Consider the following 72,089-nt stretch of genomic DNA (forward strand, 5'->3'; position numbering starts at 1 on the left):
TGTCTATCTCTCATTCTCTCTCTCCCTGTCTATCTCTTATTCTCCCTCTCCCTGTCTATCTCTCAATCTCTCTCGCCCTCTCTATTTCTTATTCTATCTCTCCCTGTCAATCTCTTATTCTCTCTCTCCCTCTCTATTTCTTATTCTCTCTCTCCCTGTCTATCTCTCCCTGTCTATCTCTCATTCTCTCTCTCCCTGTCTATTTCTTATTCTCCCTCTCCCTGTCTATCTCTCCCTGTCTATCCCTTATTCTCTCTCCCTGTCTATCTCTTATTCTCTCTCTCCCTCTCTATTTCTTATTCTCTTTCTCCCTGTCTATCTCTCCCTGTCTATCTCTCCCTGTCAATCTCTTATTCTCTCTCTCCCTCTCTATTTCTTATTCTCTCTCTCCCTGTCTATCTCTCATTCTCTCTCTCCCTGTCTATTTCTTATTCTCCCTCTCCCTGTCTATCTCTCCCTGTCTATCCCTTATTCTCTCTCCCTGTCTATCTCTTATTCTCTCTCTCCCTCTCTATTTCTTATTCTCTTTCTCCCTGTCTATCTCTCCCTGTCTATCTCTCCCTGTCAATCTCTTATTCTCTCTCTCCCTCTCTATTTCTTATTCTCTTTCTCCCTGTCAATCTCTTATTCTCTCTCTCCCTCTCTATTTCTTATTCTCTCTCTCCCTGTCTATCTCTCCCTGTCTATCTCTTATTCTCTCTCACCCTCTATTTCTTACTCTCTCTCTCTCTCCCTGTCCTTCTCTCCCTGTCTTCAGTTTCTGCTGATTCCTCAGGGTCTATTGTACTTCACTTCAAGGTACACTGTGTCATAAATAATTCAGGCCAAATCTCTCACAGAATCAGATCATATTCGCTCTTTTATATCCTGCTGTTCCAACCTAATACTGATACTGGAAACTGAATCGTTGCCATATGGATCTCGAGTGTATGAAGACGGGGATATTCCAGAGTGAAGTTCCAAAAGATAGAGGCCAAGACAGTACGGAGGTGTGAGAGACTCCCGCTGGCTGAACGCCCAGTGCCATAAACTATGTGCATAAATGAGCTGAGATGATGAGACCATACATATGAAGTACCATCACTGCAGTTCCAGATACAGTAGATGACCATCAAGCTAATTGTTGTGCTAACAGTCCTCACCCCTGCTCTCTGTAGCTTGCTTTTATTAGCAGCCAAAAGCTAATCAAAGTGACGGAGTGGCTGTTCTCTTACTGACATAAAGACAGAGGGGTGTGAAATCTGGTTCTCCGTAAAAGGACCTGGCAGAGGGCCAACACAGTTTCACAGATTGGTGGAAAGAAACCAAGGCCAAGAAGCTCTGGAGGTGGAAAAGGTTCAAAGAGAATATGTTCTTCACCTCAGAGAGAAAGAGTTTTAAACTGTTAACTGTTCAAACTGTCTGAAGAGACTGACGATTTTAGATAAAGGCTGTAGAGTGGGTGTAATTGAGGATGTAATTGACCATATTTGAACAAATCCCATTGAAATCATCCTTTTCATGATAGTTCTGAATAAAAGTAGAACATGTTTGAAATACTCATGTGTATACAGGCCTCCCACTTAAAAAAAATGTCAGCATTTGTTGGACTTAATATTTACTTGTGTTTAATATATAACTTCACTGTGGCTAGCATCAGATTATTTGCATAAAAGTGACAGAGCCCTTTAATGAGACTAACCAACAGTCATCCAAACAATCCAACAGACTAACCAACGGTCAAACAAACAAACCAACTGATTAAACAACAGTCAACCACACAACCCAACACACTAACCAACAGTCATCCAAACAATCAAACAACTCAACAGACTAACCAACAGTCAACCCAACAACCCAACTGATTAAACACCAGTCAACCAAACAACCCAACAGACTAACCTACAGTCAATCAACCTATCAAACAACCAAGACTAAACAGTCAACCAAACAACTCAACAGACTAAACAGTCAACCAAACAACTAAACAGACAAACCAACAGTCAACCAAACAAACCAACAGACTAAACAACAGTCAACCAACCAACCAACCAACCAACCAACCAACCAACCAACCAACCAACCAACCAACCAACCAACCAACCAAACAACTAAACAGTCAACCAAACAACTCAACAGGCTAACCAACAGTCAACCAAACAACTTAACAGACTTAACAGTCAACCAAACATCTCAACAGACTAACCAGCAATCACCAAACCATCAAATAGCCATCCAAGCAAATCAACAACCAAACTAACAGAATAGTCAACACAAACCAAAACTATTATCAATCAACCTACTAACCTAAAAACTAAACAACAATTATAACATAATTTATCCAACCAATCAACCAAAGAAAAACTAGCCAAAAAATAAACCATCAATTAACCAACCAACCTAAAAAGCTAACCAACTACCAAAGCATCACTAACCAACCAACAAAACCAATAACTATAATCATCAACCAACCAACTATCCTAAAGACTAACCAACAACTACACCACCATTTATCCAACCAACCAAAAAAAATAACAACTAAACCATCAACTAACCAACAAACCTAAAAACTAACCAACTACCAAACCCTAACTTATCAACTTAGTTAAGACATAGTAAAGTTCTTTAGTGACTCACTAAACTCCAGCGTGAATTCAACATTCAGGTCTGAAAGCCAAAACTTACCAATCAAACCATCAGACCAACCAACCAAACCTAGAAACCAATAGTTTACAGTCATCTCCAAATTAAAACAATCATCTCAAAACTGATATGTTACAAAAATGTCAGAAATCAGATCATTTATCTCCATATCTCAGTCAGATTCTGGTATACCACTCCCAGAACCCCAGCGCAGGAAAGGGGTAGCCGTCCTTCATCTATGACAGTGAAAGCTCTGCTTCTTGCGTTTTCTTGAGAACTTTATTGAAAACAGACCTGATGCAGCTCTGGGTTGCCAGCAAACTGCTCTCGGGGGGAGTACAATTTACAGCCCAACTGCTGAACCAATTAGTGAGCCAGTGATAGCAAATCAAGTTGTTATCAAATTTACTAGACTTTAATGCTTACAAGGAAGCAATCTAATCATACTTTGTGATGACGTCAGAGAGTGTCGTGCACAGATGATTCCTGAAGCCTCTACTGCAGTACTGGTTTCCCCAAACACAGCTGAATAAGAACCCAGCTGTGAGATGAATCAGTTGTGTAAAAGCAGAGGTTTTCAAACTTTTGGGATATGCGCCCCCTTCAGTGTTCATGCTCCATCCCAGTGATACAGGGATACCCCCTCAACCAGAACCCTGCCCTCCAACACAGTGACCATCAACCAACAATCACTATGAAAAACATGCTTGAGTGTGGTTGTGGTTGGTTGGATAGTCTGTGGTTTGGTTGGTTGGTTAGATGATGATTGGATCAATGATCATTTGTTTGTTTTGGTTGAATCAGTTGGATACTTAAAGTGATTGTTGGTTAGCCTGTGGTTTGGTCTGTTGGTTTGGTTGTTGTTGATTGGATAAATTATAATTTGATTGTTTTGCTTAAATAGTCAGTTGGTTAGTTAAGCATATGGTTATTGGTTAGTCTCTTGTATTGGTTGTTTGGTTGTTGGTTAGTCTCTTGGATTGGTTGGTTGTGTAGTTAATGGTGTGGTTGTTGGTAAGTCTCTTGCATTGGTTGGTTGGTTGTTGGTTAGTATCTTGGATTGGTTGGTTGGTTGTTGGTTAGTCTTTTTTATTGGTTGGGTGGTTGTTGGTAAGTCTCTTGTATTGGTTGGTTGTTGGTTAGTCTCTTGTATTGGTTGGTTGGTTGTTGGTTAGTCTCTTGGATTGGTTGGTTGAGTAGTTAATGGTGTGGTTGTTGGTAAGTCTCTTGTATTGGTTGGTTGGTTGTTGGTTAGTCTCTTGTATTGGTTTGTTGGTTGTTGGTTAGTCTCTTGTATTGGTTGGGTGGTTGTTGGTAAGTCTCTTGTATTGGTTGGTTGGTTGTTGGTTAGTCTCTTGTATTGGTTGGTTGGTTGTTGGTTAGTCTCTTGGATTGGTTGGTTGAGTAGTTAATGGTGTGGTTGTTGGTAAGTCTCTTGTATTGGTTGGTTGGTTGTTGGTTAGTCTCTTGTATTGGTTGGTTGGTTGTTGGTTAGTCTCTTGTATTGGTTGGGTGGTTGTTGGTAAGTCTCTTGTATTGGTTGGTTGGTTGTTGGTTAGTCTCTTGTATTGGTTGGTTGGTTGTTGGTTAGTCTCTTGGATTGGTTGGTTGGTTGTTGGTTAGTCTCTTGTATTGGTTGGTTGGTTGTTGCTTAGTCTCTTGTATTGGTTGGTTGGTTGTTGCTTAGTCTCTTGTATTGTTTGGTTGGTTGTTGCTTAGTCTCTTGGATTGGTTGGTTGGGTAGTTAATGGTGTGGTTGTTGGTTAGCCTGTTGGTTGCTTGGTTAGTTGATGGTCAGTGTTGGGCACGTTACTTTGAAAAAGTAATTAGTTGTAGTTACTCGTTACTTCTCCAAAAAAGTAACTGAGTTACTAACGGAGTTACTCCACTATAAAAGTAATTAGTTACCAGTAAAAGTAACTATCACGTTACTTTTTATTATTCGCCCGTCAAAAAAAGGAAATCAATTATGCATTTACTATTATTATTAGAAAAATAACAAAAAATAACAAACGAAAATAAACCCAAAATGTTCACAAAAATATAATCTAACGAATTTCAAAAAAATAAAACGAAATTCTCCACACAACCAAAGAAAATTACTAAAACTTGTAATACTGAAAAAAGCGGAAAAACGCGTCTGGGGATGAAATTTAACAAACCAAGCCACACTCAAAAGAAATATGTATATATAAAACAAAATAATGGACAAAAACAACAATTTAATGCCCGTTAAAATGGTATTAATATAACAGCTTCACCAAAAGAGAATAGAGCTTAGATCGGCCCAAAAAATCCGACCCGACCCAGCCGGAGCCCGTGCACGTTCTGCCCAAGCCCGAACCATAAACTGTCATTATGAGCCCGACCCGATCCGCCCCATAAACTGTCTGTTTTCGGGCTGATTGAATGAGCGAAATATAATCAGAATTATGTTAATTAACACTGTAACATAGAAGCATAGAACTATTATTTAATTTAAATGATTTTTAAGAACAGCTACACACAATGCTGCAAGTCAAACGCGGAGGCGTTCACGTGCGCCCAGAGCTACGTGATTACATTTTTCATTTTTATTATAGTTTAATTTTATTTTGTTTTTATTTTTTCTGTTCATTTTAGGGTGGGCTTGCTAGCGCGAGCGCTTTACACAAGAACTAACGGACCACGAGTGCCGCGCGCTCGGCACAACAACTCCGCTGTACAACAGCGCTTATAAATAAATTAAACACAAAAATGAGGGTATTCTATCAGTAATTTCAGTTCGTTTTAGTTAGTTTTATAAACACAAAATACAGTTCGAGATAGTTATGTTTTTCCTTTTAATTACCGTTTTTATTAGATTCAGTTAACACAAATGTTTTTCACTTTCAATTTTCGCTATTTCGTTCGCTTTAGTGAACAATAATAATTGGTTACTTAGCAACATTGTGAATATCACACCACAGCTTTATATAAAATAAAAATAGGAGCCTGATTTCGGGTCGGTCCTCAGGTCAGGTGGGATTCGGGCAGAGAATCTAAGCTCTAAAATAGAAAGCAGCAGCACCACAAAAACCGGAGCAGCTAAAAAGAGCTTAACGTCCTTAATTCGGAACTTGGGTTGTCCACGGCAATCACTGAATTGATTAGAGCACGCAAATCGTCACAATTGTGCCTCACTTCACCACGCCAAACCACAGGCACAGCGGCCAGAAGCTCAAGTTCACCGGACAGAGGAGGGGTTAACCAGGGCAAAGCGAAATAAAAAAAAAAAGTTCATAGAGACTAAAGTAACGTGCAGTAACGGGGTGTCGGAAATGGTAACGGCGTTATAGTTACAGTCATAGTAATTAGTTAGATTACTCGTTACTGAAAAAAAGTAACGGCGTTAGTAACGCCGTTAGTTTTAACGCCGTTACTCCCAACACTGTTGATGGTTTGGTAAATGTAGGCTGGCATTTTGCTTCGGTTGGTTGGTTGATAATGATAGTTATTGTGTGGGTTGGTTGGTTTGTCTGTTGGTTGGTTGGGTTGTTGAGGGGTTTGGTGGTTCTTGGTTTAGTCTGTTAGCCTGATTGACTGGCTAGTTTGGGGGATGTCGGAAAGTCTATTGGCTTGATTAGACATTAACTTCAATAAAAGTAAGGACAAGTGCCTTTTCATTCTTCTGATTTTGGGGAAAATAATAAATAGACAGGTGCCTATGTTTTAGTATCTACAGAGGGAACAAAAGGAGGTTGATAAACAATGGATAAAAGAACGTCTTGTAAAGAACTGTAATGTAACTTGAAAAGCAGTAACTCTCTCTTACATTTTCTGTTACATTTTAGCTAATATGCTGTATTTTAAAGCATGACTCCTTAAACTCCTTTTTTTCTGCAGGAAAATCAACAAATTGTGCAAGACTCCGGCCTCCAAGAACTGGAGTTCTCCACCGTGAGTAAACGGATATTACGGTGAGCATGTTCCAGTAAATGTGCTCCTAATGCTAAGATGAACGTTTCAAGCTCGGCTTGATCCACCTTCGCCTGTTCTCCCCTGTGTTTCTTCTGTTCTGCTTGGGAATTATCATGTCCTATCTGGGCGGTACGTGCCTGGAGTCAAGCGAGAGGGTTAACACGCTCTCTCCTGCAGGCTGGCATGCTGGAGGTTGATGGGCTCTGCTGCCTGCCAGCCCGGTCGGCAGTTTGGCTGGCGGCTGGCCGTGGCTTCTACTGTAGCAGCAGGCAGGGCTGGGAGCTTGAACCCGGGCCAGCGGGTCTGCCTTTAATCAGAGAGCAGGATCCAGAAGAGGGAAGAGAAGCTGGAGAAACTGCTACGTCTGTTCAGGCTTTACAAGATCTGATTCGGTTCTGCTAAGGTGAAATACTGAGTCTATGATATGCTTATGCTAGGCCTTGTAATGACTATTACAGCGCTATGGAATGTAAATCTGCGAGTGCTTTCTAATTAGGTATAAGTTCATCGTCTGGGAGTAAATGTGCATGTACTTAAAAGCAGAGGTGGAAAGTAACGAATTACATTTACTCACGTTACTGTAATTAAGTAGATTTTATGAGTAATTTGTAGTTTTTAAGTAGTTTTTAAAATAAGTAATTTTACTTTTACTCAAGTACATTTTGACACAAGTAATTTACTTCGCTACATTAGAAAACTCCCCGTTACTGAGTAAAAATAAAATAAAAAAATAATGACCTGTAAAACTATAAAAATACAATTTATTGTCACCTATATGACCATATCTTTTTAACAGTAAAGAAAAAAAATGCATCATAGAAACCTATGCCACTTGTTCTTGAAAATGTTTTATGCGCGGGTCTGAACAAATACTGCCTGAAAGGTGAAACTGATTATGTGAAATAATAGTTTTAATTAAAAAAACGATTTCATTTATGATTTGTTGTACTTTTTTACATCAAATAATTAAAAGTAACTATGTAACTTTTACCCAAAGTACATTTTAAATTGAGTACTTTTTTACTTTTACTCGAGGAGATTTTTAGATGGGTACTTTTACTTTTACTCAAGTAGATTTTTAGATGGGTACTTTAACTTTTACTTTTACTCGAGTAAAATTTTAGCAAAGTAAAGGTACTTTTACTTAATTACAATTTTTTAGTACTTTTTCCACCTCTGCTAAAAAAGTACCTTTAGAATAGCTTACATTGCTGGAGCATGCTAATTTCCCTGTGGAGTCCTCAAATTGAGTCTTAATATTGATGTTAAAGTGTGTGCGCACACAAATAATTTAACTTAACCTAACCCTTAAGCTTGTGGTGAGAACGTGATCTGATCTCGATCCGACCCAGCTATCAGATATACTTCTGATTAATTAAGTTAAACTACTGATACTGCACAGTTTAATCTGGTATATTAGCCAGATAACATACTGCTATGAACCAACGGCATCAACAAATGCTGCTCCATGCTGTTTACACTCTAAAAGTGCGGTATGTGCTGCCTTCACTGCTCACATCTGTGCTGCACATCGTATTAAATAAACACTGTGTTTAAAAAGTGCAGCAGCAATTTTTTTAAATTGCTCCCATGCCAGACAGTCCTGACCAATCAGAGGAGATGATGTGCTCGCGTGGTTTATTGGTGGGCATTTTGGTGCGTTTAGGTTTATGCTTGTGTGAAACCAAACCAAACCAAACAGAAGGAGAAACGCTCCAAATGAACAAACTCATCAACTGATCCAGATCATAGAAACCAATCACAACTACAGGTGTGAAAAAACAGGAAAATACTTTATGAATCATTTAGGTGCTCTTATCTGGGGAGCTGTTAACTTGCGGTTTCTGAGGCTGGTAACTCTGATGAACTCATCCTGTGCAACAGAAGGAACTCCTGACTCTTGTTTTTTTTTTCTTTCCCGGGGCGGTCCTGATGAGAGCCCGTTTCATCATAACATTTTTGATGGTGGTTACGACTGTACTTGAGGATACTTTCAAAGTTGACTGACCTTTACTTCTTAAAATATGTTTTTTCTATACTTAGTTGAGTAGTTCTTGCTTCTCATAATTTGGATTAGATTAAATTACTCAAATAAGGCTATTCACTTGGCTATTCGTCAAGATGTGCAAAGCTGTCATCTAAGTGCTTACTTTGAAGAATCTAAAATTAAGCAATAATACACAAGAGGGAGTGTTATAACATGTAATATCCATAGATCAGCACAGAGTTAAAATAGTTCCATCGCTGCTCTGTTTGTAGCTGCGCTGTTTGGTTTGTAAGTGCTGCATCATTGCTAGGTTACCTGTATGTGGCGGAGTAATACATGGAGAGCTTCGGTTACGGTAAATTACCAGCTGATAATGGCACTCAAAGAATGCCTCTCAGCCAATCACATTGCAGGGTCGGAACTAACTGTGATATAAATATGAAACATATTCTGGTTTGTTTGACACTTTTTTTTTGTTTACTAAATAATTCCATATGTTTTTCTTTTTAGAGTTTGGATAACTTTAGTATTAACGTCCAAAGGGATTTGGTTTAAAAGGAACTGAAACTACCATGTAGCCATGATTCCTCTTGGCTTCAGATTCGTGCTCATTCTGTTGTTTATTTTTCCTGCTATGGAAGACGGAGGACGTTGCTGTCTCTGGGACAGCAGTGATGTAATAAAGTGCAATATAAACTCTTGGTGCGGAGAGAGATACGTAGATTAGGTAAGAGGTGCTTGTGTAAGGACTTGAGACCTCTGTTCTAGAACAGTAGGGGGTTAGTCTGTACCAATCAAAACAGCCCTGAAAAGAAGTGAAGCGTGAAGGCTTGTTTTCTGCAACGGGGAGAGAAACGCACTCGACAGAAACATTCAACAGCTTCGATTTTTAAGGGGAACAAAGATTTAAGATGCACATCTCATCTTTCAGGGCAACATTTTGCAGCAGTATGTCTTAAATTCACAGTATCAACTCAAGCGAGATCTCAAGCATTTCTGGTTTACAAGAAGGAAATTGGTTTAAAATAGAAGGTCATTATTTATTATGCTTGATCATGAACTAAAGTGAGCATTCTTACTATACAGGTACAGCTCTGGAAAAAAAATAAGAGACCACTTCAGTTTTTAAATCAGTTTATCTGATTTTGCTATTTATAGGTATATTTTTGAGTAAAATGAACATTGCTGTTTTTTAAAATAAACTACAGACAACATTTCTCCCAAATTCCAGATAAAAATATTCTCATTTAGAGCATTTATTTGCAGAAAATGAGAAATGGCTGAAATAACAAAAAAAGATGCAGAGCTTTCAGACCTCAAATAATGCAAAGAAAACAAGTTCATATTCATAAAGTTTTAAGAGTTCAGAAATCAATATTTGGTGGAATAAACCTGGTTTTTAATCACAGTTTTTTTATGCATCTTGGCATGTTCTCCTCCACCAGTCTTACACACTGCTTTTGGATAACTTCCATAACTACCACTCCTGGTGCAAAACTTAAAGCAGTTCAGTTTGGTTTGATGGCTTGTGATCATCCATCTTCCTCTTTATTATATTCCAGAGGTTTTCAATTTGGTAAAATCAAAGAAACTCATAATTTTTAAGCGGTCTCTTATTTTTCAGAGCTGTAGTTCTCATACTCTCCGAACCATCACTCCTTAAATCTTGAATCTGATTGGTGGAAACTTCACACTAGACCTCAAGCAGTTTGGACTGTGTGTCTCTCCACTCTTCCTCCAGACTCTGCTCCCTTGATTTACAAATGAAATGTAAAATTTACTGATGATCAGTGATGGTTTGGAGAGAGATGTCATCTGCTGGTGTTGATCCACTGTGTTTTATTATCAAGACTAAAGTCAGTGCAGTTTTGTTTTCTCACAAAATCTTACAGCACTTCATGCTTCCCTCTGCTACTGACAACTTTTATGGAGATGCACATTTCATTTTTCAGCAGGACTTGGCACACTGCCAACACTGCATACCAAAAGTATCTATATAATATCTATATAATATGTATGAGTTTCACATTTTGAACTGAATTACTGAAATAAAGTAACTTTTCAATGATATTGTAATTTAGTGAGATGTGAGGTACTGTTGACTTGTGTGGAGGATCTAGGTCCTTCCCTGATCTCCCTCACAGCCTGTGGTTCCAGCTTTCAGACCTGGATGCCACTGCTGGCCTGACGAGTCTGAGGTCTTCATCACTTCTTTCCTGCTGGAGTCTTTCCAAAGTCCAGTACCGGAATGCAGGTGGGCCGGCTGAGGCCGACTCACAGTGAACCCTGCGGTGGAGGTGGAGTGAAGAGCTCAGGTAGAGGGTTCATCTTAGTGTTTTAACATTTTTATTTAAAAGTGTTCACCACAAACAGAATAAAGAATATAAAATAACATTACTGTTCCCTTAGATGAGCTGCTGGTTTATCTTAACAGCATGAACGCTCAGGTCAGTATCCTTTGCTGAGATTCACAAAAGAGCCGCACTGTTAAGATACAAATGTGCCAAAGTCAGAGCTCACCTGCCTCTTAAAGGGAATGACACACTGATTGGTTTATTTCACATTACGCCCAAAACACACTCTTGATTATTAATTAAGAGAATTAGTACAAATGCCTTTTGCCAAGGCGTATTTTTAGCACTCTCATGTGCAGTGCGATATATATGCAATATATATATATATATATTTTTTTTTTTCCCCAAATTGAAAACCTCTGGAATATAATCAAGAGGAAGATGGATGATCACAAGCCATCAAACCACCAAACTGAACTGCTTGAATTTTTGCACCAGGAGTAAAGCAGCATAAAGTTATCCAAAAGTCCAAAAGCAGTGTGTAAGACTGGTGGAGGAGAACATGATGCCAAGATGCATGAAAACTGTGATTAAAAACCAGGGTTATTCCACCAAATATTGATTTCTGAACTCTTAAAACTGAATATGAATATGAACTTTGACTATGAATTTCTTTGCATTATTTGAGGTCTGAAAGCTCTGCATCTTTTTCGTTATTTCAGCCATTTCTCATTTTCTGCAAATGAATGCTCTAAATGACAATATTTTTATTTAGAATATTAATGTTATATTAATGTAATACCTAAACATATATTTTAAAACAAATTACCATATAGGAAATTTATTTACTTTTTAAAAAGTTCCATGATACATTGTACTTTAAGTAAACTACTATAACAGTTGTTTTTAACACACTTTGCTAAAGATGTACAGAAGTATATTTGAAAATAAGTATTTTAGAAGGATATTGAATTACATTAAACTAAAAGTGTACTTCATAGTAGTCTTTTTATACACAATACAGCATATTGTACTTTTTAAAAAGTATGATCAAATTTTACTTTCAAACATTTGATGAATGCATAATATTAATGTTAACTTTTAATATATTTTAAGCAGGGATATCAATCTGTTATTATATTTACAGCATACTTAGACAGTTCTCAATTTATTTTAAGTACAATTAAGTATATCATCGCTATCCAATAAAAAAACAAGTATCTCCAAAACAGCAACTTTACAGGAGAGAGAAAAAAACTTCTAAACCTACAATGGAAGTCAATGTAAAAAGAGTTTATTTCAGGTCATTTTAAAATGGTCTATTTCTATTGGTCCGTTCATCAAGAAATTTTAACACAGTGTAAGGGACTGTTTGTCTATTTAAATTACGTAGTAAATTAAAAATCAACAAAAATGGAGATACTTGTTTTTCATTGGACAGTGATGATATATTTTTTCACATGGGCAACCAAGGGGATAATTTGGCATTTAGCAAATTCTAACCTAACCTAACCTCTAATCGTTCCTGTAGCTGTACAGACCCGAGCTCCTCCTCTAGCTGATTAAACTGGTCCTCATGTGGAGCTTGTGGATATTATCAGATTAGGGCTGGAACTAAACTCTGCCAGGTAGCTCTGCAGGAGTGGGCTGGAGCCCCCAGGGGAAAGCGTGCTGTCTGTAGAGGCACGTACTGACGGATGAAGTGCTCTAACAGGGGCGGCACATCCTCCTTAAGAGGACGGATCCTGATGTTATCTAGAGCCTAAAACCACTCGGCCAACGAGGAGATATCATTTTCAAAAGCATGTGTCCTCTCAGACTTACACGCATTATCCCAACATGCTTAGCCTGGCTTAGCTTCGGCGATGAGTGCTGTGTACGGAGAGGATCAATGAGATCAGAGGATGGAGATTTACAAGACATTCCAGAGAATTACTGAATATTTGGCAACCGAAAATGATCTGCCGAAAATGGCAAAAAACCACATGTGGTTATCAATTAAAAAATGAATGAAGAATGAACCAGTAATTTATGTCGTCAAATTGCAGAGAAACCTTTTATAGGGCACCAGAAGATAGGAGTCGACAAACGGCAGGTTTAAGTTCATTTTTACTGTGTAAAATTTCTCCTATCTCTTCACAATCTAACTGTAAACTATAAACTGTACAGGGCTGGAATAGTAGCATTAGCTGAGCAAACTTAGCAGCCTTAGCATCTGTTTATTTACCAAAATCTGGCTGCAGTTCTCTTTTTTTAATTTTTTCTTACATGTGATTTGAGGACCACTACTAAAGCACAACCATAAATACATTTGCATTGCTTAAGTACTTTTATGATTATAATACTACTACTAAATTGTTAAAACTGAGGTAGATAGCTAGTTTGCTAAATGTGTGAGTAGAAAAGCATGGCTAAAATGAGAAATGTGTCACACCTGGTGTCAAACGCACCTCACTCTGACATCACACACACGATTACCTGACACTGCACATGGCACTTCCAGGAAGCAAATCACCAGAATATTGATTTCACCTGTGACCTCCTGTGTACATATTAAAACCTTCAGCACACACACACACACGCGTATTGCTGAGTATTGCTTGGTTTATCCTGCTTTACAATGCATTTTTTTCTTTGACCTTGTTTGTCTTGTTGTTACGCCTTTTTTTCTATTTTTCCGACTCTGATTTTCACCAGCCTGCATCTTTTTATGGTATGTTTTCTCCCTATAACTCCTGTTTTCCAGTATTGACCCTGCATATTCTAACTACTCTTTATATTACACCTTTTTATAACAAAGTCTGATTTTTGCATCTGGACGTGGCAGAGTACTGCCTGATTATGACACTGTGATGCTAAATCAAGGGTATTAAAGAAGTCATCCTGCTTTTGTTGGAGTAAATGTCACTGCTGTCCAGGGAATGCCAACTACTGGATTTTGGTGGATCTGATTGTATTTAATGACAAGAGCATTGGTGAGATCAGGTTGTTAAAGGAGAACTGTGTAAAATTGCCTTTTGTTGTAGTAAAACATGATACAAAGTATTTACCTTTGATAAATAGCACACCTCTCCCACAGCGTTCTGAGATCCAGAAATGTTAACATTGTGTCCAAATACCCTTCAGACTGGGTGAGACGGGGCATAATTTGCCCTGATAAATCTATTTTTCTACGGTTATCCAGCTCAAAGTAGCTCCACACCTCCTTGCTAAAATACCAGGCATTAATAACTTAAAAAGTGCACAAAAATCTTATTAAAAAACACTATTTACATGCTATAACGGTAGCTTCAGCTCCGAGCACAGCCAATATTGAACTGAAAGAAACATATACATACATATATATATATATATACATAGACTCCGCATAGCCTTGGTAAAGTTTGGTGGAGGGGGGATTATGATGTGGGGTTGGTGTACAGGAATTGGGCACAAGCCCTTAGTAAAAGCCCCAGTGAAAGGAACTCTTAATTCTTCAGCATACCAAAAGACTTTGGACTATTTCATTCTCCCAACTTTGCGGGGTGACCTTTAACCTGATAGCAAAAGTAACTGGACATTACTACACACTACTAGTTTCTGCCATTGTGTACTACAGGCAAACATATGCTCAAAAATAAGCTTCAACTGGAGTCAAAACCTGGCTCAACGCTGTGTTAACACTTCTTTAAATATATTTTTGTTATTAATCAATATGTCTAGAGCTAAAAATCAATAATATACAGATAATCCATCAATCTATCACCTCCTCAGCTCTGCAGCCGCCCGCGAGGAAAACGACAGAGAAATGCATGAAAGAAATGAAAGCAGACGTCCCGTCGCTCTCGTCTCTCGCGGGCTAATCCGTCCTCTGATCTGTGGAATCTGCCGCTGATAGACACGTTGCTTTGGCAACGTCGAGAATAAGGCGGACCAGCCATGATGTCATAGCTTGGAAAGCTGAGCTGGCGTTCCCACTGGGAGAGGGAGAAGATGAGAAGTGTGAGATTGGGGCTGGTTAGTGGTCCAGTGTGGTAATGTAAGAACTGCTACTGTGTCTTCTGGTCCCTGTGAGCGAGCTGGACGCCGGCGCTCTGAAAGGTTACAGTTAACATGATAAAAGGATGTTCTGTAGAATGGGTTCCTCAGAGCTCTTCAGAGATCTCTCCGCTCAGCAACATGATCCGAGTCTGATCTGCTTGGTGAAGTGTTTATCTGGTCCGTGTGCCGAAGATGAGATCTGGATCAGGATAACAATCCGACAGTATCTGAACGCTCATGGTTTCATCACACACTCATCTGAGGGTTTTACCAACGTAACATGTCCATACAGCTCAATTCTAGACCATGTATCACATTCAATGATGGTCCAGAAGCTGCCAGATATGGCTCGGGATAACAGGGTTTGATAAGCTAAGACCTGACATCAACAGACACTATTATATTGATCTATAACACACCGGTCAATTGCAGATTGCACAGTTGGAATTAGGGCGTGTCGGTGTGTCTTTGGTATCGTAAGGGTGCAAAATAATCGCCCTCTGCAGCTCCAAACGCTTCCCTTAAATAATCATGGGTGTGTTTTGGGCGTAACGTGAAATAAACCATTCAATGTTCCAGTTGTCATTACCTTTAAGAGGCAGGTGAGCTCTGACTTTGGCGTGTTTGTATCTTAACAGCACAGTGCTTTGTGTGTCTCAACAGAGGATACTGACCTAAGAGAACAGCAATGTTATTTTATTCTTTATTCTGTTTATTGTTGAGTTATAAGTTGGGTTTGTGCTCTGCAGAGCATCTGTATGTGTTTAACCTATAGTAATAGACTCTGACAATTGACTGTTGTGTAGGTTCATTTCAGTCAGTGGAGCTCCTCTGTTTCCCGCCACCAAAATAGAAACATGCCAGAAATTTGGATTTACGATAGTGCTTTAACCCTGTATCCTAGGTGATACAACTGATTACAAAAGTTGCCAGCAGAGAGTATAGGTGTGAATGGTATTCAAATCATACAAACAACATTCAGAGGTTTCCAGAGATGCATACAAGGCTAGCGCTAACCATTTTTGTGGCATAAGCACAAAAATAATTTATTATGTCAAATCCAGTTTTATGCAAAACTGCCATAGACATTTTCCTAGTTTCTAGTTTGACCTCCCATTACTTCAAAAATACTACAGTAATATCACTTAAAGCATATACCTTCAATACATAATGAGATATTTATGATTTTAGTGGTGTGACTTAATAATCTTTTCATTTTCACTTTTTATAGGACTCCAAACTCTTGTCTATATACAACCAAATATGCAATTTTCCCACAATGTATTTCCCATCGCATGAATACTGGATTGAAATTAATCTTGTGACATTCTAGAAACTACAGGGGTTGGACAATGAAACTGAAACACCTGGTTTTAGACCACAATAATTTATTGTGGTGACGGACAGTTCTGGTGGAAACAGGAGAGTTGAGGTGCACATTGAATTCTGACGTGATTTGATCAGCCGTGGTTTTATGTTTTTTGAATACAATCCGGGTTAGCACCCGAACATCCCTTTCAGACAGCTTCCTCTTACAGCGTCCACAGTTAATCCTGTTGGATGTGGTTTGTCCTTCTTGGTGATATGCACATTACCCTGGATACCGTGGCTCTTGATACATCACAAAGACTTGCTGTCTTGGTCACAGATGCGCCAGCAAGACGTGCACCAACAATTTGTCCTCTTTTAAACTCTGGTATGTCACCCATAATGTTGTGTGTTGCAATATTCTGAGCAAAACTGTGCTCTTACCCTGGTAATTGAACCTTCACACTCTGCTCTTACTGGTGCAATGTGCAATTAATGAAGATTGGCCACCAGGCTGCTCCAATTTAGCCATAAAACCTCCCACACTAAAATGACCGGTGTTTCAGTTTCATTGTCCAAACCCTGTATGTCTAAAGATAAAGGGAGCCCAACCGAATATTAGAGTGTGTGACCTTTTTTTTTGTCCAGGCAGTACAGTACTGTAATTTTACAATCATTTATTGTCAACTAATACTGTAAAACGTACAGTGTACCTGCCTTCTGGATGGCCAGAATATTCCCACCATCCACCGCCACTCATCCCTGGACTTACTGGAAGGATACGCACACACATAGACATGTGCACACACACACACACACACACACACACACACACACACACTGCCTACAGCTCGTTTGCATTGGTTGCAGAGACAGGCTTGTCTGGAGAGTGTATTTCCTGTCCTCGGCTTTCAAGCTATTGTCAAACACACTGTGCTTGACAGCGGCGGTTTGGAAGGGCTGCTGGAGTCGCTGCTGCTCTCCCAGCTGTTTGCAATAGTGACACTGTAAAACCAGAGACTCTCTCTATTACCTCTCTGCCGTTCTAACAACCCCTCCACCCCCCCCCCCCCACACACACACTCCTCCCTCCCCCTGCTACACCTTCCCTCCATCTGGTTTGTGTTTGTTTGCCTTCATCTGGGCAGTAACTTCTTCTCAAGCATGGGGCTGCTGGCTTCACTGGGGTCCAGATGGCTACACAGGCACAGAAGCACTGAATACACACTTATGTGTACACACACACACACACACACACACATAAATACATATACACAATGCTTGAAACAGTCCACATGTGTCATCTGTGGTCAGGACCTACACTGCTTTATGGATATTTAATAGCACTGACATCGAACTCAGCTCATGCAACTTCCAATGTACACTACCTGGATCATTCCTCTTCACAAAACTGTTTCAGTTCAGCTATAATATTCTTGGGATATCTGGTGTGAATCGCTCCTTTGAGGTAATGATGCCACAGCATCTCAATTGGGTTGAGGAGGTCAGGACTCTCCAGAAGGCGTATTTATTTTCTTCTGTTGAAGACGTTCGGTTGTTGATTTACTTCTATATTTTGGGTCGTTGTCCTGTTGCATCATCCATCCTCTGTTGAGCTTCAGTTGGTGAACAGATGGTCTTAAGTTTTCCTGTAAAATGTCTTGGTAAACTTGGGAATTCATTTTTCTGTTGATCATGGCAATCCGTCCAGGCCCTGAGACAAAGCAAAGCAGCCCCAAACCATGATGCCGCCTCCACCATGTTTCACAGTTGGGATGAAGGCTTGATGATGGTGTGCTGTGCCTTTTTTTCTTCACACATAGCATTGTGTGTTCCTTCCAAACAACTCAATTTTGGTTGAAACTTTAAACATGCAGCAATGTTTTTTTTGACAGTAGTGGCTTTCTCCCATGAACTCCATTCTTGTTTAATGTTTTCCTTATTGTAGATTTGTCAACAAAAATGTAAGCGTGTGCCAGAGATTTCTGTAAGTCTTCAGCTGACACTCTAGGATTCTTCCTCACCTCATTGATCATTCTGCGCTGTGCTCTTGCAGTCATCTTTACAGGACGACCACGCCTAGGGAAAGCAGCGACAGTGCTGAACTTTCTCTATTTGTAGACCGTCGTCTGTCTTACCATAGACACATGAACATCAAGATGAACATCTTTTAGAGATACTTTTGTAACCCTTTCCAGCTTCATGCAAGTCAAATAGGTCTTCTGAGAGCTCTTTTGTGCGAGGCATGATTCACATCAAGCAATGCTTCTTAAGAACAGCAAACTCAAAACTGGTGTGTGTTTTATATAGGGCAGGGCAGCTTTAAACAACACATCTAATCTCATCACATTGATTGGACTCCAGGTTGGCTGACTCCTGGCTCCAATTAGCTCTTAGGAAAGCCATTAGCCTGGTGGTTCAAATACTTCCCCCGCTTACTTTGGATGTTGTGTTCAATCAAACCATGCAAACATATAGTTTTTTGTGTGGTATTTTGTTTAAGCAGACCACATTTATTGACCAATTTATGCAGAAATCCAAGTAATCCCAAAGGTTTTACATACTTTTTCTTGCAACTGTATGTATGATGTGCATTGATTCATACAGTATATCTCTTATTTGGCATAGTATCCTTAGGATTTGGATGATTAATGTTGTGCATATGTCTATTTTAGTACAAATGTGTATGTTTTTTTTTTTTTTTTTTTTTTTAACAGATTGCCTGCTATTCCCCTGTGTTTAATGTCTGCAGACATAGCAACCCAGTCCTGCTGTAGGGTTGTGTCTGGTTGTGTTATAGTGCAGCAGGCGTGAAGAATGCTGTGGAATTCATCAGCGAGTGCGTCTCCATTTCTTTAGGCTGACAGCTGAGTCACCTACGGCCCACCCAGAAGCTCTCAACCTTTTCTCCCACAATCTGGCAACCTGAGAGATGCCCTACTGTAAAATGCATATCTGCTGGTTGCAACATCCGCTTTTTATGGATCAGTGTGTGTGTGTCGGTGTGTGTGTGTGTGCGTGGGGGGGAGTGTTCTTATGTCAGAGCAGCTCGGTTTTGAGTTTCGCAGTTGAAAGCTGAGTCTCAGTAGGGGGTGATGAGTTGTGTGTGTGTGTGTCGGAGGGGAAACTGTAAAATGCAGTCGGAGTTTTTTAGCTTTTCCACTTTCTCACTTTTTTCTTGTTTTTGTTCTTCTCATACATGAACCACCACAATTAAACAGAAACTCCACCCACCACCCACTTTTCTGCATAATTAATCAGCAGACATGGGAAGAAGCAGGGCAGAAGCAGAGGACATTCAGAGGTGGACTTGTTTGTGTGCTTTGGATCATTTTCCTGCTGCAGAAACCAGTTGAGACCTGCAGTTCTTTAAACGTAGTACTGGGTTCATTTGTGACCTCTTGGATGAGTTGTTCATGCCCTTTTGGGATTATTTCAGTAGGCCGGTCACTCTTGGGAAGGTTCACCAGTGTTCCATCTTCTCTCCATTAGTGAATAATAGCTCTCACTGTGGTTCTCTAGATTCCCAAAGCTTTAGAAATGACTTTATAATATTTTCCAGACTGATAGACTTAGTTTTCTTATCTCTTTTTGATTTGCCCCAGATTGGAGCATAATGTTTTGCTTTTTGAGATCTTTTATATGCTTCATGTTGTCAGTCAAGATATTTCTTGATTCTACAGGTCTGGCAGTAATCAGCTCTGGTTGTGGTTAGTAGTGAAAATTAACTTAGCTTTCCAAAAAAGGTGTGATTAATCACAGTTAATTTATGAGGGCGGAAAACACAAGGCTATATTGGTTTCGACAGTTTTTGTCCCTTAATAAAGGAAATAATAATATTTTAAAAAGTGTTTTTTTTTTATGTTGACTCAGTTTATATTTGTCTGATATGACAAAAAAGGGGCAAATACTTTTTCATGTCACTATACTTTTTTTATAAAACATTCATACATTTTATACTAAACTTTCATAACCTCTTTTAACTCAATCCTATTTCTCCCATCATATATGTGACTATATTTGTTTTGTAATCATGGCTCCTGTATCAAGCTGTGGAGCATCTCTGGAAGGATAGAGCTCCATCCATTACTTTGGGATAAGTAGGGAAGTAGTTAAGGATGAAGTGAGATAAAGTGACGATCATCTACCATCCTGACCTCACTAACGCTTTGGTTGCTGCATGCAATCAAATCCTCACAGCAATCCTCCAAAATGTAATGTATTTTTTTTAGACAGGACAGAATGAAGACAGTTGATCCTTCAATTTTTTAATACCACTGATTTCAGTAGAAAAAGTAAATGAGCAGGTGTCCCAATACTTTTGTTCATACAGTGCGTATATATGTAGTTGCTGTGATTAGCATTAGCATTAGCATGTCTCCTGCGGTGCTGGTTTCTGCAATTTCTCACCCCCCCGTCAACCAACCACCCACCCCAAAGACCCTAATTCAGACCGGTTCTATACAAATGAATGGAGACGGCAAACAAAGGGTGACATCATTTCATGGATCTGATTGCTGCATCTCCCCTGCGTACACACACACACACACACACACACTAAGGCCCCCACAACAATGACATCATAGCTACCCCCTGGTTCCCACTCTTTCTGAGCTGTTGGGTTGCCGGTGACAACTTTGGAAACTTTGATTTAGCTGTAATAATATGCTGAAATGGACTCTGTTGATTGACTGTTGTCTAGGTTAATTTTAGTCAATGGCGCTCCTGTGTTTTCCCCTGCCAAGATAGCAACACAACAGAAATCTACCTGAACACACCTCACTTCCAGAACATCACATCCATCAGCATAGATGTATTCCTATTTTAATGGCGTGGGTGCAAAGCATGAAAAGAGACTGTTGATGGGGTGTAAGATAGCAAAGAGCATTGCAACGCTCTGTACAGGGTGTACAATAGGTCCCTATGTATTTATTGAGCATTATTTACCCTTTTTGACTTTTTGGTTTAACCCTTAGAACCCTACGAACATGCTGTTTGTCCAAAATAATTACTCAGGAATCCCTTCACACATAAACATAATCCATATATGGTTAGAAAGGGCGGAGCTTACTCTTTCTAAAAATAGTGATCACATCCCAGTGCGGTAAAGCTAAATCTACAAGAAACCCATTGAGAAAAAAACACCTAAAAAAGTGAAAAAAATCTTCTTCCCCAACCAATATTATTTACCTTTAGTGCTTCAAACATATTTATATGATGTTTTAAACCAAATAATATCAGTAAATATCAAACTCAAAAGTGTCCACAGAAAAAGTGTGAAACTACCTGCTTTACTCAAACTAAAGCTAGGTATGGTGTGCGCACTACTTTATATAGTTTTATAGTTTTATTTTACCTGCACATCTTTACTAAGTATTATTTTGCACTAAACTTTTTTATTTATTTAGACTAAAAAGTTTACATTTTTGTATATATTTTTCTTTGTGTCCTGATTAAAATACTGAAAGGCATAGTCTGCTCTGAGTGTCAGGTGGTTTTTAATAAATTAATCTACATGTATCCTAGAGGTGTGATTAATAATTATCAAGAAAAATAAATCCGCCTGATGCTTTTTCTCCATGTATTTTGTCAAAGTAATAATTAATAAACCATGTAATGAACTATATATCATCAATATTCTTACGCTTTTAACTCATAAACACTCTAGTCTGAGCATTTATGAAAATATATCTTAGGTGTGATTATATTTAAAGTCTATACATTCAAAAATAAGTAAAAACATTTTAAATGATTATATTTTTGAGCAGCCGTATCTCTTCTGGAGTAAAAGAGATCAGGGCATGTGACTGTCTGATATAATTACTGTGTTATAAGACCTGTAAGAGGAACTGAAAACAAAAACAGCCTAGGGTTCAAAGGGTTAATATTCAGAGATTCAGAGAATAAATAGCTGGAGTTCCCCTTTACTGTAATCAGTCTAGTTGGGCCCAACATGACTGTCAGTCTGGTTTCACTCTAATTAGATCAGATTAGATTTTATAATCAAATTTATGCCACCGCCACCCTCTCCCCTCATTTGCATACCCCCTCACCCTCAATTGTTCTCTAATGCCGTGCTCTCCTCCCATGCTGCATTGTGGCGAAGTGATGTCACAGCGGCTCTCAGAGGCTCATCAAAGAGACGAGAGGAGCTGACGGAATGAGACGAGACGTGTGAAAGAACAGAAGAAGAGAAAACAAAAGCAGACCAGGCTGCAGATCTCTCAGTCTAACGCTTACGCATTTATCTCCACTAAACCAGCGTGTTTATTACTCTCTCTCTCTTTCTTTTCTCTTTCATGTGAAAGAATAAGCTTTGATTGACCTTCCTCCCTCATGCTGTGTTTCCGTAAATCCGTCAGTAATTAAACTTCTGCCAAAGTAACGGGCGAGCAAGAGAAAGAGAAATAGAGGGGGAAAGTGGCAAGCAGTAGCTTACACCCACTGGCCACTTTATTAGAAACACCACCCGCCGTATTTCTCTATTCGCTTGCCACATATGAAGTTCTAATGTCTGAAAGTGAGGGAGCGCTGTGGGTTTGAGTGGGTTTGAGTGGTATTGGTGGGTGTTAGTGGGCTGGGTTTGGGGATGGGCTTATGTTAGGTGAATTTGTGTGGGTTTGAGTGGGATGATTTTGTGTGGGTTTGAGTGGGATGATTTTGAATGGTTTTGGCATTTGGAGGGATTGGGTGGATTTTATGGGGTTTGAGTGGGTATTAGTTGCTATTTGGTTGGTTTGTGATTGGGTTGTGTTGGGTGATATTCAGTGGGTTTGAGTGGGATGGTTTTGGGCGGTTTTGGCATTTGGAGGGATTGGGTGGATTTGAATGGGTTTGGGTGCGTATTAGGTGCTATTTGGTGGGTTTGTGATTGGGTTGTATTAAGTGATAATCAGTGGGTTTTAGTGGGATGGTTTTGGGCGTTTTTGGCATTTGGAGGGATTGGGATCGGGTTGTATTAGTTGGGTTTGGGATGTATTGAGTGGGTTTGGGTTGTATTGGGTGGGTTTGTGTTGTATTGGGTGGGTTTGGGTTGTATTGGATGGTATTGGGTGATATTGGGTGGGTTTGGGTTGTATTGGGTGAATTTGGGATTGGGTGGTATTGGATGATATTGGGTGGGTTTGGGTTGTATTGGGTGAGTTTGGGATTGGGTTGTATTGGGTGGTATTAGGTGATATTCAGTGGGTTTGGGTTGTATTAGATGGGTTTTGGTGGTGTTGGGTGGTATTGGGAATAGTTGCATTGGGCAGGTTTGGGTGATATTAGAATTAGGTGTGTTTGGGATTGGGTTGTATTTGGTGGTTATTTTGTGGTATTGCGTTGAATTAAGTGGGTTTGGCTGGGTATTATGTGGTATTGGGTGGGTTTCAGTGGTATGGTATTGGGTAGTTTTTGGGCTGGTTTGAGTGGGTTTGGGTGGGTATTAGGTGGTATTGGTTGGGTTGAACCGTCAGGCGAGTTGAACTGATTAATGGAACTGGTGAATTCTGCAGTTATTGTGAATTCTGTGTGAAATGACAGTGCGGGGAAAAGCCAGCTCATTGCAACATTCCCGCTAACCTGACAGAGAGAATATCCAGAGAAATTTTCCAAATAAAAACAAGCCGCGCTCACGCGGGAGAACCACAGCGGCAAACAAACACAGAGCGGACCACGCCACGGAAAAACTTAGAACTTCTCACATCCTCACACAGAGAACCGGCATTTATAAATCACACACCAACATGTCATCACACACACACACACACATTACACACATTATAAACACACACAGTCACACATACACACAAGCAGATGTAGATGAGTAACCCCCTCACTGTTACTTACAGTCCCTCGTGTTCTAGATATTAACAGGATAATGAGGTGCAAATTAGAAAGACTCCACATGGAAATGCAATATATGTCATACACGTCCTTACATTGTAAAAAAAATAATAATTTAAGAGTTTTAATGACTATTTTTATCAAAAAGGCTCTCACAAAATTCTAAGCAAAATATAGGTTTTAAGTTTGTTGAACTTTAATTTCCTTTAACTAAACTAAGAAAACACATTTTATGAACTTCTAAGTGAACTTCTAAGAGTTATTCTGCCAATCTAACAATCTAAGACAGCATAAAGCCATGCATTGCAGTTAAGAAAATGCCAACTTGCACTTATAGCCTACTATAAGTGACACCATCTGCAGCAAGATGATGCTGCAGCTCTTTGGAGGTGGTCTGTGGATTGTCCTTGACTGTTCTCACCATTCTTCTTCTCTGCCTTTCTGATATTTTTCTTGGCCTGACACTTCTGGGCTTAACAAGAACTGTCCCTGTGGTCTTCCATTTCCTTACTATGTTCCTCACAGTGAAAACTGACAGGTTAAATCTCTGAGAAAACTTTTTGTATCCTTCCCCTGAACAACTATGTTGAACAATCTATGTTTTTAGATTATTTGAGAGTTGTTGGTAAAGCAGGAATTGATTGTGATCAAACAATCAACCATTACATTGAATTTATCCACGAAAACACCCAAGAAAAGGTATCCCTGGTAGAAAAAGCAGTAAATTCTTCAGAAACATGTTAAATATAATCCCTCAAATGTTAGTGTTATATAATATACAGCTTTGGAAATCATTAAGAGAGCACTTCAGTTTCTGAATCAGTGTCTCTGATTTTGCTATTTATAGGTTTATGTTTGAGTAAAATGAACATTGTTGTTTTATTCTATAAACTACAGACAACATTTCTCCCAAACTCCAAATAGAAATATTGTCATTTAGAGCATTTATTTGCAGAAAATGAGAAATGGCTGAAATAACAAAAAGATGCAGAGCTTTCAGACCTCAAATAATGAAAAGAAAACAAGTTCATATTCATTTATGAGTTTTCTATGGGTTCAGAAATCAATATTTGGTGGAATAACCCTGGTTTTTAATCACAGTGTTCATGCATCTCGGCATCATTTTCTGCTCCACCAGTCTTACACAATGCTTTTAGATAACTTTGTGCAAAAAATTAAGAAAGTGCCAAATAGATTTAGCTTTGAATTAGCTAACGTAATTCCATATGCGTCCCTTAATTGTTTTCACATCCTTAATATTGATCTACAATGTAGAAAATAAATCAAATGAAGACAAGCACTGAACGAGAAGGTGTTTCCAAACTTTTGACCGGTACTGTGTGTTCTGTGCACGCTGATGGTCACAGCTCATTTAGCTTAGTGTGGAACTGTCACATACTTACAAATGAGCAGCAGAAGAAGCTGGAACACTGTATCCCCAAACACTGAACAGACATCCTGCTTCTTACACACACACACACACACACACACACACACACTTTCCTTTACTGCGGTATGCAGAACACACACTCATATGTTGCCAGTGGTCAACCACACACACCAACGCATGGAGATATAAATCATTGTCCTGCAAAAGAGGTTCTACATAGAACTCTCAGTGTCTATAAAAAAATATATTTTTATTTATTCTTAATTATTTGCTTTTCACTTTCGCCTGTGAAAAGCAGGAAATCTTCAATCCCAAGGCGTTTAGTCACTTTTTTATTGGGTTGTGGGTTCAATTCCTGTTCTGGGTTTTGTATTCTATACATATACAGCTCTGGAAAAAATAAGAGACCACTTAATGATGATGTTTTTCCTTGATTTTAGCAAATTGAAAACCTCTGGAATATAATCAAGAGGAAGATGGATGATCACAAGCCATCAAACTGAATGGAACTGCTTGATTTTTTTTGCACAGGGGCATAAAGTTATCCAAAAGCAGTGTGTAAGACTGGTGGAGGAGAACATGATGCAAAGATGCATGAAAACTGTGATTAAAAAACAGGGTTATTCCACCAAATATTGATTTCTGAACTCTTAAAACGTGAATATATGTGAATATATGGTTATGAACTTGTTTTCTTTGAGGTCTGAAAGCTCTACATCTTTTGTTGTTATTTCAGCCATTTCTCATTTTCTGCAAATAAATGCTCTAAATGACAATATTTTTATTTGGAATTTGGGAGAAATGTTGTCTGTAGTTTATAGAATAAAACAACAATGTTCATTTTACTCAAACATAAACCTATAAAAAGCAAAATCAGAGAAACTGATTCAGAAACTGAAGTGGTCTCTTAATTTATTTTCCAGAGCTGTATATATTTAATAAACCACTAATCATTATTAGGGTTTATTGTTTATTAGTGTTACTATTATATACTCAACTATGTATATGTACATATATATAGTGGTGTGCAGTGTGGCCCTTCTAACCCTTCAGAGAATAAGTGCATGTAAATAATTACATCATTTTTAATCAGGAAATATATATTATAGCTATTGTAAGTGTAAGAATTTATTTTATAAATTACCTAAAATAAAAAAACAGCAACTAATTCAAAGCATTAGTCTGTGTTTTTTTTTTTAGTTGCTACAGGACTCTTATCTGACTGACAGCGGTTTTAACCAATCATAGCTTTTTAAAATGGCTTCTGCCCCCATGTGACTGCCTGAGCCTTCTACTGATTTTTTGAAGCGTGTAGTAATGAGTCTGTTAGCAAAGTTGAAGGACAGTCTAACCAATCAGATTCATGATTTTCACTACGGGGGCGGGGCCATGGCTGTGTAACCCCTTCTCAGCAGCTCTGTGCTGAAGGTGTTACGTGTTGCTTAGTCATAAACGGAGCGCTGGATGCTGGATTAATTCAATAGTTAGCGAACTATCATGGAATTGCGGCTGCAAATGAGACAAATATTGTGTCATATTATATTAAAAGGCCTTTTTAAAGGCTGCCCTTCAATGTGCAACTAAATCACAATAATAGGCCGCCTGACTGGTGAGTTTTTGTGTGTACTTAATGTTTTGGCTGCCCTGGTGTACTGTAGACATACAAATGAGTGATCTTTGTTGAACGGTTTTACTTGTGGGCAAATGAAGCATTTATGGTTGGGTCTATTGTACATGGTACTTTTGTAGTTTGTAGCTGTTGTATTCGTGGGCTGTAGATGTGTATTAAGTTCATATAATTAAGTCAAGAGAGAGAATATGAATATGTAGTTATTGTAATATTTATCTATGTGTCGGTCGGCCGGCGGCGGGGTGTGGGGGTATGGGGGAGTGGTTGCAGAAGGGGTACCCACTATATTCACTGCACGCCATTGATATATATACATAGTTATATATAAGTGTATATAAAATCTCTTTACTTTGACTTCAGTTGAAAGTCGAGTATGTAATGGTAACACAGTGCAACAAACAACAAACCCTAAAAACCATTAGTGGTTTATTGGTCACATGCAGCAGCATGATGTCCACGGAAATAATGACAGATGTCTCTCTACTGCTTTCCTTCTTCTTCTTCTGGGTCTGAAACATGGAAAATCACATCCAGACCCACGTTCTGTTCCTCAGCCTGGACATTAAGACCACGTTTTTTTAGTTACTGTAACCTTTAACAACTGGCACACAGCGGTGCTCTGAGTGACCACAGCGTTCTCTACTACACAGTGACTCATTTGATTATGCTGGACCGAGCCTTTAGCCAATCAGCAGCAGCACCTTCACAGAGGAGGATCTAGTACGGGGTTTTAAATAAAGAAATTAAATATATATGGTGGAATAAAAAAGGGGGGCACCTGTGATCATTTTCATGATTTTCCTTAAATATAAATCATTGGTTGTTGGGATTAGTCATTTCAGTTAAATATATCATATAGCAGATGAACACAGTGATATTTGAGATGTAAAATGAAGTTTGTAGGATTTACAGAAAGTGTGCAATAATTCTTTAAACTAAATTAGACAGGCGCATCAATTTGGGCTCCCCAATAAAAAAAAAATACATCAATATTTAGTAGATCCTCCTTTTGCAGAAATAACAGCCTCTAAACTCTTCCTATGGCTTAATCAGGTCTGAGGACTGAGATGATCTGAGATGATCATTCCAGAACGCTGTACTTGTTTCTCTGCATTAATTTATGCTTTAGTAGATTTTGAGCAGATTTTGTTTAGGATGTTTAGGGTCGTTGTCTTGTTGAAGTATCCACCCCTGGAACAACTTCAACTTCAACTTTCTCACTGATTCTTCAACATTGTTCTCAAGAATCTGCTGATATTGGCTGGAATCCATGAGACCCTCAACTTTAACAAGATTCCCAGTACCTGCACTGATCTCACAGCCCCACAGCATGATGATAGAACCACCGAATTTTACTGTGGGGAGCTGTAAAGTGTTTGTCTTGGAATGCTGTGTTCTTTTTCCGCCATACATAAATAACCCCCCTCCAAATAACTCCTAAATTTTAGTTTCATTAGTCCACAGAACCTTATTCCAAAATGAAGCTGACTCGTTCAAATGTGCTTTAGCTTTAGCATACCTCAAGTGACTCTGTTTGTGGCGTGTGCTCAGAAAAGGCTTCTTCTGCATTACTCTCCTATACAGCCTCTCCTTGTGTAAAGTACGCTGAATATGGAATAGTGAATGATGCAGAGTGACTCCATCTGCAGCAAGATGATGTTGTAGATTATGTCTTTGGAGCTCTGGAGGTCTGTAGGTTGACTATGACTCTTCGACTGTTCTCACCATCCTTCTCCTCTGACTATCTGATATTTTTCTTGTTCTGCCACTTCAAGTCTTAATTAGAACTGTGCCTGTGATCTTTCATTTCCTTACTCTGTTCCTCACAGTGGAAACTGATCAGCTGAAATCTCTGAGATCTGAGGTTTTTCTATCCTTCCTCTAAACCATGATGTTGAACAATCTTTGTTTTCAGCTCATTTGACAATTGTGTTTTAAGGCTCCCATGTTGCCGCTCTTTAGAGAAGATGCAAAGATGAGAAAAACTTGCAATGGGCTCAATAACCCTTTCTTATAATTTTCAGAATTCACCTGTGTGTATGTAGGTCAAGGGTTAATGAGCTTACCAAACTAATTTTGTGTTCCAATAATTAGTGCTAAAAGTATTAAAATCAATAAAATGACAAGGGTGCCCAAATTTATGCACCTGCCTAATTTTGTGTTCATCTGCTATATGATATATTTAACTGAAATTGCTGATCTTAACAACCAATGATTTCTAAAAGAAAATCATGACAATTATCAGGGGTGCCCAAATGTTTTTATACCACTTTATATGCATTCATTCCACTGGGTTATAGCAGGGTTTCTGATAAAGTGGCCAGTGAGTGGGAGCACAGGGTAGATTTTCTTTTCATCCATCCTCATGATTAAGAAGGATCAGACCTCATTGTGTTACAGTTATTTTTCTTTGTTAAACATGGAAAACATCCCTCCGATCTTTTTTTCCGAACTTTTTTCTGCTGCTAGGGCAACTCTTCGGATTGTAAACTTTATTGCATTTGACTGGAAGTTCCTCGCCAAGCTCTGCAAGATCTGTTGGGAAATAACAAGGCGGCTTAAAAGCTGGAGTATCCCTTCAGCGTGCCGCACATGTCCGGGATTATCGGCCGGTTGTAAGTAGGGAGATAGTGTTACCCCTCCCTCATTTTCCAGCATTTAAGCATCTACCTCTCTGCAATTCCAACCCCGTCACTCCGGCGCGGGCTCGGGTTACTCGGCACGGAGTGTCTCCTGGCCAAATCCCATAATCCGTCTGTTCCAGGCTGCCACACCGAGGTGTTTTTATTTTTTCCGTTAGAGGCGGTCGAGTGTACCAAAATGCTGTTTTTCAACATCCACCTCCTAAATGAGTAAATACATTATTTTTATTATAGATTAATCGTTGCAACACTGAAGAACACGACCTTAAGAAGCTCCCTGATTGCAGTAAGTCTCCTTCGTTCTGCTCAAAGGCGGCTTTGTCCGATTCGCCGTGGCCCGGAAAGCTGACGGGTCTCGGGATGTTATCGCAGAACCTCCCTCCCCCAAAATCACCAGGATCATCTTGTACCTCGTTTTGTAACACAACCTCCAGGACGCTTAGTAGGAAGCACTTTGGAGGAATCCTCAGCAGTTATGAAATGAAAACCCACTCAGATGAAGCTGATTTCTGTAAAAAACAGAAGCTGCAATGCTTTCCTGTGCCAGACATTAGTTTCGATGACCAGTAAGTCGTCCAAAAGCTGCCATTAACACTGAACATTTAATACAGGCTCTTTCTTTCCCCTTCTTTTACATCTACAGCTCATCACTGTTCCATGTTTTACTGTTTTTGACTTACAACAAGAGTTAAAGAAACAATATCTATTATATTTTCTATACTAACTAACTATCTAACTAAATGATCAAATTATTTATTTAAAATTTCCTATTTTCTTCCCAATTTATCTGGCCAATTGACCTACCTATTTAGCTCTACTCAGCTGTATATCCCAAACCACTAGTGATGCCCCAACACAACAAGGAGAGTGAAGACTAGGACAAGCCTCCTCCGATACATGTGAAGTCAGATTACGCCTCTTTTTGAACTGCAGCTGATACAGCATTGCCGAGTAGTAGCATCACAGCGCTAACGCTCGGAGGAAAGTACAGCAACACGGCGGTTCTGATACATCAGCTCACAGACGCAACCTTGTGCTGATCAACATCAGCCTTTAGACTGATAAGGGGAAAGAAAGAGTCTACTCTACCCACCCAAAGAGAGCAAGGCTGTTTGTACTCTCTCAGGGCTCTGGCTGCTGATGGCAAGCTGCATGACTTGGATTCGAACCAGCAATCTCCCAATCATAGTGGCAGCGTTTTAAACAGTTGAACCACTCGGCACCCCCCAAAAAGTATGTTCTTCTTTGAGTTTTTGGTAGGGTTTTTTTACGAAGCAGAAATCTGCTTGTGTTTTATCCTCTGATTTTACCCATTGCATATCCCCAGCATCGTCCATTTCTACACCCCAGGTTGCCAGGTATTAAACAGTACAGCAGACCAGTACAGCAAGGCGCACCGTCTGCATCCTTTTAAAAGTATGACCTGAGTTTAAGCTTAAATTAATGTGTGTACCTGTATTTTCAGAGCAGTTGGCTTTTTTTTTTAGGATATTAGCTTTGTGTTAGCTTTGGCTAACACAGCCAGCAGTGTATCAAGCTAACATTTGATCTAGTTATATGCTGTATATACACCTTAGCTGCTGTATAATGTACAAACATTAAAAACATTGCAAACATTTACATTAGCTGATCATCTTACACAGTATGACTCGTTGTTGGAATGATCATGACCGGCAGTGTCTGGCTAGAAATGTCCATATGTACAGAAAACTGACATATGACATGCCAGTGTACAATTACACCGATATGTTTTAACTTTGTGACCTTTATTTTTGCTATGTTAACGTTTGTTTGGTGGGAAACTGAATGAGACTCTTCTTAATGATCTTTCTTCATTGACAGCGTCCAATCATCTAAAACCACTTAATTTAATATCAATATCCACTGATAAAAAAACTTAAACTTAAATCTCAATTAAACATTAGCTTAATCTTAGCTCAATGTCTATCTTGTCATGTTTTTTTTTACCCTTTTTTATATATGTATATGTGTATTGCTAAATAAAAAAAAATAAAATCATGCATTAAAGCAGCATTATATGAGAATGAGTTTTACTTGCTCCTCAGCTCCCCCTACATTCAAGAACAGGAATTCACTGTTTGAGCCATTACTGATAGACATGCTTTTCACATGCATTTCTGGACAAGCTGAGAGACATACATTACATCCACTGATAACAGCCAAGTGATAGAATCATGTGTAATCCTTTTTGTTTCATCAAAGTTGCATGGTGCACCACTAATCTCCTTGTTACAGTCACTGTAGCATTACTGCTAAATAATCAATTGTATTTTATATGTAAAATTATGGTTAAAATATTAAGGTAAAAGTGCTACATAATGATGCTTTAACGATGTTTCCTGGTGCCTGATGAGTAGTGTCCTATCTAGAGCAGTTTTGTATTCAGGGTTTCCAGAAGGAAGCGATGAGGACTGCACTGATTTCCTTCTCCAGGAGCAGTCGGGAACATTCTTCCAGAAACAGGAAACAAGTGGTGGAAGTGGGTTAAAGGTGGGTGACGGCTGGTGGGGAAGATGACTCAGGGGTGGAGCGGGGGGTGTTTTCAATACTCTGGGGAGCAGCGAGGGTCCGGGGTTAATTTGGGGAGGGGGCCGGAGTGGACGCTGATGTAACATGTGACCCCCAGAGGTGAACTTTGAACTGCTGGGCTGCACAGCTGGAGTTTGTATATCTGTGTGTGTGTGTGTGTGTGTAGAGAGAGAGAGAGAGAGAGAGAGTAGCTGGGAATAATTAGAGCCTGTGCCAGAGGTGGGAGGAGAGGACACAGAGTGTGTGTGTGTGTGTGTGTGTGTGTGTGTGTGTGTGTGTGTGTGTGTGTGTGTGTGTGTGTGTGTGTGTGTGTGTGTGTGTGTGAGTGTGTGTGTGTGTGAGAGAGAGTAATTTGTAAATCATGATGAAGCAGTAGTTTCAGTACAAAAACGCCAGTAAGGCTAGTAATGAGTGCTGTGCTCTCTCTCTCGCTCTCTCTCTCTCTCTCTCTTTCTCCTGCTTTCTCTCTCTCTCTTTCTCCCGCTTTCTCTCTCTCTATCTCTCTCTTTCTCTCTCTTTCTCCCACTTTATCTCTCTCTCTCCCTCTCTCTCGCTCTATCTCTCTTTCTCCTGCTTCTCTCTCTCTCTCTCTCTCTCTTTTTCTTTCTCTTTCTCTCTCTCTCTCTCTCTCTCTCTTTCTCCCACTTTCTCTCTCTCTCTCTCTTTCTCCCACTTTCTCTCTCTCTATCTCTCTCTTTATCCTGTTTTCTCTCTCTCTCTTTCTTTCTCTTTCTCTCTCTTTCTCCCGCTTTATATCTCTCTCTCTCCCTCTCTCTCGCTCTATCTCTCTTTCTCTCTATCTCTTTGGTTAATTAGTATGTGTGTGTGTGTGTGTGTGTGTGAGAGAGTAATTTGTAAATCATGATGAAGCAGTAGTTTCAGTACATAAACGCCAGTAAGGCTAGTAATGAGTGCTCTCTCTCTTTTTCTCTGTCTCTCTCACTCTCTATGGTTAATTGGTTTGTGTGTGTGTGTGTGTGTGTGTGTGTTTGGACCCAGGCCAGCTCTTGCTGACGTAAAGTCTGTAAAGTGTGTAAAGTCTGTCTGCTTAAACAGTGTGACTCACTCACCCATCAAGCTCTGTTTAGCCAGACATATGTTTTTTTTTTTTTTATTATTATCTTTACGGTGTGTTTTAACTCCATATCACAGCAGTTCCGGTGTGTCTGTGTGTGTGTTTGTGGGCGTGTGTGTGTGTTCAGCAGATCAGATCAGATGTTTAAATAAGCCACTGGTTTACTCGGCCACCCTTAGTGTCTCAGTGGTTGCAAAGGCATCTCTAAAGTGCTGTCTAAAATGATTTAAAAAAAAGTGACAAAGCGCCCTGGTGGCATTGTTGTGGCAGTTTAGATTTAACCCTCTATGGAAAAGTGTTGGCAAGTATTTGTTTATTAAACCACACCAAAAGTACTTTCTTGTCCTCAAAGGTTCACTTTTCATTGTATAATATTGGTCTTTACAGGGTCAGATTTGTTCCATCTAAACTACAAATTCTTTCCTAGCAACAGGAAGTACAGATATCGACCATTTAAACAGACATAAGGTACATTCTGTATTCTGTATCACTGTACTGATAGACAATATATATTTTAATTATACATTGTTTATTCGAAAGCCAGGCAATTTTGGATCATCAAGTTTTTGGCACATATTCAGTTGATGCTAATGTTTTTATAATCTTTACTGGTACCAAAAAACAAGAGTACAAAAAAAAAAAAAGACTTTTATTGAAAGGTACTCTATTGTACCGCAATATAAGGTACAGCTTTGTACTCTTTTAAGTACAAATCGGTACCACTTTAAAATAAGACTACCTTTATAAAGGGTTTATAACTGGGTTACAATTAGTTTATTAATGATTACTTATTAGGTTGTAAATGCCTTAAAAATCATTAATAATGAGTTATAACACATACGTAGAAAGAGCAACAATGACCTGTTGTTTGCCAAATAGTGAACCCACAGCCATCTATACTGTTGCCCTTTCTACGCATGTGTTATAACTGATTATTAATGATTTTTAAGGCATTTACAACCTAATTAGTAACCATTAATAAACTAATTGTAAACCAATTATAAACCCTTTATAAAGGTAGCCTTATTTTAAAGTGGTACCTACAAATCTGTACTTATTTTTCTTAGTGTAGGACGTTCAAGTGGGTTATAAATAAAAATATCAATCTAAAAATGTATATGGTCAATATTATTTAAAAAATAATTTCTAATAACTCTTCCAAATTAAACTTCTTTTTTTTTTTACTTTGAATCAAATAACTCATGTATTTAACTATTCAAAACATGTACTGGTCAAACTCAGGCAGCTTTACTTTTTTACAGATGTTTTTTTTTACAAGGTTTAAGCTGAAAATGTTTAAAAACTCATGTGACATTTAAAAAGCATGTTTAAAAGCAAGTTCACTAATTCATTTGATTTTCTCTCAAGAAAGTCTTTATTTTAAAGAAATGGTTGACTGCATGTTCAAATAATTTATATTTATGACAAAAAAAATCACTCCTCTTAATGGCACTCACCCCCGTTACTGTAGCTCACTCCTGTTACTGGCACTCACTCCTGTTACTTTTTATTTTTTGAGAAACAGGAATGAAAATAACATGAATGAGCTTTTTTTTATTTCAAATGTGAATTCCACTTTCAGACATATACTGGAAACTTAATATTCTAAAACACCAATACATTTTCTTTGTTGCATTATTCTGTTTAAAAGGCTGCAATAAACATGCTTCATTATTAATATGCATATGTTCGGTATCTGGACTGAGGAGGTTAAGTGTTTACTGTAACTCCGCCACATCCCTGTTCCTGCTGTTAATGAGGGAGGTTTAGAGTTAATCCTATTGGAGCAGACCTGGACCCTCGCCCTCTCGTTAAGGGAAGATGTGGGGGATTACATGTACTCCGCACTTGCCAGGAGTGTGTGCAGGGAGGTTTATATGAGTTTCATGATGTTCGTTCGTGGGCATCCTTTAACAGTAGCCACGGCTCTGACATGACCCTCTTCAGTACTTTTAGTACTTTAGTACACTAAAAATCAATTGTACTTCCTGTATCAGTACTCCAATCAGAAGAGCTTAGGGAGTAAAGCAAATAATGTAAAAGTGTACTATTTATTTCATTTAGTTTGACTTTTATTTCACTGCAGACAGAATGAACCCACGATATTTCATGTTTTATCGGCTCATCTTGATTTCATTTTTTTTTATGAAGAAACACATAAGGAATCATGTAGTAACTTAAAAGTGTTAAACAAACCAAAATACTCTGTGAAGAAGCATTTAGGTGCTCTTATCTGGGGAGCTGTTAACTTGCAGTTTCTAGTCTAAGTTGGTAAGTCTGATAAATGTATCCTGTACAACACACTGAAAAAAATGTGGAGTAGGATTTACTTAAAAAAACCTTGTACACGTTTTACACACAGAAATACTAAGTAAATTTAACATAGCATTTTTTTAAGTAAAATTTACTTGCATCTCCTTACAGTTTTTATTAGTAATACCAAAGTAATATTTACCACTGAAAGCAAGTATTTTTTTACTTAGTTACATTTTGATTAAAATTTCTGGTAAAAAACTAGTACACATATTACACTAAAAACTCCAAGTATTTTGTTAATAATGGGCACTGCTTAAAACACCTCCCTGAAAAATGAAGACACACAATATCCACAAAATATAATTTTATTTTTAAACACAAAACACACAGAAAAATTATGGGCATTTTGTAAGAGTACTGCTTAACTGGTTAACTGCTTAACAAATGTCCACTTGACCTGTCTTAGTTTTATCTTCTATCCCAATTTAGCTTAGCTCTTGCTCTATACAATTAAGAGAAGTAATCCAGAAACAATTGATCACAGAATGATATAAAATGAACTCAAACATCTCACGAGACAATATTCAACCACATATGAGGAACACTGCTTTCTTCAGACCAGAGATTCAGAATCATTTTTTGGGTCAATTTATGTAAGAATCTGCTCGTGTGTGTGTGTGTGTGTGTGTGTGTGTGTGTAAATGGTAGAGAGGAATGCATTAGCCTTGGGTCCTACACATGACTGAAAAGGTTTGCAAGGGAACCCACTAAATCGGCATATAGTGCACTAAATAAAATATTTAAAATATTCAAAGAATAAAATTCTTTAAAATCAAAAAAGAAAGAGGCAAAAAGCTGTACATTATTGAAGTCGTTGAACAAACCTAGCAAGATACATAACTCAAAGACTTATGAACAGACTTCAAAGCATCTGTAACATACAATGGCATGTTCCCCTTACAGTAGTAGGTTTACTCTCAAAGGACCCACTTTGGAGAGAATGTTAAACTTTAAGTCATCCAAATGCTAAAAGTACATTTTGAAACACTTGAAAGGTCAGTTATGCTCCAAACGGAGATGCACATTTAATGAGTACACAAAGCACATGAGCAGAATGCAAGTATTGGTGAGTGTTTTGGGTCCTATAAATGGTGCAAAGGCTGAGAGGGAACTTACTAAATGGACCTATAGTACACAGTTATGAAATTCAAAGAAAGAGTGCAAATCTTTAAAGAAAAAAAAAAGCCACCAACCTGCACAGGCCCATTTTTACACTATTCAAGTCAATAAATAAACCTACAAGAGCAAGACGCATAACTCAAAGCCTCTTGTAACAAGTTATGAACAACTTCACAATAAAGTCAATTGCATCTGCTGCATGAGCTGTAGTCACATTTTCCTTTTACATTAGCAGTTTCCTTCGCAGAGAATCTACTTTAGCAGAGAACTTTAAATCATCCAACTCCAAAAGCAACTTTTGAAACACTTCAAATGTATATTTCAATTTTGGAGGATAACTGAGATTCAGTGAGTACACAAAGCCCATGAGCAGAATGCAAGCATTGGTGAGTGTTTTACAACCACCCAATACCTCTGTACCATCAATCACAATGATGACATCAGTTGGCGGGGCACCCTCTGCAGCATTGCCCAGCACAAGGATCTTGATCACACTGTTTTTGATGTCTTGTTCGATGACATCCTTGGAGACATCCTGCTAAAACACAACACAATAGTGCTATAGTGGTCAAAAACTGAACAACCTACACATCCAACTGCTGCTATTGTAAAAGGGGTGGGGCATACACACACCTGGTAGTCTTTAATGAGCTCCTCTGTTGATTCTCCCAGGAAATGGATCAGACAACGGATGACCGCATCACGGCTATCGATCTGTTGCTATATAAAAACAAGAGCATAAATAACTACAGTGGTCAAAACATAAAGGGAACACCAAAACAATGAAATGCCATTCCAAGCAAATTATTCTTATGTGAAATCAGCCTGTCCACTTGGGAAGCAACACTGATGGTAAATCCATTTCACTCACTGTTGTTTAAATTTAAAATGCAACAGGCAGACATGACAGTTTATTTACAAGACACCCCCTAAAAATGAGTGATTCTGTAGGTGGCATCCACAGACCAATCTGTTCTGCTCCTTTTTGGCTGATGTTTTAGTTGCATTTGCATTTTGCCTGTCTCATGCCTTGATGAACTTTAAGGTGGTGACTCACTCGCTGGAGTCACTCAGGTAGTGCAAGATGGCTTCAATGTCAGCTGTGTCTCTGTGAAGTATACAGAACATGCAAGAGACAGGCTAGTACATCAGGGGATATGGAGGGGTTCATAAAACCCAGCAGCAGGATCACTACCTCCTCCTTTGTGTAAGGATGTACAGAAGAAACACTGCAAGCTCCCTGTAAAATGAGCTAGAGCAGGACACTGAAGAGCATGTTTCTGCTCAAATGGTCAGGAACAGGCTCCAATAGTAGAGTATTAGGGCCCAATGTCCACATGTGGCCTGTGCTCGCAGCCCAACACCGTGGAGTGTAATTTGCATATGCCAGAGAATATCAAAACTCACCATTGGGCCCTGCACACTTCACAAATGAGAGCAAGTTCACACTGAGCACATATAACCAATGTGACAGACCCTGGAGACAGGATGTAGAATGTTATGCTACCTGCTAAAGCATCTGTGAAAAGCACAGGGAGCAAATGGTGAACAAGTCAATTTTGATATTCTGTGGCATATGCAAACTGCACTCCACTTTGCTGGGCTGTAAGCAGATGCCACGTGTGTTGAACGTTGGGCCCAAATACTCTCCAAAGGAGGAGGTAGTAAGCTGCTGGGGTGTATGACATGTCACCTAACAGACTAGCCTGTTTCCTGGTGTGTCTTGTATGTTCAGTACACTTCAAAGACACAACAGATGTTCTTGCCACAGCTCACATTGATGAGCTCAATGTCTTGTATGAATTGTGCTACATTGTGCAATTATTATTATTTGCCATGACTTGAGCAACTCCTGTAGGTGATAGTCACCACCTGTTTCCTCCTGAGGTGGGGCACTTCATAAAAAAACAAATGTCACCAAATCAACAACCAGAAAGGAGAACAGATATAGTCTGTGGACACTAGGCTTGGGCAGTATGACGGTATTTTGGTATACCGCGGTATTTAAATATGATGACGGTATTTTAAAATAGTAACGGTATATTAACCACGTGACGTTTTCTGCAGCGCCAATTTTCCACCTTGAAAACTGGGACAGTTTAAACATCCTGCACATTCATAACCGGGAGGGGTTGGCGGTTGGAGCTCACTGATTGGTAGTTGAGGTTCTCCTGTGGTGATAACAGGATGAAAAGGCTAGAAGACAGTGGCAGCGCTAGCAATGAGTCTATCAAGTTAGTTTCCAAACAAACACCACTGCAGTTTGGCAACATTTTGGATTTCCAAATGAAAAGGGAGACCTGAAACCTGAATGAACCGGTATGTAAGACCTTCCTACAAAAAGTCTTGCAAAAGATGGAAATGCTCAAACATTCTCATTGTAAAACGAAGCATCCTTCCACTGCCGCGCAGATTTGAGCTCCAAGAGCAATGTGGCAGCTGCTAATAACAATACACGATGAGCTACCTTTAAATTTAACAAAAATCAAACCATAAATAAAGGAATAAATTAACAATAAATATTTGTATAATTATATAGAACATTTATCTAATATTTATAGAGGGTTATGTTTAGGGCTGTATACCCGACTGTGTCAGTCGAATCGGATTCGTTTACCCATCATCTCTCAGACAGCCCCGCATTTCACCGCGTTTCAGTGAAAATCAAAATCAAGCTGGAAGCACTAAATATTATTGGATATTTATATATCTGTAAAAAAAAAAAAAAAGATGAGCAACCAAAATTAGAGCTCTATTTAATTACAGACATAATGTCCAACTGAGAGAGTTTAAACAGTGCTGCTCACAAATAATTAGCCTATCTAAATAAATGTAATAATAAAAAAAAATTAAATGATACAAAAATAAAACGAATTATTTTTCGTTAGGAATAAATCATTAAAAATATATTTTGAATTATATATTTTGAATTCGGTATGGCGGTATGAAAAAGGTCAATACCGCCCAACCCTAGTGGACACCACCTGCAGAATTCCTGTCATTTCAGCATGTTGCCTTTTAAATTTGCCAAACAGTAGGTGAGATGGAGTCACCATCAGTAGAGTAAGATACATCAAGCCCGTGCATTTCCTGGATCCATGTGATGTCAGGTGAACACCCCTTTAGGAGACCTTCGGTTAGGAGACCTTTAGAGTCTTTAGGTTGAGAATAAATGGAGTTCCCTTGGCGCTGTAGATGGCGGTAGCACACATCTTATGCAAGCCATCACCAAATGCCAGAGAAAGAGAAGGAGGATGGGACAACGCCTCCTTAGGCGACCAAACGAGCACACTCCTTTGTATTGGATGTGCGGAGTTTGAATTACCTTACTCTACTAAGAAAACTGGTGTTACCTTAAAGGAACAGTCCACTGTACATCCATAATGAAATGTCTTTTCTGAATTGAGATGAGCTGATCAATACCTCCTAGTCAGTCAGATGTGCTGTTATTCCTGTTAGCATAGCTAGGCTCAGCATGGCCACAGGTATTTTTGGGGACTTAAGTTAGATTCGACCACGTTTTCACCATTTACATACGCTTATATTACCAATTACACAAAACCTAGTTTAGTAAACAAAATTAAACGTGGCAGTTTATGCTATAAAAATGGGCACTAAAATGAAAGGCAGAGCACACACAAGGTGCAACTACACCTTTAAATATAGTGCCCATATAGTGCCTCCTGGTAACTAGATCTTTTAAGGAACATTTCTGATCAAATACAAGCACACAGCACAAATGAACAAAGCCTGAATCCCCCTCCCCACGACAACAAACAACGGTACCATTAGAGATTGTGTGTTGATCACACTGATCAAACAAACCGGCTCTGGCATGATGACCATGACATACATCCTTAAAAATTGTGAGACAAATGAAACGGGTAAGTAGACTCTATATTATTAAGATAAATGTGTTAGAAATTAACAGATTGTTCTTTTTTTTTTTTTTTTTTTTACCTGACTGAGCGACTCCAACACGCTTTTCATTTTTGCGCCTGCAGTCCCACCCTTGGACTTGAAAATTGTCAGGAGTTTTGGAGTGTAGAAATCCATCTTGGTCAAAAAGGTTCGGTCCAGGTGGATAGTTGTGATCCTTTTGAACTCCTCCTTCACCTAAAAACAAACAAACACACAAGCACACAACACACAGGCACACGCATTGAAATGTTTTAGCTTGGAAACGGTATATATCATGTAGATGTTTTTTCTAGCTCATTTTGACTTCTTGTTATTGTATTTATGTACCGTTGATTTCATATAGTTGTGTGTATATATTATTGTGTGTATATACACAATAAAGCTACATCAATGGATTTAAGACCTTGCAAATTAATTTACTTCAAAATATCTAATGACCTAGTGACTGCCATGAAAATGTGTCACAAACATTCATGTTTACCTGAGATTCATAGAAAAGGGCAGGCCATCTCTCCATGACACCTGGGACAGCAGGCATCTGGTTGACAACCTCCAACCGTCGATATGGAAAAGTCTTCTCCATTTTCTCTCTGATGATCTTGTTGTTGTTGGTCTTTTTCACTTCTGTGAGTAGAACCACCCTCTCTTCTTCCATTGTTTCGTTTGTTTCTCCAAGTGGCAATGGCGGCAAATAATTTACTTCTGCCTTTTTGGGCCTTTTGAGGCCTTTGGGACTGGAAGTCATCTTTCTTGAAGAGTTCACCTCTAGCTCTGGGCAGGCAATTTGGAGCCCTCTTACTTTTGCCCGATAATTGCCCATTTTATACTTGATTCTTTGTTGCCATCCATACATGCCATTGAATGAGCCTGGCTCTTTGAGGCACGGATACTTCTCAACCAAGGCCTCAACAACATTGATCACTTGGATTCCTGTTGGGTAGGCCGTGTATTGAAATATTCTCTCAGCTAATTTCTCAAGGACGCTGCTTGTCACTTTCGGATTGTTTAACAGGGTTCCATTGGAGTGGTAAGCTCTGTTTCCTGCATCCAGCATAAGCTGAGTGTCAAAGGAAAATGGTGGAATTTCGAACTGTCTTGGCCATGGTTGGGAACGGTATGATGGACTTTCATCGGATGATGATGAGAGCAAAATGGTGTCCTGAGATGCTAAAGATGTGAATGACAGGCCATCTGATTCTGGTAAGTTGTCATCCTTTTCTTCCACTGCGCTGAGATTTACAATGACTGGTTCAACTTGGACAACTTTCAGGGAACCCATGTCTTGCACATCTTCTATGGAGGCCAATGTGAAGAACTGACCCCCAAACTCCATATCTTGATACATTAGAGTAAAGCCATCTGGAATGCTGAATGTGCTCTGGATGACGAGTTTGAGATCCTGTATAGAACTGGGGATACCAGATGGCAGAAGCAATTTATGAACTGTATGATCATCAAAAATGATCCGTAGCTTTGCTGGGGTGGACATCTGAGCAGGCAGGAAGACACTGAAAAAAAAAAGAAAAAAAATCCATTTAGTTCATTGACAAAAAAAAAATCCATTCCAAATTCCATTGCTTATTTAAAAGAGAGTGTTGATGTGGTGTTTTAAGGTAACAACTCGTCGTCCTGCGATAGTGTACATAGCCAGTGGATAGAAATCAAGTAGTTCTTTGGGCTCAATTATTTGGTTGTTGCCTGTGTAGTCTAGCTCATAGCTCCTGAGGTGCTCGTTGTACCATCCATTTAGTAGTTTGACAACAAACAATATGCTATCAAAAACCAAGATGATCTGACAAACTTCAGCAAAGTCAGGCAAACCTGCAGTTGAACCGTAAGACAGCAACATTCCTGGCGCATAGCTTGTACCCGAGATGGCCACCTTGTTTGAGACATGGACCATTGTGACGTTTGGATACTTGCGCAGCAACAAGTCTTTAATGGCCTCATTTAGTACATCTAATGACACTTGTGATGTTTTTGTAACAGACACAGATTGTTTGAGTACACTGTTGTCATGGAGACACAGTGCAACCATGAGTTGGTGTCTATTGGCGAGGGACAACAGTATGTTCTTAAAAGAGCCAGTTTGTCTGACAATTTTTTTGAAAAAGCTGTGCTTCGCTTCAAATCGCATTGTCCACAAGGCAGACAATGGTCCAAATTCCCTTATGAGCTCAGGATAATGCTCAATGAAGTGGTGTTTGGGAATTAGTTTGTCTTGGGGGAACACATCCAGAAATCTTTGCCGGTGTTCGGCGATCTTTGTGTCCAAGTAGCAGATGCTTTCCTCTGTGTGAGCTGGGGACATGACTAGCTCCACTATATCCTTCAGAACCATTAACACCTGCCATACTGGATCACTCTCAGGTACTCTCAACCCAATCAAAAAAGGCAAAAGACGCAGCAGACACCAATTTTCATGGGCATTCCCCCCTACTGATCTTTTTGCAGCAAAATTAGTGGGGACCAAATGTGGGCGGTTTGTTCGGTCAGTCCACTTGTAAGGGAACTGAGCAAGTAAGTTATTGAATTCCACCAAGGAAAAATACTTGTTCTTGATGAACGAATTCAGTGACAATGCCAGCTCTAGGGGAACAACACCCTCAAGAAGGTCATGTAGGACATCAGGAGGGTAACCAGATGTCACATCAAAATAACACAGCTTTTCAGACAGTGCACACTGATTTTTCACCCCGTAGCATGGACTAAGAGAAGGACTTGATAAAGCTGTCTGAACATGCATGGTGTGCTGCTCTTGACTTCTTCGCTGAAAAACTCCTGATCTCACCTCTGTTGTCTGAAACATAGAGCGCTCTCCCAGACAAAATCGACAGACATGAGGTCCTGTGAAACTTTCAACAAATCCTGCCACAGCATGAGCACCCAAATTGTCAGCCACTACGCTCACCACAGTGCCTTTGATCACTTTCCCAAAACTTGGAATAAAAAGACCATCTTTCTCTAAGCTTTGAAGATCCCGCAATAGTGGCTCTAGCACTGCCTGAAATCCAAACTGTTTGGTGTCACTGGCCTTACAGAGAATGGCTAAGTATATACTTGTCAATGACGATCTTGCATGTGCTGGGATGTTGCCTAACACCCAATACACAGCAGTGACTTTGTGAATCTTACGGGATGTTCCCAGGGGGTTGCAGATCTCAAAGTCATCGATGTACAGGATAAGACTCAATCTATCCTCATCAGCAGCGAAAAAATCATTTTTCTGAAAATGAGACCCATCTTGAAATGACTGATATTTTAACACACTGTCTGAGCTCCTTGTACAAACTAGATGCTTTTCTGGAGAATTCTTAAGTATCTGTGACAAGGACTGCAGTATAGGAATATACTGGAATGTTTTATTTTCCTTCTTGTTCAGAATGTATTCTTTCGGTTCCACAACTGGAAAACGTGACTTCATATATTCCCTCCTCCTATATGATGTAGTAAAAGGACCATCTTTCCTTAAAGCTGAACTAATAGGGTGTGACTCACACAAGTTGCTCACCAAATCGCCTAACAGAACTGAATCCAATTCACAGTTGTGTTTCTTGAAGGTTGACTCGACAACATGTCTCAAAACCGGTCCAGATGAGGAGCAGGATATGAACTGTAACTCATCTACAATTTCATCAATGCACTTGTTCGGCACATTGTAACAACTCTCCAACTTTAGAAAGAGCAGTCCAAGTCTATCCTGTATAACTTCAGACAAATCCTCACATGGTTCAACAAAAACCTCTGTATCCACTTCAGAAATCACTGGATCATGCTGGATGATAGGAGTATCTGAATGTGTTTTCAGGAGCTCAGGTCTAAAGTCTTCATGCGAGTGCTGGTGTGTGCCATGTTTTCTGTGCTTATGAGTACAAAAGGTTGAATAGATGTTTGTACTGAAGTTACAGTTTTTGAACACACACTGAACAATTTCAAACCTCTTCAGATGACTGTGTAAATGTTCAAAATACTGTTTCTCTGAAGAGAAGGACACTAAACTGCAGCGCTGACAACTGAACGAAACTACCACCTTTGGTGGTGCAACTGATTCCACATGATGACGGGATAGATGGAGCTTGAGAGCATTAAACGTCTTAAATGAACAAGGACAATTAGAATATAGGCAAGGTATGGACTGAGTAAGGCCACTGTTTCCATGTTTGAGTCTGTAGTGCTTGAAAATATCAACCCTTTTATTTGAGGCAAAGCTACAACGTTTACACAGCCACCTCATGGTGGGACACCTAGGGTAAAAAATAAAAATAAAAAACTTGTAAAATTATATTTCTGGTGCACAAACGCACATGCGCGCACACACACACACACACACGCACGCACACAAGTAATTACTGAGGCAAAAGGTGAAACCCCCGCGGAAAAGCGCTGGCCAAGGGCATAGTTACTGAGGCAAGTAGCTAATGCTAGTGAGGGCCATATACTACACAGTAAGCTCGGCTAGCCTCGTGGTAACTGAGCCAAGTAGCTAATTCTAGTGAGGGCCATAGACTACACAGTAAGCTCGGCTAGCCTCGTGGTAACTGAGGCAAGCAGTTAATGCTAGTGAGGGCCATATACTACACAGTAAGCTCGGCTAGCCTCGTGGTAACTGAGGCAAGCAGTTAATGCTAGTGAGGGCCATATACTACACAGTAAGCTCGGCTAGCCTCGTGGTAACTGAGGCAAGCAGTTAATGCTAGTGAGGGCCATATACTACACAGTAAGCTCGGCTAGCCTCGTGGTAACTGAGCCAAGTAGCTAATGCTAGTGAGGGCCATATACTAGCTCGGCTAGCCTCGTGGTAACTGAGCCAAGTAGCTAATTCTAGTGAGGGCCATAGACTACACAGTAAGCTCGGCTAGCCTCGTGGTAACTGAGGCAAGCAGTTAATGCTAGTGAGGGCCATAGACTACACAGTAAGCTCGGCTAGCCTCGTGGTAACTGAGGAGTTAGCAAATGCTAACGGGAGTCATATAATACACAGTAAACATGGCTAGCCTCATGGTAACTGAGAGGAGGTAGCTAATGCTAGCGGGAGAATAGACTAGGGCACTTTGTCATAAAGCTGGGGGGTTAGCTAAATGCTATCCGGAGAAATTAGCAAACAATAGCGGTGGCCAGGCGCCGAGTTAATTAGCCGCGGTAGCTAACGCTAACACGATACCGGGGCGGCTCATATTACACACAACACACTTATACCCATATCAACACTCTTATACCCATATCACATTATACACTTCAACATTTACTTATTTCCCACCTGGATAAAAGGATGAAGAAAGACGCGTTCAGCAATCATCTGACAGGCAGTACCTGTTATCCCAGAGCCACACTCTAGCGCCCCGCATTAAGTTGGGGCGTGTCTAACGTCTGACGTCACACGAGCGTTCTTTTGGCAACATTTTACTTGAATTTCTTTAGTTAATGTAATGATGACAACATTTCAGTAATTTTTACTACAGTTACTACAGTTAAATTTACTGAATGTATTTAACTAAATGGGAAGACACACAATTACGCAGAAACTCCAAGTATTACACTGAATTATACATTACATTTTTGAGTAATTCTCAGAATTGATGTTTTCATGTAGAAATTACTTTAATTGTCCTTGTTGTATTTACAAAGTCAAAAAATCATTTTTTACAGTGCAGAGGAAACTCTTAGTCTTCCTTTCCTATGGCTGTCCTGATGAGTGCCAGTTTCATCATCACATCTTTGATGGTCTTCATGGCTGCAATTGAGGATGATTTCAAAGTTATTGAAATGTTTTGGATTGACGGAACTTAAAATTCTTAAAATAATATTTTTCTTCACTTAGTTGAGTAGTTTTTTTTTGCCATAGTATGGATTAGAATATCACTAAACATTAACCACCCAAATCCACCCAACACAATAGTTTTACATATCATGAAAACTTAACATTGCAATGATGTTTTTTAGTTTAGTTTTTGCAGGGGGTGGTTGCAAATATATAAGATGAACCATTTTTGTTATATGATATGTTGATTACACTAATTAAGGCATGCAGAATAAGTTTAAAAAAAAAAAAAAAACTTGTAACAATTTTTCCTAGATCTTCCTAGAACTTTAAAATGGGTCAATTTGACCTGTAACATAACAGGAGGGTTAAGGTGGAACGGAAAAATTAAATAAAATAGAGTAAAAGCTAATAAAAGCTAATTTCAGCTCCCCATCACAGAGAAATTAAGGAACACAAAATAATAATTAATTTCTGCACCACCTACCCTAGTTAACCAGCAGTTAGGTTACTGAACTTTAGAGCTCCTGATGATGTATCAGGTGCTTGAAGGGTTTCCCAATTCTTACGAGGAGGATTTCACCCCTTCCCCTTCTAACTATATTTTAAGGGGAAGGGTTACACTCGAAAAGAAGGGATAGGGGTAAGTGATGAAATGGGATTGGGTCCATGACAGATCCTTGTCTTCTTTCTGAATCTCTACAGGAGTTCTCTGGCCTTCTGTAATGTTGTAAAAATCGTCTTCTAAAATCGTTTTAAATTCATTTAGCATTCCTGTATTTACAGATTTCCTTCTCCTTCTACCATCTCCTGCCTTCATTCTTTTTTTCTCTCTCTCTCTTTTTCTCTCAGCCAAAAAAAATCCCTTCATCAACCACCTATAAACTCTTAAACGGTGAGGTCATGTGTGAGGAGTCTCGACTTATCTCTGCGTGGGTTTCTCGGTTTGAGCATGTAAAACAGGCTACTGGAGTCGCACTAAAAGCAAACATCTATAAAAACAAATCAGCCCCCGCGATCGAGTGACTTCATCGTCCTCAGGCAGATAACGACACTGTGTGGCGGGTCAGGAGGGCAAACAGGTTTTTTTTTTACAGATTTAAATCACAGTCTATTGCTAAAAGACTCCAGGACTTTCCCTACATTACTTAACCCTTGTGTGGTTAAGTCATATTTTTGTTACTCGTTTACTTTGTTAATTGTATTTAATTCAGCAAAATTAAGCAATTCTACATTAAAATGCTTTACACATGCTTGCTTCACCTAAATTGCAAGCAATATAAACAGCTTACATGGTTAATATTTGCCCTTTATCTTTCTTATGTTACATTTCTTTCAAAAAGTGCTACTCTTTTTTTTATTAGTTTTTTAATAAAATGGAAAAGAAAATGAATTAAACTCAAGATATGAGTAGAAAATGTGTTTAGTTTCAAATTTACAAATAAAGCAATGTTTATTAGCCCTTGGCCAAACATACTGTATGTAATATAAATGTGCGGGGGGGGGGGGGGGGGTGTACAGTGTGTGTTTATCGAAAATGTGTTTTGATATATGTTTTTCACAAAAAATGAGCCAATGCCAATGAGTTTGAGTTAGAAAAAATATTTTTATAGTATCATTTGATGAAAAATGAAAATGAGTCCCACAGACCCGAACACCACACAAGGGTTAAACAACGCTTCTTTAAGGGTTCTTTTTTAAAGAAGGCAATGCTCCTGTGGAGAACTATAAGAGCTCGGATACTAATTGGGGGTGAGATGTTTGCATTTAAAGTCTTTAACTTCAGAAAATGCCAGAAAATGATTGGATAGTTAAATGTTTTAGTTACTTACTGTATTTTATCCCATTCTTCTTGAAAAAGGCAGTCATGCCTTTCCAAAATGTGCAGCATGTGGTTTTGCATTGTTTTGCTAAGAAATGCATCCATGGATATCTTGGTCAAAAAAATGTAATATCATTGAAAAGTTACTTTACTTCAGTAATCCAGTTCAAAATGTGAAACTCACATATATTATATAGATGTATTACACACAATACAGCCAATGAAAACCTAAAAATCAGTGTCTCAGAAAATTAGAATATTATACAAGAACAATTGGTATCTTTATGGACAGTGTGGGCAGTATGCCAAATCCTGCTGGAAAATGAAATCCACATCTTCTTAAAAGTTGTCAGCAGGGGAAAGCAATCAAGCTGCATGGTTAATGGTTGACAGCTCGCCTATAAAACACTAAAATAGGGCCTTTTTTTTTAGTTTTTAGTGACATTTGGAAATGTAACTCAATTTTATACAAATATAGTACTATGGTATATTAATAATAATGGTATAATAAAGTAATCCCTTTCACATCGAATACGATTTCTATTATACTGAAAACAAATTGATGCATTTTTGAAGGTAGTAGAGCCTAATAGAAGGTCATAGAACACAAATATTGAAGGCATATTTCATGCTGAATCAGAAATTGTCATATTGCAGTGAATTCATAACCATTTGGTCAATGGAACTCCATTCTTTGATGGAGCTTTTAGAGCCTTAAACATCTGATTTTATCCACCACCACTCTGAACTGTGAAATCTGGCTGGGTATGTTTTTTCTTGAATGGAATCGCTCTAAATTACATTAAACACGTCTAAACCAGTTATTTTTGCAGAGGAACAGGCTTTTACAGCGTCTTTTTTGGCTCGTCGGGCTTCGGTGGGAGTCAATCAGGGTAACATGCATGGAAAATAGCTCAGTGTTTATTGGACTGTATGTTCGTTTTTTGAAAAGTGACTGGAACCCGTAAGAAACTCTGAAATGTGTGTGATTGACATTGTCTCCATCGCAGGGTCGTTCAGAAAATAGCAGTAGCTTTGGTGGCTAGACAGAAGTTGACGTCAGAGCTGGTTGTTTGCCATAAGTGTTGAAATGTGGTGAATAAGTTGAATCTGTGGAGTAAAAACAGTGAAAATCATTAGGTGGTAAAAACCTGAGGTGAACTGGTTCAAATACGCTGCTGAAAAGTCCAGTAATTCCCGGCTCACACTACAGGATAATGGAGACGATCATGAAAAAGTGGAGTTATGTATCGTAACTAAGTTTTGGGAGTTGATCCACGCCCTCGCTCCTCCCACTTCCTTCCCTATTTAAACCGTCACTTCCTCTGTACCTGCTCGCTGAGCAACCTCACACCCACCTCCTCCCCATCTTCCTCCTTCTTTAATTTTATCCTTTATCCTCATGTTTCTCTTCGTGAGAGGGGGGGCTTCGGCTTCATGCTTTACAGCTAAGCTGCCCAGAACTCCACCCCAACTCTTTGAGTTCGCTCCCCATCTTTTCTTCTTCTCTGCCCAGTCAAGGGCGTGGGTCAATACTAGCAAAACCCAATTTCAGGGTGATTGTAAATGATGATCTTCTCAGATTATTCTGTATATAGTCCTTTATATATCTTTACCCCTTTCATCTTCTGTCAGAGAAGGCAGGCCTATATACAGTTGCAAGAAAAAGTATGTGAACCCTTTGGGATTATACTTGGATTTCTGCATAAATTGGTCCTTAAATGTTTTCTGATCTTCATCTAAGTCACAACAATAGACAAACACATTCTGCTTAAACTAATACCACACAAAAAAAACGGTAACACTTTCTATGAATGTCATCTTTATTAGACTCTATAACTACATTCATAATATATTATAATGCATTCATAAGGCATTATAAACATGGCTATATATATTTATAAAAATGCATAACCCACTAAAGCCATGTTTATTAAGCATTATAACTTGTGATCATAATACATTATAAGATATGCTTATGATATACATGTTAAAATAGTATATATATATATCGTTAATAATCTAGTCCCACAATGAAAGTCTGTCACTTTACTTAGAGCGCACAAAGACCTGTTATAATACATTATAATTGACTATAAATAATATTATATTCAAGACAAGTATAATTTATGAGTGGTTAAAAATATATTTATAGGATTATTGAGGGTGTGTTTATAAGTTAGAAGCTGTTTTAGTCATGATACAAGTCTACAAGCTGGGACTGAGTTTCTTGGTATTGATGTATAACATGTTATAAACACAGCTATTAATGCATTATAATCACAGTTAATGATGCATAATAAACATGGCTATGATGAATTATAGAGTTTTATAAATATGTATAGCCATGTTTATAATGCCTTATGAATGCATTATAATGTGTTATAAATATGTTTATAGAGTCTTATAGAGATGACATTCATAGAAAGTGTTACCAAAAAAACTTTATGTTTGCATGGATTTATTAAACATAACATGTTAATATTCACAGTGAGGGTGGAAAAAGTATGTGAACCTTTGGATTTAATAACTGGTTGACCCTTCTTTGGAAGCAAAAACCTCAACCAATCGTTTCCTGTAGCTGCAGATCAGACCTGCAGAACAGTCAGGAGGAATTTTGGATCATTCCTCTTCACTAAACTGTTTCAGTTTTGCAATATTCTTGAGATATCTGGTGTGAATCTCAATTGAATTGAAGTCAGGACACTCCAGAAGGCGTATTTATTTTCTTCTGTTGAAGACGTTCGGTTGTTGATTGACTCTATGTTTTGGGTCGTTGTCCTGTTGCATCCTCCATCCTCTTTTGAGCTTCAGTTGGTGGACAGATGGTCTTAAGTTTTCCTACAAAATGTCTTGGTAAACTTGGGATTTCATTTTTCTGTGATGACGGCAATCCGTCCAGACCCTGAGACAAAGCAAAGCAGCCCCAAACCATGATGCACCCACCACCATGTTTCACAGTTGGAATGACATTTTTAAGGAGGTGTGCTGTGCCTTTTTTCTCCACACATAGCGTTGTGTGTTCCTTCCAAACAACTCAATTTTTGTTTAACCTGTCCACAGTATCACAATGGGATTTTTCTTGCAACTGTATAGTGTGCAGGTTTTCATTATGTAATAATGTTAAGGGATAAAAAAATAAAAATAAATAAAAGCCCCCTAATACTACTAAGTGGTTAGACCACCCTTAACAACAATTGCAATCAAGTGAGAATCAAGTCTTTCACAGCACGGTGCAATTTGCTGAGATCTTGTTTTTGTAGTAAGATATTATTTTATAGATATTATAGATATTATATATAATCTGTTGCTGTGTAGGTGTGTGTATGCATGTGTAGGTGTGTGGATGCATGTGTGTGTGTGTGTGGTAAGTGAATTATGCTGCTGTTGGGTAGTGAATAGCCTGTGTACGTGTGAGTTAGTGAGTAAGTATAAAGGAGCGCAGCGCTGTACAGATTTCCTACAATGTTTCTGTTGCTACTGGTTAAATAAACCTTCTTATCTGTGTTTAGATTCAGATTGCGCCGCAGTCTGCGCTCCGAGCCAAGACGTTGCATCATGAAGTGTATCTGAAAAATCAGAGCAGCCATGGTAACTATCAGAACAATCGCGGTGAGCGAGGTTACGCAGCGGCACTGTGATCACAGCCTAAAATTAGGAGCACTGCTGGTATTTACTGTAGTAACAGCTTTAATGAGCCGAGAGCAAACGTCTGCACAGGCCAACAGAGCAGGAATTCTCAACTGAAGTCTCAGTGGTGGAGCAGTGAAGTCGCTATTATATTTTATGGTCAGAGGTTCTCCGTAGCTAATCATGGAATGACGCTACAAATTTGGCGTTTTTGTGAAAAGCATTCAGTTTAGCTTGCTAAAAAAATCAGGCCAGGTTATGCCAAGCTCAGACTACACGACATTTTTGTCCCTCACAATGTTCACTATGTCAGATTAAGCAAGTCTACATGTTAGTCACCGACCAATCATTGTCCGCCTCCTCGCGTGACTTCGTAGATCATCGCCAGGGAGTAGCATAGAATCTGACAATCATGGCTAAAGAAGCCCTTTGCGTGATGGAAGTGCTTTTGTGCTGAAAAAACTAAAAAAAGGGGGAAAAGCGACTGTTGGCTCATTCCTGGGTGACCCAAATGGACATTACATGCTTTTTATACTCCAGAGAGAACTTAAGGTGTGGTAAAGATGTAGCTACTTGGGTGTCAGTGCCTGTAAACAGAATATTTAATGGATGATGTAGATTATTAGATGATTATTAGATTATTCTTCTGTTTTTCTGGTCTAGTGAACTGCAGGAGCACCTCCCCGAATTATTTTTCCGTGTTTACATCTGCGCTCCACAGAACACTCTGTCTTCCTATTGGTCAGAGTCAGGGAGCTCGTCGTGGAGCAGCATGTGTCAAACTAGCCGATAAAATACAAAAAAATTCTAACATGTTAGTCTTTCCGTCGGACGCTCTGACGGCGTCGCTCACGTCAAATTACTGCTCTTTGACTGTGTCACACTACACGGACCTTTGTCGGACCCGACGCACGCAATGTGTCGGCGCCAACAAAATCGGGTCAAAATCAGACTAAAATCGTGTAGTCTGATCCGGGCATTAGAGAGGGTTTATCTGGCCTTGATCATGTTGGTTGACCAGCATGAAAATCATGATTAAGCTGATTGACCACTAGTATGATCACCAATAAGACCAAGCAGGAAGCTCACCACCAAAAACTCAACCTCTGGAAATGAATAAAATTTTCAAAACTTTTTTTTTGTAATGTATAGTATTGTACGGAGTTGAACAAATTTTTAAGTACAACAGACAAACCACAAGTACTTATCACTCAAAATGTGGTGAACCTGAAACTTTACTTTTGTTTAAAGTAAACTAAAACTAACTATTGCACAAAGCTTTATCTTATTTGTTTAAGTTTATTGCAATGATTACATTAAGTTGCATATGCATGCCAACAATTCTAAATTAAAGGGGCACTACTAAAAAAAAAAAATCAATGACTTTAAATTTAAGTTAAATTATCATACACATTATACATTATTTATCATACACATTATACATTATTATTACATTACACATTATTTGTATTGTCATTATTATACATGAATTAGCTATAGAGATAACAGTACAACAATACTTCAACATTTAAGAGTGACAAACAAGCAACATATCCCTTAATGATGATGTTTTTCCTTGATTTTACCAAATTAAAAAAATTCTCTGGAATATAATCAAGAGGAAGATGGATGATCACAAGCTGATCATCAAACCAAGCTCAACTGCTTGAATTTTTGCACCAGGAGTAAAGCAGCATAAAGTTATCCAAAAGCACTGTGTAAGACTGGTGGAGGAGAACATGATGCAGAGATTCATGAAAACTGTAATTAAAAAGAGGGTTATTCCACCAAGTATTGATTTCTAAACTTATAAAACTTTATGAATATGAACTTGTTTTCTTTGCATTAAATAACAATAAATAACAATATTATTATTTGGAATTTGGAAGTAATTTAAATGTCAATATTAGTCAAAAACAACAAAAAAAAATCAGTTTCTTATTACTAAGAGAGAAAAATTCCAAACCTACATGGCTCTGTGTGAAAACTTGTTTAGCCCGCAATTAAAAAAGTAACTTATCTGTGGTTTATCACACCTGAGTTTAATTTTTCTAGCCACACCCAGACCTAATTACTGACACACCTGTTTTCAATCAAGACATAATTTAAATAGGACCTGTCTGACAAAGCGAGGTAGACCAAAAGATACTCAAATGCCGCACATCATACCAATATCCGAAGAAATTTAGGAACAAATGAGTGCTTTTATGTGCTTTTATTATGATAAATACAAAAGCCATTTTTAGTGACCTCTCATTGCTGTACATTTACCATGATACAGTGATTTATGCTATCCAAATATACTAGCTAGTTATATCTATTTGGACTTCTACTGGGAACATGCACTTATATGGTGCTTTTTTTTTTACAGTAAAACTATACACAAGGGTAGCACAGTTTGACAGGGTAGCACAACTCGACAGAACACCGGCCAACCAAAATTGCCCCAAGAGCACAGCGACGACTCATCCAAGAGATCACAAAAGACCCCACAAACACTTTTGGGAAATTACTCTAGATATGTGGACTGACGAGACAAAAGTTTAACTTTTTGGAAGGTGTGTGTCCCATTACATCTGCCATAAAATCACAGAGGAACCCCCCCCCCACCCCACTCCCCCCCCCCCCCTTGAGACTTTTTCACACCACTGTAGGGAGTTCACCATCAGTGTGAAGTTGTTCTCCTCAGGCTAACTTCTCTTAGCTGCTTAGCTACAGTGGTTGTTTTCTTGGCCTCAGTGTTTCTATTTCCTTCCACCCCTCTCCTCACCTGCCTCCCCCCCTCCCCCCACCACTTTCTCTCTCTAGTGGTGCTCTAATTACAAACTATGCAGTGCTACTGCACGCTCACCCTTTAACCCCTGCTTTACGAGCTCTGCTCAAAGCTACATTGCACAATTTATGCACACCTGGGAGAGCCAAACTCCTGTGTGTGTGTTCAGCGCTGAGCCGCCGGACTTTTTATTAGCTTACGTCGCTCGCGTTCGACAGCAGAAGATCAAAAGTGGAGGAAGCCCTGAGCAAAAAACCTTATCTTCCAAATTTCCAGCTAATATATTTACTAAACACAGTGTAGGTTAATGTTTGACCTGCTGTAGTAGAAACATATCCTGCAGTACAAGAGTTATAATCAGTGGTATGGTCAGGATTTTGTCTCTGAAAGTCCGGTTGGTGGCCTAGAAAGTCATGTAGGAACCAGTTTCCAAGACATTGCAATAGTTATTGATTTATAGTTTCCACCAACGTAAAACTGGAGCCCTTTTGGTTCGCAAACCTAATTTTGAACCGGTTCACATTGTTTCCACCAACAAAAGTAGGTTCCAGAACCAGGAAGGATTGTTCGATACATTTTTTGGAAGGTGTCTTTAAAGATCTGGTTGGTTGCATAGGATGTTGTGTAGGAATGCATTCCCAAGAAATCGCTATACTTTTTTAGTTTTCCACCAACGTGGAACCGGCCCCATTGTGGTTACGAAGCTAATTTTGAATCAGTTTGCTGCATTTCAACCAACAAAAGAAGGTTCCAGAATCAGGATCGTTCATTTCGTTTATAATCGGTGGTATGGTCAGGATTTTGTCTATGAAAGTCTGGTTGGTGGTGGTTGGTGGTGCACTTTTAGTTCGCAAACCTAATTTTGAACCGGTTCGCAGTGTTTCCACCAACAAAAGTAGGTTCCAGAACCAGGATTGTTTGTTTGCAGCGATACATTTTTTGGAAGGTGTGTGTCTCATCTCATCTCATTACATCTGCCATAAAAGTAACACCGCATTTCAGAAAAAAGAATATCATGCCTACAGTAAAACATGGTGGTGGTAGTGTTTTAGAGCAATCCTGTCAAGAAGAGTAAAAAAGAATCTCTGGAGGTCGGGTTGGTTGCCTAGCAAGTCATGTAGAAATCCATTCCCAAGAAATCGCTATATTTTTTTAGTTTTCCACCAACGTGGAACCGGCGCCATTCTGGTCCACAAACCTAATTTTGAACCGGTTCGCCATGTTTTCACCAACATAGGTAGGTTCCAGAGCCAGGAAGGTTTGTTCGATACATTTTGTGTGTGTATCAGGTGTGTGTCTCATTAAAACATGGTGGTGGTAGTGTTTTAGAACAATTCTGTAAAGAAGAGAGGTCTGGAGGTCTAGTTGGTTGCCTAGACAGTCGTTTAGAAACCAGTTCCCAAGACATCGCTATAGTTAGTGATTTATAGTTTTCACTGACGTGAAACTGGTGCCTTTCTGGTTCGAAACTTCATTTTGAACCAGTTCACAGTTTCACCAACAAAAGTAGGTTCTGGAATCAGGAGCGTTTGTTCACAGCAAGAATTGAAGAATACTACATTCTTTAGCACGAACCATGATGACATCTGTGGACGTGTCTTGTTTGTACAGTATCACCATCGCTGTGCAACACCCTCTGTTGATGACATATGATGTGACGTTTTGATGGTTCCACTAAAACTGGTGGAAATGCGAGCTAGTTCGCTAAAAAGCACCAGTCGTCGTAATCGGTGCTATGGTCAGAAATTTGTTTCTGAAGGTCTGGTAAGTTGCCTAGGAAGTCATGTAGAAACCAGTTCCCAAGATATCACTATAGTTAGTGATTTATAGTTTCCACCGATGTGAAACCGATGTGATTTATAATTTCCACCTTTCTGGTTCGCAAACTTAATTTTGAACCGGTTCGCCGTGTTTCCACCAACAAAAGTAGGTTCAAGAACCAGGAACTTTTGTTTGCAGTCATATTTTTTTTTGAAGGTATGTGTCTCATTACATCTGCCTAGAAAGTAACATTCACATGAGTGCATTTCAGAAAAAAAAAAACATCATACCTACAGTACAGTAAAACATGGTGGTGGTATTGTTTTAGAGCAATTCTGTCAAGAAGAGTAATGAAGAGGATCTCTGGAGGTCTGATTGGTTGCCTAGGAAGTTATGTAGGAATCGATTCCCAAGAAATCGCTATACTTTTTTAGTTTTCCACCGACATGGAACCGGCACCATTCTGGTTTTCAAAGCTAATTTTGAATCAGTTTTCTGCATTTCCACCAGCAAAATAGGTTCCAGAATCAGGATAGAACGATTTGAGACAATTTTGAGGTCACTCTAGTGGTTATGACATCACATCAGATAACTTCTTCTGGAGTTGTTCTTTTAGCCATTTTGTCCACGGGTTCCTGGAACCACTATTTGCACATAGGGCATGGCTTTCCTCACCATTATTGTGAAGTTGTTGTCCTCAGACTACCTTCACTTAGCTAGTGAGGTTGTAGGCTGTAAGAGCAAGTTACTGTTTTCTTAGTTGCTGAGCGCTACTGTGTTCACACTTGCGTTATCAAACAATTGTACTGCCTTTGCGTGATCAATTAAGGAAGGAATGCCTGATTGGAAACTTTAAGGTCATCCACCTTCAATTGTGGGAATGTTTTTGCTTAAAGGATTTGATCAGAAGAGTTTGACACATCACTATAGTGAAGATAATAAGAAATAGATCACTCTATTTCAGCTCTGTTCCTGTTGTCATGACAACACATCAGATCACACTTCCTGGAGTTGTTTTGTCAACCATTCTTCCCACTGGTTTCTGGAACCACTATTTGCATATAGGGTGTGACCTTCCTATTCCATCAGTGGGAATTTGTTATCCTCAGACTACCTTCTCTTAGCTACTAAGGCTAGTGATTGATTACCTGGCCTCAGTGTTGTAAGCTATAAGAGCAAGTTACTGTTTTCTTTATAGCTTAGCACTGCAGTGTTCACACTTGTGTCACTGTTACTGTTGTCGTAACATCATCAGGAAGCAATGATACCCATTGGTTCCTGGAGCCACCATTTGCATATAGGGCTTGACCTCCTTTACCATGAAGTTGTTATCCTCAGGCTACCTTCTCTTAGCTACTGAAATAACTTTTATATAGTGGTTGATTATAAAGTGGCTGACCCTATTCAGTGTTGTAGGCTGTAAGAGCAAGTTGCTAATTACTTTGTTGTTGAGCACTGTTGTGTTCACACATGCTTTATTACACAACTGTACTGTCTTTGTGTGTGAATGAAGAATGAAAGCCTGATTGGATACTTTAAGATCATTCATCTTAAATTGTGGTTTGAGTTTCTTTGAAAGATTTTATTAGAACAATTTGAGACATCACTACAGTGAAGACATAAAAAAAAAAAAACATGTCACTCTAGTCACTATTCCTGTTGGGACGCTGGCCAGGTTGGTGTCTTTGCACACCGGAAGCTCCTGCCAGACGTGTCCTCACAATGAACCTTAGATCTTTTCCTTTTGTCTACTTGAATCCAGTCAGAATCCAGGTCAACTTGACTGCTCAGCATTTTTATACCCGTCACAGATCCTTTATCACTCAGTTCACCTGTCTGAACACACCTGTGCTCACCTTCTTATGTTACTTTAGAGCTTGCCATAGTTTAGTCTTTTTTGGTTTACTTACCATTACCACAGTAAATTCATTTGTAGCTCTGTTCAGCTTGTGGGTGAAAGGCATTCTCAATAGTGCTGGTAACGGCAATGTGTTAATGCACCTAACTGATTTGGAAACATACAGGTGATTTTGCTATTTATAGGTTTATGTTTGAGTAAAATAAACATTGTTGTCTTATTCTATAAACTACAGACAACATTTCTCCCAAATCCCAAATAAAAATATTGTCATTTAGAGCATTTATTTGCAGAAAATGAGAAATGGCTGAAATAACAAAAAGGATGCAGAGCTTTCAGACCTCAAATAATGCAAAGAAAACAAGTTCATATTCATAAAGTGTTAAGAGTTCAAAAATCAATATTTGGTGGAATAACCCTGGTTTTTAATCACAGTTTTCATGCATCTTGGCATGTTGTCCTCCACCAGTCTTACACACTGCTTTTGGATAACTTTATGCCTTTACTCCTGGTGCAAAATTCAAGAAGTTCAGCTTGGTCTGATGGCTTGTGATCATCCAAAAATGAGAACACCTTAAAAATGATGAGTTTCTTTGATTTTACCAAATTGAAAACCTCTGGAATATAATCAAGAGGAAGATGGATGATCACAAGCCAATCAATTTTTGCACAAGGAGTGTAAAGCATAAAGTTATCCAAAAGCAGTGGGTTATTCCACAAAATATTCAGATTTCTGAACTTTTAAAACTTTATGAATATGAACTTGTTTTCTTTGCATTATTTGAGGTCTCAAAGTTCTACTTGTTTTTTTTTTCTCATTTTCTGCAAATCAATTCTCTAAATTACATTTTTTGGGGGGGGATTTGGGAGAAATTTTGTCCAAAGTTAATAGAATAAAACAACAATGTTCATTTTACTCAAACATAAACCTATAAACAGCAAAATCTGAAAAATTGATTCAGAAACTGAAGTGGTCTCTCAATTTTTTCCAAAGCTGTATATAGCATCATATTATCGCAACCCATTTTTGTTTTTTTTTATAAAGATCTGTCTCACTTTCATTTGTTTTTGCTTCTTCTTCTGCCCAGTGAAACCAAAGCTGGTGTTCCTTCAGCTGCCGGCTGATGTGTGACCGAGTTTTCAGGTGGAAATGGTGTTGAGTTGCTGGGTGTACGCCACCCACGCTGCGTTATGAGAAGTTATGCAAGGCTATGAGAGATCTGTTAACCTTCAACCAGAACGTCTCACCATCACACATGCTTCCTGGTGCGCTTCCAGTCCCCAGACAACAATAAACCAACATGAAACACGTCAGTCTGTTTTCTTCTGACTCACCTGAACTCACCTGGCTTTATTTAACATGAGATGTGTCTTTTTAACACAAGGTCACACACTCTAATATTAAGTTGGACCACCTTTAGCTTTGATTGCGGCTTTACACATTCACTGTGACATTGTTTCAATAAGCTTCTGCAATGTCACAAGATTTATTTCAATCCAGTGTTGCTAGATTTTTAATTTTTCACCAAGATCTTGCAGCAGCATTGATGATGGTAGAGTCTGACCACTGCACAAAGCAGCTCTTCTCCATCCAGCACATCCCAAAGATTCTCAATGAGGTTAAGATCTGGACTCTCTGTGGTGAACTCTCTCTCAATCCATGTGTGAAAATGATGATCTCATGCTCCCTGAACTTTGCACTCTTTCACAATTCCAGCACCATGAATCCTGACATTGTCATCTTGGAATATGGTCGTGATCATCAGGGAGGAAAAAAATCCATTGATGGAGTAACCTGCTCTATATTCAGTATATTCAGGTAGTCAGCTGACCTCATTCTTTCAGCACATACTGTTGCTGAACCTAAACCTGCAGACCAACTGCAGCATCAACCAACCCCACATCATTTATTTACTTACATCCAGGCGGTGACTTTTTTTGTTGGCCAGGCAGTGTACATGATATGTATTATATTATATATCACACTTATAGTGAATGGACAAACTCCGCTTCAGCACTACAGTTCCCAAAATGCATCGGTCCATGTCATGTATAGCCATTCACAAACCATTTTCACACCTGATACAGATTCTGTAGTCCAAAACTTGTTCCTTTACACTTTACACAGTGGATAAACACATTTTGTTTGCTTCCCCCACTACAATTCCCAGAATGCCTCTGTAAATGCATAACAACAGGGATTCAGTGCATCATGGGGGATTTGAGAGCCCGATTCCCTTACGGAAATAGTCGTAGCTTCAGCCATTTAAAACCTAACACTCAGTTATCAGCAGGTCACTGTGCTCATTAGCACTTTACCCAAACAATACATAACTAAACATGTTATGACAGATGTTATATACTGTTATGTCATCATCATGACAATGTATATGTCTGCTCCTGCAGCATTTCTTCTGAAATTAAGAGGGATAGCTAGTAGGAGTGTAATAAAATATAGAAATATCTAAGATGTCATTTCAATATTATGTTTTAAATTTTTGGCCAGAACTTTAGATGTAAAGATTGATGGGAGACAGTGATTCATTATGTGTTGTGTTTAAACCCTGACCACCAGAGGGCAGCGCTGTAACTTGTTTTAATTTGTAACAGATCAGGGGTGCGTTTCCTGAAAAGGATCAAACTTAGCGAGTAACAAACAAAATAACGCAGGACGAGAGAAAAGAAAGTGGGTAGAATCACAAGGTAGGGCGGGTTTGTCTAATAAAGTGGCCTCTGAATAGAATCAGTTTCCAATAAAGTGCAAAGGTAAGGTAGGTGTTTCCAATAAAGTGGCCAGATAGTAAAATCACAAGATTGAATAGTTATATTTTCAATAAAGAGGCCGCTGACTAGAATTAAAGATAAGGTTGATGTTTGTAATAAAGTGGCCATTAAGTAGAAGCACAAGGTAGGGTAGCTGTTTCCAATAAAGTGGCCACTGAATAGAATTAAAGGTAAGGTGGATATAAAGTGGCCAGTGAGTAGAATCAAAAGGTTAAATAGGTGTTTTCAATAAATGGGCCACTGACTAAAATTACAAAATAAGGTAGATGTTTTTAGTCAACTGGCCACTGAGTAGAAGGGTGGGACAGGTGTTTCTAATAACGTGGCCAGTGAGCAGAATCACAGGGTGGAGTTGGTGTTTCTAATAAAGTGGCCAGTGAGTAGAATCACAAGATTGAATAGTTGTTTCCAGTAAAGTGGCCACTGAATAGAATTAAAGGTAAGGTAGATGTTTGTAATACAGTAGCCAGTAAGTAGAATCCCAAGGTTGAGTGGATGTTTCTCATAAAGTGACCAGTTAGTGCAAACACTAGGTAAAGTAGGTGTTTCCAATAAAGTGGCCACTGAATAAAATCAAAAGGTAGGCCAGTGAGTAGAATTACACGTTTGAGAAGGTGTTTCTAATAAAGTGGCCACTGAATAAAATCATAACGTAAAATTGGCCAGTAAGTAGAATCATAAGATTAAATAGGTGTTCAGTAAAAATGCTACTAAATAAAATCAAAGGTAAGGTAGGTGTTTCCAATAAATTGGCCACTGGATAAAATCAAAAGGTAGGACAGGTGTTTCCAGTAAAGTGGACACTCAATAGAATTAAAGGTAAGGTTGGTTTTTGTAATAAAGTGGCCACTAAGTAGAAGCACAAGGTAGGGTAGCTGTTTCCAATAAAGTGGCCACTGAATAGAATTAAAGGTAAGGTGGATGTTCTTATCCAGTGAGTGCAAACACAAGGTAAAGTAGGTGTTTCCAATAAAGTGGCCACTGAATAAAATCAAAAAGTAGGCCAGTGAGTAGAATTACACGTTTGAGAAGGTGTTTCTAATAAAGTGGCCACTGAATAAAATTAAACGTAAAATTGGCCAGTAAGTAGAATCATATGATTAAATTAGTGTCCAGTAAAAAGGCTACTAAATAGAATCAAAGGTAAGGTAGGTGTTTCTAATAAATTGGCCACTGGATAAAATCAAAAAGTAGGACAGGTGTTTCCAGTAAAGTGGACACTCAATAGAATTAAAGGTAAGGTTGGTGTTTGTAATAAAATGGCCATTAAGTAGAAGCACAAGGTAGGGTAGCTGTTTCCAATAAAGTGGCCAGTGAATAAAATCAAAAGGTAGGCCAGTGAGTAGAATTACACGTTTGAGAAGGTGTTTCTAATAAAGTGGCCACTGAATAATATCATAACGTAAAATTAGTGTCCAGTAAAAAGGCCACTAAATAGAATCAAAGGTAAGGTGGGTGTTTCCAATAAATTGGCCAGTGGATAAAATCAAAAGGTAGGACAGGTGTTTCCAGTAAATTGGACACTCAGTAGAAATGAAGGTAAGGTAGGTGTTTCTAATAAAGTGGCCAGTGTATAGGATGTTTTCTGATATAATGTAAATATGTTTATAATGTAGTGAAACATGTTTACAGTAATAGACGTGTAAATGAATTTACCCTCACAGTATATCAATATATCAATCATCTCGGCGAGATCTGGCGAGACAATGTTCAGACATCATGGAGTCAAGTGAGTGTTTCCCCATTTCTGCGCTGGTTTGTGGCTTTTGATTCTTCATTTCGAGAGCAATGTGAACTTTCTGGCCCAGAACAAGAGTGTCACATTACCCACAAACAAGGCTCTCCATTGTCTGGAGCTGTTTTCTCTGCTTCAGCTTACCTGTGCTGCTGCATGCAGACCCGGCCTGCGGTTTTCTCTTCCCTGTCGAACCTGCCCGACTGTGCGGCTGAAACAGCAGGAGGGTGGAGATGGAGGCAGGCTGTAGTTTTTTAATGAAATTTGCAGTCATTACTGGGTGTCACGTTTTGAGGATGGGGATTTTCATTGATGAAATAAATGAAACTGGTGCCATTATAGCGGTTTTCCCCCTGGTGGTCAGAATCTTAATCTGCACTGGACTTTCTTTGGGAAATGATATGTCTCCACTCCCTACACCACAGTCATCATATAGCCAAATCATATTGGTACATGATTTTATGGATATATATAAATATATATTCTGTATTTCAATTTAATAGTATGTATTTAACCATCACTGATTGGTGGAAACTTCACACTAGACCTCAAGCAGTTTGGACTGTGTGTCTCTCCACTCTTCCTCCAGACTCTGATCCCTTGATTTACAAATGAAATGTAAAATTTACTGATGATCAGTGATGGTTTGGAGAGACATGTCTGTCATCTGCTGGTGTTGATCCACTGTGTTTTATTATCGAGTCTAAAGTCAGTGCAGTTTTGTTTTCCCACAAAATCTCACAGCACTTCATGCTTCCCTCTGCTGCTGACAACTTTTATGGAGATGCGAATTTCATTTTCCAGCAGGACTTGGCACACTGCCCACACTGCATAGCAAAAGTATCAATTGGTCTTATATAATATTCTAATTTTCTGAGGTACTGATTTTTGGGTTTTCATTGGCTGTAAGCCAATAATTATCAAGAATAAAAGAAATAAACACTTAAAATAGATCACTCTGTGTGTAATACATCTATCTTCACATTTTGAACTGAATTATGCAAATAAAGTAACTTTTCAATGATATTCTATTTTTTTATGAAATAGTACATGCCAAATGTACTATTTTGGAACAACTTAGAGCAATCATTCATTGTCTCAATGAACAAAAGACCCAATTTGAGAGTCTTTACCGATATACATGATATAACTATCATCCAAAATCACCAACCCATTGAGGGCTTGACTCAAATTCAGTCAGAAAATCTAAGTAAAACAGTGAAAAATCAAGAGCTCATACAATTTCTGTGAATTTAATCACAAGGGGATGTGGAGGGGGTTGACTACACACTGGAACGCCAACATCCACACCCAGTATGGAAATAGATGGTGCCGGGAGCTGTAGCAACCACACATTGTAACAACTCAATTTCAAGTTCAATATAGATTTAATTTGAATATATATTCACCTTAATTAGTACCTTAAATATGTCAAAAACTTAATTGTACACAAATAATATAAGTTTGTGTCTCAACTATTCATTTCTGAATTAGTTTGGCTTAATCGTTTAAACTCATCCCTTATTTCTGTGTTATTTTTTCATTACTGTCATAAACTTTAGATTGAATTTATTGATGTATATCTACATAAAAAGCTTATATATTTGGAACTGATTGGCTTTGATTGGCTGATTACTTGTAAATTATAGTCCTTTTTAGGGATATGCCAGGCCTACACTGGCACAGTGTCATTATATGGCCTGCCCTCTATAACTATGGAAGAACCACTTCTAAAATTCACACCTGAAAGTCTTTAGTTTCACCTGTTGACCAATTTTTGACCATACTCCTGTTGACCAGTAGGAATTAGCATGGAGTCTGAGTCTTACACACAATGGTTAAACATTCTGGAATGGATGTTCTCTGATCGGAAGATGGAGCCGCTCCACCGTGTGTCATTTGAGAAAAGGCCCTCCATAAAGTTCCGAAAGCTGTCCGCACTTTCCATTAAGCCCCTGTGTTTCAAGTCTTTATAGCAAATTAAAGTGGTTGAGGAAAAGAAGGGGATGACAAGAGTCTGGCCAGCAGAGTTTTATTGTAATATTCTTCGACCATAAAGCGGTGATGATTTCACTCCGCTGGAAACTTTGTTGCTAAACGAGGGGTTTTATGTGACAAACACTCTCGAGCAGTGCGGTTGGGCCTCGGGGATCCGTTCATAATTGGCCTCTTAGTGTATGCATGGCGGCTAATGATAACTGGCTATCTGCTTTGCTGACGTCTCTGATGATGTTCCGTCAGTATGGAGATGTGGAGGAAGTCTGAACCCAGCGCCTTGGTGTCTGCTGAACCTTCTGAGATATCGTTTCAACCACATCAGTACAACCACTTGACTTTGACAGAAGGCCTGCTTGTAAAGCCAATGTTCATTTTTTTCTAGCTGTCCATTTTTGTAGAGTTTCGTCAGTAGAGGCATTTCCATCCACCAAGTTGTTGCAAATGTTGAAAATACATGTAAAAAATGGAGGAAAAAGGTCAAAATCAGCTGTTGCCACTGTGTGTATAGTGGGAATAATAATGCAAAGAAAACAAGTTCATATTCATAAAGTTTTAAGAGTTCAGAAATCAATATTTGGTAGAATAACCCTGGTTGGTTTTAAATCACAGTTTTTTCATGCATCTTGGCATCATGTTCTCCTCCACCAGTCTTACACACTGCTTTTGGATAACGTTATGCTGCTTTACTCCTGGTGCATAAAGAATTCAAGCAGTTCAGCTTGTTGGTTTGATGGTTGTGATCATCCATCTTCCTCTTGATTATACTCTAGAGGTTTTTAAATGGTCTGTTATTTTTTTCCAGAGCTTTATAAGGCTTATAGAATTATAATTAATGTTATTGTATATCTATGTATGTCTTCTTTGGGCATCCATATTTATGACTAAATTGGTCTTTAAATACACATTTACTCATTCATGCCTAAAGCAGTAACTATGAACGCATGTGTTAGCTCTAAAGGAAGTCTCAGGCCGACTCCATAACCGAAAGGAATAAAGAATTTGAAGTGCGTCACTGTAATCAATAAAACTACTTAGGGTTTGGAGAAGGGATTGGAACACGGGTGGGAAGCCAGCACTGAAGAAGTCCAGAGCGCAGGTGAAAATTTGCCAGTAAAGTATATGAGAACTCATTAACTTCTGGAGTTAATACAAACCTTACACTTCCCAAACCCCCAACCCCAAGACCCCGCCCCCCTCTCTGCTGGGGACTCAGGGCTTTTATTGGGCTGTGAAGATGAGTGGCGTTAGCGCAGCAGCAGCTTCTTAAGTGAGATACGGGCACACGTGTGGCTCTTAACAGCGAGAGTGACGACAGTTGTTGCGTCGAGGCCAGTCGCTAATCAGAAATGTGACGGTACACTGAGAATGACATGATTGTAGTGATTTCTAAAACTGAAAACAAAAAACAAAAAGCTGCTTGTGATGTGTTTGTGAGCTGGAAGGTGTCTTAGCAATACTTCCATCCCATCATTCCAACACATACTTTACCATACCTATAATCAGTGTTGTGCCAGTTCACAGTTCGCTTTTCTGAACTAGTTTAAGTTCAGTTCATACATGCTCAAAGTGAACAGTTCACGTTCAAAGTTCACAATTTTAATTCTGAACCAGTTCAAAGTTCAGTTCATTTTACTTTTTTCGTGAGATATTCAAATAAATACTTTTTTTCACACTACAAGCTAGAAATCACTATACGTTCTTTAAACTGCTCATTGTAGACATTTGCTCATGACACTGCAATTGTGGGTTTCTTACCAGGTGATGAAAATGTTCATAAGGAGAATTGGTGTCTGTCTCTGTGCATCACTTCCACCAGCCATTTTTTTTTTAAATTGCAGCGCTTTCTCTCACTCCCGTCATTGGTCTCTCTCTCTCTCTCTCTCTCTCTCTCTCTCTCTCTCTGTATCTGTCTCTCTCTCTCTCTCTCTCTCTCTCTCTCTCTCTCTGTATCTCTCTCTCTCTCTCAACCTCCCGCTCTGCGCTCTCTGCTTCGTTGCTCCTCTCTCTCTCTCTCTCTCTCTCTCTCTCTCTCTCTCTCTCTCTCTCTCTCTCTCTCTCTCCGCGTCGTTGCCAGTATGTTATTAACTAGCCAACGTTCATTTACAGGGATGTCTTCCGTTCATGACACATAATGTGAACTAATTCACGTTCAAGTTTATTAAAAAATGTGTTGCGTTCAGTTCAACGTTCACGAAAAAATGAGCGTGTTCAATGAACGCATTCTTTTGAACTCGTTCACGCACAACACTGCCTATAATGTTGTTTGTAATTTCTAGAATAAAACAACAATGTTCATTTTACTCAAACATCTACCCATATTTTTCATGTTTTATCTGATCAACTTACATCTATTCCTGCATTTCTGGGGTATCTTAACTTTGTAACAAATAAGAAAATGAGAGAATGATTGACATTTTTAAACACAATGTTGCTCAAAGAAAGACTGTTTTTTTTTTACCTCTATCTTCTCTCTATAATGCATAATAAATATTATCAGACGATCTATGAAAGTGGGCATAAATGGAATTTCAGGGCATAAAGAAGCAGAAATGGGTACAAGCAGAACATGTGTATTTTTATACTTTAGATTATTCTTTAAGTATCACATTTTTGAGGACAGATCTGCACACGTCTTGAAGGAAGGAGTTCCTGGAGGTGCTGATTAAACAATAGTCACTGCTTTTCTTTCCTTCACGCTGTGAAGCTCCAGCACTTCATCTCAATTAAATCACCTCAAATCACCATCTCAGTTCATCAGGTTTAGATCAGGGGATTAATGTGGAGGACTATCACTTTTATTTTTTACTGTTTACTATATAATTCCATATGTGTCCCTTAAATGTTTTGATGTCTTTAATTTATATGAATCAACATCTATTAAAGGGTTAATAAATGGTTTACAGTAAGTTAATTTATGGTTACTAATTAGGTTGTAAATGCCTATTTGCCTATATATAATTAATAATCATTAATAATCAGTTATTATAACACATACGCAGAAAGGGCAACAATATAAATGGCTGTGGGTTCACTATTTGGCAAATAACAGGTCATTGTTGCTCTTTCTACGTATGTGTTATAACTGATTATTAATGATAATTAAGGCATTTACAACCTAATTATTAACCATTAATAAACTAATTGTAAACCATTTATAAGACTTATATAAAGGTAGTCTTATTTTAAAGTGGTACCTTTTCTACATTAGATACATGTTAATTAATATTAAAGACATCAAAGAAATGAAGGGACACATATGGAATTATATAGTAAACAGTAAAAAAAAAAATAAATAAAAGTGATAGTCCTCCACATTAATCCCCTGATCTAAACCTGATGAACTGAGATGGTGATTTGAGGTGATTTAATTGGGATGAGCTGCTGGAGCTTCACAGCGTGAAGGAAAGAAAAGCAGCGACTATTGTTTAATCAGCACCTCCAGGAACTCCTTCCTTTAAGATGCTGAGAAAACTATTCCAGGTGACTCTCCCTCATGAAGACACTGAGATTAAAATACCAATCAAGAGTGTGCAGAACTGTCCTTAAAGATAAATGTGATATTTATACCATTAATAACCATTAATAAACTAGTTGTAAACCATTTATAAGCCTTTTATAAAGGTAGTCTTATTTTAAAGTAGTACCGTAGAAAATACATTAAATAAAGAAATAAGTGAAGAAAATCATTTAATGAGAAGGTGTTTGCAAAACGTGTGGCTGCTACGATACTGTATATTAACAGATGGAACTAAGTTAAACATATAAATAAAAACATATAAATGAAACACTACGTATCCTGGGTTTATACCATGCCGTTTTGTTCAGTCCAGTATTAGTTACATTCCCCACTTTCCACAAAACAATGATATCCCTTCCCTCTAAAAGTCTCAGGTTCTGGAAAGCTATGCACATGAACACGTCTTGGACGGATGTCTGAATGTACAGAAGCAGAATGAGGTTCAGGATGGATTCACACTGTGAGCGTGAAATGAAACATGTGTGAGAGGGGGGTTATAAGGGTGCGCTCACTATGGGAGCCAAGCTGCGTGTTATTGAGGTTTTTTATGACTGCATATGACCCAGTTCACTGCTGGCCTGGGTAACATGATGCCAGCTTACCTGTTAAATGCTCCCTCCCTGCAGATGGGGGATATGAAGAAGTGGGGGTGTAAGAGTTTATTTGAAGCTCCTAACTACATAGGGGCTTTATAACACATTTATAACCATTGAATATGAACATATTTCTGTGCATAGAGCAGTGCTGACATTATCAGTCAGTTATCCGTCCTTTATTTCTGCTTAAGACTCAAAGAACATAAAAAATTAAGAGACAACTTCAGTTTCTGAATCAGTTTCTCTGATTTTGCTATTTATAGGTTTATGTTTGAGTAAAATGTACATTGTTGTTTTGTTCTATAAACTACAGACAACATTTCTCCCAAACTCCAAATAAAATGATTGTCTTTTAGAGCATTTACTGTATTTGTAGATAATGAGAAAAGGCTAAAATTACAAAAAAAAAGAAAAGATGCAGAGCTTTCAGACCTCAAATAATGCAAATAAAACAAGTTTAAATTCATAAAGTTTTAAGTTTTTTCAGAAATCAATATTTGGTGGAATAATCCTGGTTTTTAATCACAGTTTTCATGCATCTTGGCATCATGTTCTCCTCCACCAGTCTTACACACTGCTTTTGAATAATTTTACGCCTTTAGTCCTAGTGCAAAAAATCAAGCAGTTCAGCTTGGTTTGATGGCTTGTGATCATTCATCATTTTCAATTTGGTAAAATCAAAGAAACAAAGAACATCTTTTTTATATTTTACTTGGATGGTCTATTGCAGATGCCTCATTAACTGAACTTAAATCAACCCTAAAAATCTATCTATCTATCTATCTATCTATCTATCTATCTATCTATCTATCTATCTATCTATCTATCTATCTATCTATCTATCTATCTATCTATCTATCTATCTGTCTGTCTGTCTGTCTGTCTGTCTGTCTGTCTGTCTGTCTGTCTGTCTGTCTGTCTGTCTGTCTAGCCTTCTCCGTGGTTCACATGCATTGTTTCCAATATCTAGTGTTTTCTACACCTCTGCCCAACCCCCAGTCCTCACTCCACACACACTCACCAACACACACACTCACCAACACACACTCTCCAAAGATAAGCATCTTAAGGACGGCATGTGAGCCTGTGTGTTTTGTAACAGGTATGTAGGGCGCCGCACTGGCCAAACAAACCCGATGAGGAAGTCCAGTGTGGAGTATGCAAACATGAGCCAGTGGTTCAGAGAGGAGTCAAAACACCGCAGAGTCGTTCTCAGATCGTATCTCCAGCAGGCTGATATTACAACTCCATGTGCTTCCATAACTGTCTACCGTCAACTGTCCATACACTGTGAAAATTGAAAAAGTTGAGAAAACTCAAAATTTCAAGGCAAATTATTGCACAAGATATTTGATATATATCTTGACGCTTCAAATATTAAGTCTCACCAACTTTAACATTCACTTTCTTTTTAGTTTTAGCCTAATTTATGTCCTATGAAATGCATATTATAAGTTCTGCTGAATATCCTTTAATCAAACTCAAGTAGAGTGCACAAAACTATATTCTTTGTTAACTTAGGTTAGAAATTACACACTTAAAAGTAATTCTGATTGGCTTTAGCCAATACTTAAATAAATACCCTGTTCTAAGTTAAAAAAGAACAAGTTGAATGAATGAATAAGATGAATTTGGCAGGATTTATATTTTTATTTATTGTTTTATTGAGTTGTAGTGACATAAAAAATGGAAGAAAATGGTTGTGTTAGTCAGTGTGACTATATGCTGCCTGAGTCCAGCTGATCCTATTTACAATTTACAGTAAATAAAATATAACTGTTATTATAATATACTGTACTTAGTTATATAAATAGAGGCAAGACGGTGACACATCTCAAAAAGTTTTTGTTGTTGACCCAAGGCTTTATTTTTGAGTGTAGGAATTTATGACTACTACATACATGTCTGATTACCAGTCATATAATCTTGCAGCCAGTTTGTAGTCCCACTCAGCAACACAAAACACAGTAACTTGCTCTTATATCCTACAACACCGAGGCCCGGCAGATAGTTCACTATTAATTAACACATATAGTATTATAATCCTAAGGGAAGCCAGCAGTCTGTGGAGAATGACTACACACTTATGGTAACCGAGAGGTGGGAGGACACGCTCAATACGCAAAAATAGTGTGACCAGCATCAGTTGAAAACCCCTGCAGAATTGCCCAGTAGACCCCGTTCAACTAAAGAGTTTAAAAATGAGCATGTGCGTGTGAGTAGTAGTACAACTACAATGGGTAAATTTTGCCAACACAGATTATTTAGTAAGACCAAGTTTTAAATAAATGTAGTTGAAACAATTACTTTAATATAGTTTATGGTGCAATTTAATAATTATCAGCTGACTTAAAAATCACATTAAGGAGAACAATTTTAAATTTGTTTATTTATTTATTTATTTTTTACAGAACATTCAAACAATTACACTACTGGACAAAAAATTTAGAACACTCTTATTTTCTTCTCTTTATTTATTTTTTTTGTCCATTTAAGCTCTTCAGGTCCAGTCAGTCACTGGAAATGGTACAAAACTCAGAGTGCAAAAGTTTGCAGTAAAGTGCCAGAGCTTTTAGGGAAAACAAATGACCTAAAAAAAAAAAGAAAACTGAAAAAAAAAAAAAATTGCTTAAATAAGACTTTGTGAACAGCTCATAGCTGGTAAGTAGCAATAGAAATAAACTGAACTCTGTCTGTAGTAAAGCAGTGCTGGAACAGATGGTGTTACTGCTGTTACTCTCTACTGCAGCATTTACACACTTACACACAGCACTTACACATTGCGTACCCTCGCTGGCTAGGCCTAGGCTTCGCTGTAGGTGTTATTCAGAAGTATACATTGGCCTTAAGTCTCAGTTTCAGCGGTTAAGAGGATAATTTATGTTCTGACAGGTGAAGTGATAAGCAGTAATAAAGCAATTGATAAGATGATAAAATTGAAAAAGCTTTGTTCTAAAACTACTGACCAGTACTATATACTACAAAGACAAAAGGCAAGTTATATTGATTCATAGACTGTGTATAGCTGGACAGAGGATCGTCTCTCAAAAGTGAAGCCACCACAGGTCGGGCGCCCCCTGCTGTTCGGTTTCAGAAAGCTGTGTAACCCCACCCATCCCCGTAGGTTTCAATGGCAAAACAGACAACTTTCAATCACGTTTTTTTCCCCAATATACTGTAATTCTCCTCCTTTATTTAAATGCAGCAGCTAGTGTAA

The 72,089-nt window shown here is 38.6% G+C and overlaps 1 protein-coding gene across 1 annotated transcript; it reads right to left on the reverse strand.

Moving 5' to 3' along the window:
- Window positions 1-36,217: 36,217 nt before the first annotated feature.
- Window positions 36,218-45,988, reverse strand: LOC125781257 (uncharacterized). Its single transcript, XM_049464814.1, has 5 exons — window positions 45,898-45,988; window positions 41,122-42,148; window positions 40,680-40,835; window positions 37,353-37,439; window positions 36,218-37,254 (listed from the first exon to the last, which is right to left on the reverse strand). The coding sequence occupies exons 2-5, from the start codon at window positions 42,127-42,129 to the stop codon at window positions 36,943-36,945; spliced, it is 1,563 nt and encodes a 520-aa protein (XP_049320771.1). The 5' UTR covers window positions 42,130-42,148; window positions 45,898-45,988; the 3' UTR covers window positions 36,218-36,942.
- Window positions 45,989-72,089: the final 26,101 nt, after the last annotated feature.

The sequence above is a fragment of the Astyanax mexicanus genome, chromosome 15 (assembly GCF_023375975.1).
Source record: "Astyanax mexicanus isolate ESR-SI-001 chromosome 15, AstMex3_surface, whole genome shotgun sequence".
NCBI classification, from domain to species: domain Eukaryota; kingdom Metazoa; phylum Chordata; class Actinopteri; order Characiformes; family Acestrorhamphidae; genus Astyanax; species Astyanax mexicanus.

What these genes read in the sequence shown, in the direction of transcription:
- LOC125781257 (XM_049464814.1), bottom strand. Translation starts at nt 42,129, where the DNA reads ATGTCCACCCCAGCAAAGCTACGGATCATTTTTGATGATCATACAGTT. An exon ending in CCCTTTTCTATGAATCTCAG is followed by an intron (nt 40,836 to 41,121) that starts GTAAACATGAAT and finishes GTTTGTTTTTAG; the next exon opens with GTGAAGGAGGAGTTCAAAAG. An exon ending in AGCTCATTAAAGACTACCAG is followed by an intron (nt 37,255 to 37,352) that starts GTGTGTGTATGC and finishes GTGTTTTAGCAG; the next exon opens with GATGTCTCCAAGGATGTCAT.